General features: G+C 55.2%; 23 protein-coding genes across 23 annotated transcripts; 8 read left to right on the top strand and 15 right to left on the bottom strand.

Annotated features, from left to right (window-relative positions):
* Window positions 1–274: 274 nt before the first annotated feature.
* On the top strand, window positions 275–3,447 carry KRP23_10345 (putative ubiquitin-like-specific protease 2A; the record flags this gene model as incomplete). Its single annotated transcript, XM_067880782.1, has 11 exons — window positions 275–429; window positions 491–737; window positions 809–1,590; window positions 1,651–1,820; window positions 1,896–2,001; window positions 2,076–2,189; window positions 2,260–2,427; window positions 2,490–2,696; window positions 2,770–2,833; window positions 2,918–3,000; window positions 3,069–3,447. 11 exons carry the CDS (start codon window positions 275–277, stop codon window positions 3,445–3,447), a joined length of 2,475 nt encoding a protein of 824 aa, XP_067742175.1.
* Window positions 3,448–5,559: 2,112 nt separating this feature from the next.
* On the top strand, window positions 5,560–6,423 carry KRP23_10344 (Protein NLP7; the record flags this gene model as incomplete). The annotated part of the gene is made up of 1 exon (XM_067880781.1): window positions 5,560–6,423. The coding sequence occupies one exon, from the start codon at window positions 5,560–5,562 to the stop codon at window positions 6,421–6,423; it is 864 nt and encodes a 287-aa protein (XP_067742174.1).
* A 600-nt stretch (window positions 6,424–7,023) lies between these two features.
* Window positions 7,024–8,331, top strand: KRP23_10343 (putative magnesium transporter NIPA8; the record flags this gene model as incomplete). The annotated part of the gene is made up of 1 exon (XM_067880780.1): window positions 7,024–8,331. One exon carries the CDS (start codon window positions 7,024–7,026, stop codon window positions 8,329–8,331), a length of 1,308 nt encoding a protein of 435 aa, XP_067742173.1.
* An 819-nt stretch (window positions 8,332–9,150) lies between these two features.
* KRP23_10342 (Phosphoribosylaminoimidazole-succinocarboxamide synthase) lies at window positions 9,151–10,176 on the bottom strand (the record flags this gene model as incomplete). The annotated part of the gene is made up of 1 exon (XM_067880779.1): window positions 9,151–10,176. The coding sequence occupies one exon, from the start codon at window positions 10,174–10,176 to the stop codon at window positions 9,151–9,153; it is 1,026 nt and encodes a 341-aa protein (XP_067742172.1).
* Window positions 10,177–10,833: 657 nt separating this feature from the next.
* On the bottom strand, window positions 10,834–11,400 carry KRP23_10341 (uncharacterized protein; the record flags this gene model as incomplete). Its single annotated transcript, XM_067880778.1, has 1 exon — window positions 10,834–11,400. One exon carries the CDS (start codon window positions 11,398–11,400, stop codon window positions 10,834–10,836), a length of 567 nt encoding a protein of 188 aa, XP_067742171.1.
* A 1,425-nt stretch (window positions 11,401–12,825) lies between these two features.
* KRP23_10340 (Mitochondrial carnitine/acylcarnitine carrier protein) lies at window positions 12,826–14,197 on the top strand (the record flags this gene model as incomplete). Its single annotated transcript, XM_067880777.1, has 6 exons — window positions 12,826–12,853; window positions 12,956–12,997; window positions 13,079–13,218; window positions 13,298–13,396; window positions 13,490–13,758; window positions 13,843–14,197. The coding sequence occupies 6 exons, from the start codon at window positions 12,826–12,828 to the stop codon at window positions 14,195–14,197; spliced, it is 933 nt and encodes a 310-aa protein (XP_067742170.1).
* A 136-nt stretch (window positions 14,198–14,333) lies between these two features.
* Window positions 14,334–15,018, bottom strand: KRP23_10339 (uncharacterized protein; the record flags this gene model as incomplete). The annotated part of the gene is made up of 4 exons (XM_067880776.1): window positions 14,334–14,433; window positions 14,533–14,660; window positions 14,782–14,874; window positions 14,965–15,018. The coding sequence occupies 4 exons, from the start codon at window positions 15,016–15,018 to the stop codon at window positions 14,334–14,336; spliced, it is 375 nt and encodes a 124-aa protein (XP_067742169.1).
* A 376-nt stretch (window positions 15,019–15,394) lies between these two features.
* On the bottom strand, window positions 15,395–16,029 carry KRP23_10338 (60S ribosomal protein L19-2; the record flags this gene model as incomplete). Its single annotated transcript, XM_067880775.1, has 2 exons — window positions 15,395–15,926; window positions 16,004–16,029. 2 exons carry the CDS (start codon window positions 16,027–16,029, stop codon window positions 15,395–15,397), a joined length of 558 nt encoding a protein of 185 aa, XP_067742168.1.
* A 541-nt stretch (window positions 16,030–16,570) lies between these two features.
* On the bottom strand, window positions 16,571–16,840 carry KRP23_10337 (uncharacterized protein; the record flags this gene model as incomplete). The annotated part of the gene is made up of 1 exon (XM_067880774.1): window positions 16,571–16,840. One exon carries the CDS (start codon window positions 16,838–16,840, stop codon window positions 16,571–16,573), a length of 270 nt encoding a protein of 89 aa, XP_067742167.1.
* Window positions 16,841–34,489: 17,649 nt separating this feature from the next.
* Window positions 34,490–36,289, bottom strand: KRP23_10336 (uncharacterized protein; the record flags this gene model as incomplete). Its single annotated transcript, XM_067880771.1, has 3 exons — window positions 34,490–34,567; window positions 35,070–35,906; window positions 35,993–36,289. The coding sequence occupies 3 exons, from the start codon at window positions 36,287–36,289 to the stop codon at window positions 34,490–34,492; spliced, it is 1,212 nt and encodes a 403-aa protein (XP_067742166.1).
* A 1,106-nt stretch (window positions 36,290–37,395) lies between these two features.
* KRP23_10335 (uncharacterized protein) lies at window positions 37,396–37,995 on the bottom strand (the record flags this gene model as incomplete). The annotated part of the gene is made up of 2 exons (XM_067880770.1): window positions 37,396–37,704; window positions 37,777–37,995. 2 exons carry the CDS (start codon window positions 37,993–37,995, stop codon window positions 37,396–37,398), a joined length of 528 nt encoding a protein of 175 aa, XP_067742165.1.
* A 190-nt stretch (window positions 37,996–38,185) lies between these two features.
* On the bottom strand, window positions 38,186–39,585 carry KRP23_10334 (Suppressor of mec-8 and unc-52 protein-like protein 2; the record flags this gene model as incomplete). Its single annotated transcript, XM_067880769.1, has 2 exons — window positions 38,186–38,212; window positions 38,278–39,585. 2 exons carry the CDS (start codon window positions 39,583–39,585, stop codon window positions 38,186–38,188), a joined length of 1,335 nt encoding a protein of 444 aa, XP_067742164.1.
* A 57-nt stretch (window positions 39,586–39,642) lies between these two features.
* Window positions 39,643–40,668, top strand: KRP23_10333 (Transcription factor BTF3; the record flags this gene model as incomplete). Its single annotated transcript, XM_067880768.1, has 3 exons — window positions 39,643–39,766; window positions 39,897–39,936; window positions 40,176–40,668. 3 exons carry the CDS (start codon window positions 39,643–39,645, stop codon window positions 40,666–40,668), a joined length of 657 nt encoding a protein of 218 aa, XP_067742163.1.
* Window positions 40,669–41,219: 551 nt separating this feature from the next.
* KRP23_10332 (50S ribosomal protein L23) lies at window positions 41,220–41,572 on the bottom strand (the record flags this gene model as incomplete). The annotated part of the gene is made up of 2 exons (XM_067880767.1): window positions 41,220–41,302; window positions 41,383–41,572. 2 exons carry the CDS (start codon window positions 41,570–41,572, stop codon window positions 41,220–41,222), a joined length of 273 nt encoding a protein of 90 aa, XP_067742162.1.
* A 129-nt stretch (window positions 41,573–41,701) lies between these two features.
* KRP23_10331 (uncharacterized protein) lies at window positions 41,702–42,947 on the top strand (the record flags this gene model as incomplete). The annotated part of the gene is made up of 7 exons (XM_067880766.1): window positions 41,702–41,749; window positions 41,860–41,925; window positions 42,003–42,066; window positions 42,151–42,250; window positions 42,317–42,460; window positions 42,543–42,624; window positions 42,699–42,947. 7 exons carry the CDS (start codon window positions 41,702–41,704, stop codon window positions 42,945–42,947), a joined length of 753 nt encoding a protein of 250 aa, XP_067742161.1.
* A 182-nt stretch (window positions 42,948–43,129) lies between these two features.
* Window positions 43,130–44,188, bottom strand: KRP23_10330 (Ras-related protein Rab-38; the record flags this gene model as incomplete). Its single annotated transcript, XM_067880765.1, has 1 exon — window positions 43,130–44,188. The coding sequence occupies one exon, from the start codon at window positions 44,186–44,188 to the stop codon at window positions 43,130–43,132; it is 1,059 nt and encodes a 352-aa protein (XP_067742160.1).
* A 203-nt stretch (window positions 44,189–44,391) lies between these two features.
* On the top strand, window positions 44,392–46,489 carry KRP23_10329 (uncharacterized protein; the record flags this gene model as incomplete). The annotated part of the gene is made up of 2 exons (XM_067880764.1): window positions 44,392–46,242; window positions 46,313–46,489. 2 exons carry the CDS (start codon window positions 44,392–44,394, stop codon window positions 46,487–46,489), a joined length of 2,028 nt encoding a protein of 675 aa, XP_067742159.1.
* A 158-nt stretch (window positions 46,490–46,647) lies between these two features.
* On the bottom strand, window positions 46,648–47,112 carry KRP23_10328 (54S ribosomal protein img2, mitochondrial; the record flags this gene model as incomplete). The annotated part of the gene is made up of 1 exon (XM_067880763.1): window positions 46,648–47,112. One exon carries the CDS (start codon window positions 47,110–47,112, stop codon window positions 46,648–46,650), a length of 465 nt encoding a protein of 154 aa, XP_067742158.1.
* A 158-nt stretch (window positions 47,113–47,270) lies between these two features.
* KRP23_10327 (Orotate phosphoribosyltransferase) lies at window positions 47,271–48,911 on the bottom strand (the record flags this gene model as incomplete). Its single annotated transcript, XM_067880762.1, has 3 exons — window positions 47,271–47,583; window positions 47,656–47,840; window positions 47,925–48,911. The coding sequence occupies 3 exons, from the start codon at window positions 48,909–48,911 to the stop codon at window positions 47,271–47,273; spliced, it is 1,485 nt and encodes a 494-aa protein (XP_067742157.1).
* A 749-nt stretch (window positions 48,912–49,660) lies between these two features.
* On the bottom strand, window positions 49,661–50,080 carry KRP23_10326 (Vesicle transport protein GOT1A; the record flags this gene model as incomplete). Its single annotated transcript, XM_067880760.1, has 1 exon — window positions 49,661–50,080. The coding sequence occupies one exon, from the start codon at window positions 50,078–50,080 to the stop codon at window positions 49,661–49,663; it is 420 nt and encodes a 139-aa protein (XP_067742156.1).
* A 693-nt stretch (window positions 50,081–50,773) lies between these two features.
* KRP23_10325 (GTP cyclohydrolase-2) lies at window positions 50,774–51,619 on the bottom strand (the record flags this gene model as incomplete). The annotated part of the gene is made up of 1 exon (XM_067880759.1): window positions 50,774–51,619. The coding sequence occupies one exon, from the start codon at window positions 51,617–51,619 to the stop codon at window positions 50,774–50,776; it is 846 nt and encodes a 281-aa protein (XP_067742155.1).
* Window positions 51,620–53,100: 1,481 nt separating this feature from the next.
* Window positions 53,101–56,991, top strand: KRP23_10324 (uncharacterized protein; the record flags this gene model as incomplete). The annotated part of the gene is made up of 2 exons (XM_067880758.1): window positions 53,101–53,779; window positions 54,734–56,991. 2 exons carry the CDS (start codon window positions 53,101–53,103, stop codon window positions 56,989–56,991), a joined length of 2,937 nt encoding a protein of 978 aa, XP_067742154.1.
* Window positions 56,992–57,087: 96 nt separating this feature from the next.
* Window positions 57,088–57,987, bottom strand: KRP23_10323 (ATP phosphoribosyltransferase; the record flags this gene model as incomplete). The annotated part of the gene is made up of 1 exon (XM_067880757.1): window positions 57,088–57,987. The coding sequence occupies one exon, from the start codon at window positions 57,985–57,987 to the stop codon at window positions 57,088–57,090; it is 900 nt and encodes a 299-aa protein (XP_067742153.1).
* Window positions 57,988–65,840: the final 7,853 nt, after the last annotated feature.

Raw genomic sequence — 65,840 nt, 5'->3', positions numbered from 1 at the left:
CAGCAATGTATATTGATACTCGTAGTGCCAACAGAGAGTAAATGCATGTGGCGCGTTGGTCGTTCAACCGGTTCGCCTGAAGCCACACGAAGGACCAGCAACGTGGCCTCAATGGCATCGACGTGAATCAATAACACTTATTGCCTGCCTATTTCATCCCAATAATTGTAATTGAAATCAATTCAACACCATCATACAAATATCAAGTTATGTGCAATAATTACTATTGCCAAAAAGCTGCCCAATCATTGGTCCCCCATATTGCTCAGCCACCATGGCCGACCGGCTCCTTCCCCGGCGATTCGGCAAGCGGTTCCACGACTCCAGTCACGCACAGGTACCCTCTGGCCAGCGCCCTAGCTCCTCCTTCAGTCACCGCTTCTCCACCAACACGCTCGAGTTCAGCGAGGTCGCCGAGCGCACGCGACGGTGCGTCCAATCTCCTCCTCATTGCCCTTATATTGTTCTCAATATATTGCATCTCTGCCAGGCGGACAATTGCGTCCTCCAGTTCCGAGTTTGACCACCGCCGCCGCAGTATCCGCTGGACAGAGGAAGGACACAGCGATTTCCATTTCGGCGACGATGGACACTCTGAGCAAAAGGACCCAGGAGGACGCTCCGACAAGTACCTGTCCACCCGTCCCAAGGCCAGTGGACAGAGCATCGGTGCTCCAGGATCCTCCATTGTCCGTGCTAAACCCAGCCCTGTCAGCGGAGACGCAGTGCTCAACAATGTAACGAGATTGTTGTGGTAGTGGAAGCAGGAAATGGGAAAATCTGAGCTTTGTGCGTTGATTTTGGGCAGGTTTTCAAGCCACCAGCCAAGCAAAACGACTTCCTGACGCAGATCACCATTCAGAATACAAACAGGAATCGGGGACCGGGCACGACACTAAAAACGCTGGCGTACCAGACGCCGTCGTCGTTGGAAGCTGCGAGCGCACCGGTCCCCAAGAAGGACGTTTCTCAGCCAGCTAGAGGCTCTAGCGGATGGGTGAATACGAGGCCAGCTAGGACCCCTCCCAAGCCACGGATACGGTTGGAGTCTACGGATAAAAGATTGAAGCTCAACAACGAACGGAAAACATCGCCGCCGGTAACGAGGCACTACACTTTGCGGGATCGAACGAAGCCTCGGCCGTTTGAGTACGCTTCAGTCTCGGCAGAACCGTTTACACTTCGAAGCCCACGATTGGCGAGGCTCGGTAAACGGAAGATGAACTCGGAAGGATCGGCAGCGATGCCAATTGCACTGGACTCGGACTCGGGCTCGGAACCTGAAGTGCAATCTATCAGCGACAGCAAAAACACGACAAACGCTGGAGCTGAAGGATCGGCTGGTTCGCAGATAAGTGGGGAGAAGGAAGTGCAAGTAGAGAAGCAGCCGGTGGTCGACCTAGAGGACATCGAGTCACATTCCGTGGCGCGCATTCACAACTGTGACGTGATGATCGGCCTCTTTCAGTGTCTTGTGGACCTATTATTTCAGGGCGATCGGATGTGCATGCGCAACATTCGAGCGAAGTACGACAAGTGGCCCTTCAAGCCGTACTACCTGTTGGGATTTAAGGACTTGCGGGATGTTAGGTACGTGTATGCAGTTTTCATGAAGTGTTTTTGGTAGCTGATTGGCCGTGTGCGCTGTAGATACTACGATGTTTCCCAGGAAGCCGACGCTAGCAATGAAATTGATGTTGAGGAGTCAGATAGGATGGAACAGTTGCTGGATGAAGCGTCATTTCTAGCTTTCAAGTGTCACCTACCTGCGGGAGCGGATCGAGCTGCGATGAAGAGTTTTTACGATCCTTCAGGTTCAGGTACGTGATATTAGTATCGCTGATGGAAGCAAGCTTCGAAGACTGAAGATAGCGGTTTTCATGAATGGGTTGTAGATGCCTCAAAAGCATACTTCGTCCTTCGGCCGTTGGAGGATGCTACAGGATCGGGTCTAGACGAGATTATCGACACCCTTCGAGCCCAGACCGACATAATGCCTATGTATGATGCATCTCGACCATGCTGTAGGCATAACCCAGCACACTAACGTTTGTTGTTGCTGTTGCTGTTGGCAGAATCGAGAAGGATCAAGCAAAAGAACACCTCCAGGCGTTGGTGAAAGATCCTTTTATCTACCGTGCAGATCGGCGTTCACGGCGGCGAAAAAACACTGGAGAGAATGAGGACAGGTACGGGCGTATCGACGCTGTTCGTGGTTTCGAACAAGCATGTATTAATCATGTGACTTTATGTTTGCAGTCTGTCGGATGAGGATGCTGATGAGGATGACATTGCAGGCAATGCTATGTTGCTTACATACCCTTTGCCGCCCTGTACCTCCGACATCGTGACAATTATTGGTGACGATGTGTCGCGATTGAAGCCCAGACGCTACTTGAACGACAACATCATCGACTATTACTTCAAGTATGTCCGCTGATTGCTGTAGCTGGTGCCAGGGCACTGACCTTTTGGACGTTGCTGTGTAGACGCATGATGCTGGAGAACTTTCGAGACAACGAGATCGTTCAGGATAAGGTGTTATTCCTCAGCTCGCACTTTTACTCCAGGCTGCGAGCTGGGAAGGGTTCTACAGCGAGCGCTCGCATGGAAACTGGGTACAAGAACGTGTCGACGTGGCTTGCACGGTCCAATTTCTTCAAGCGCTCGATCATATTTATTCCTATCAACAAGGAGTAAGTCGGGTGCTGTGACGTGTGTGCAGATCTTGAGCAAGTGTTCTAATCCCTTTTACTATGTGACTTTCAGCGTGCACTGGAGCCTTGCCATCATTTTGAACCCCGGCCTCGCGGGCTCTGAGTTATGTAACGAGGTAGGTGGTCCGACATTGTTTTCGAACGATGTTGCTTCAGCTCACACCTGTGTTTGCTGCGCCGCGTCTGGTTTCACTCACCAGGACGACGCCTTCTCCTGTATCGCTGTATTGGATCCACTTGGGTCTTACCATCGCAAAGCTGCTATCATTCGTAACCTCCGAGCGTACGTAGTGTAGTGGCCGTGCTTTTGGAGTTCTTGATGCTGGGCTAACTACTTGTTGTCGATGGCAGATTTTTGCGTATGGAGTGGGAGAACTCCAGAGGACGCTCAGGTGACGATGAGATGGAATCAGCATCCGAGTACGGGATAGATCGTGTGCTGACAATGAACGTGAAGGCGCCGCTCCAAGAGAACAGCTATGACTGTGGCGTGTACGTGTTGAAGTTCGCCGAGGTTATCCTGAAAAACTGTCTGGAGCTGGGTTTGTTGGCTGAGAACGGAGGTGTGATCAGCAAGGACGTCACAGACGACGACCTTGATGCATTGATCACGTCGAGCGCGTTCTCTGCTGAAGACATCAGAGCCACCCGGAAGCAGATTCGGCAGTACATCAAAGGAGATGCGAGTGAGTATCAGGTGCGCAAAAAGGAGAAGGCAGCCAACGCGTAGCATTTAGCATTGGAGTACGTACCAGTAGCAGGGAAATTAGTAGCACGGTTTTGAACGGGCAATACGGTAGTCTGGCGACTTCAGGTTGTGCTATTTACTTCGAAGTAACTCGAATCATGGGGCAAAATCTGCTCTTCGATACATGTAGCTGTAGCACCGCAAGCATCCCATAGTGTAAATGCCTAACTTTCCGATTGAAGACGCGGCGGGGAAACATACACGATCCTGCACACAGCCAGACAGACGGACAGACAGCGACACCAACGCCGTTCGCCCGAATTGTCCGCGCAGTTGTCACTATCAACCAGCCATCGGCGACGACGAAAGATGGCGACCGATGACCTCCTCCAAACTTGCGATGAACTAGACGACCGCAGTTCGCGGGCCAAGACACTAAACGCTCGCTGAAAGTGCCTGTCCGGTCCACCTGCCTGCCGACCCGCCCGCTCTTCCTGTCATCACAACGCAACTTGCCTCCCACAGCGCAACTCCACCACCACCACCAGCAGCAGCAACAACACCCACCCACCCGCCAACACACTGCACACCATGAAGTTCGCCGCCATCGCCATCACTGCCATCGTTGTCACGGCCAACGTTGCCGGCGCAAGGGCCGGAGCTGAAGTCGCCGCCACAAACCCGTCAACAGCAGTGGCTGTGCTGTCACCGTCCGAGGCGCTCGAAGTGGCCCAGAGCGCCGCCTTGCCCGACGGCGTCGAGCTCACGGGAACCGTCGAGAACATCGAGCAACCTGCCGGCGCCAACGAGGCCCTGGAGGCCATGGAGGCCAAGCACCACGACGCGAACGGAGACAACCAGGAGGGCTTCGGGTGGGGTGTTGGTGGCGGATACGGCGGCTGGGGTCTCAGTGGATGGGGAAGCTGGGGTGGGTGGGGCGGCTTCGGACCCTACCGCTTCGGCTTCCGCTGCGGTGGCGTCCCTGGATGGGCCTACCCGCTCAACTACTGGACCCGCTTCGGCGCCGGTCTCTACGGTGGCGGCTGCGGTCTCGGCATGCCGTTCGGGGGCCTCTACTACTGCTAACGTGACTAAGCGTCAGACGCCAACGCAGTCGCGGCGTAGCATCTCGACTTCTGTGTCGACCCTCTTTACGGTGCTTGCTCGCGAGCGCTGCAGTGAGGTTGCTTCGGACTGCGCCGCACTTGATTTGGTCAGCGCGTCTTCGTAACAACAGCAATAATGAACACACACGCAATGCCTTGCCCAGTTGAGTTGACGTTTTCTTCTTCATCTCCTACGTGTGTGACGTTCGCCACCGTCTTGTCTTGCACTCGCCAGGACTACCTTCTTCGAAATGTACCAGCATTAAATAAATGTTGCTTGCCTTTTTTGCGGAGACCGTCGTACAGTATCCTGCATTGAAGTTGCCCCGATTGACGAAATGCATTCAGCTGACACGCAAGACTCGGCCGCACACCATTCGCCAAAACTCGTTTTGGCCAATCGGGAGAGCTCCTGCCGATGTGGCGTCAATCCAGCTCAGCTTTGTCTCAGACCGACCAAGCATCGGAGCCCGACGCCGGGCAATGGCGCCCCCCTCTCGGTCTGTCGACTAGATGAATGGACAGGCCATGGCAAATAGAGGTTGACAATAGAGGGGGGGGCATGTAACAGCATGACCAACACATGCGCCGCCACCACCTGAGAGCCATCGCTGGCGTGTGTTTCAGGAATCGCGCACGCAGCTGCGGCAAAGATCTCTCCGCGTGTCCGAAGAGGCGCGATGTCGCACGAAGGTCGCGCCAAGGACCGCGAAGGGATGCGGAGGGATGGGGTGCAGCGCCACGATCCCTTCACCCCTTGACAATTGAGTTTCACAGGTAGTGTAACCTTCATTTTGTATGCGTCTGATACGCGAGGAGAGCAAAGCGCGTCCGACATGCGTCCTCGCAGGTTTTTGAAGTTTAGCGTCTGTTCCCACTTACATAGTGAAACCCAGTCAAACTGGAAAAATGGAAGCTATGCACACGCGCCACTCGATTCCCGCCCACCTGGTCGCCACAATGGACATCGCCAACGCTCATTACGCTATCTGCCGCGTCTAGCGCATCTGACCCCCAGTGAAAAGCTACTCCTTGCACTGCTGTCACAATGGCCGCTATGATTCCCACGTCACTCAGTGTCGACGACATGCTCATGGGCGAGATCCTCATGTCGCTCAAGCGGGACGATCCCGTCAAGCTCGAGCGACAGCAGCAGCCACCCAGCTACCGCGACAAGATGGCTGGCCTGTCCGTAGAGGTGTCTCTGCCCTCGCCGCCCTCGGGCGCCACGAGTCCCGCTGACGTCTTCAATTTCGACGCCTTTAACTCCGTGAGCCCCATGGCCTACAAGCTGCAGCTGCACCCAAGTGCGGCCGTTGCAGTCACGCCGCGAGGCAGCAACAAACGCTACGGGCCGGTGGTGCAGCTCGAGGATCTGCGTGCGTGTTTCAACATGCCCATTGCCGCCGTCGCGCGCAAGTTCGGCATCTGTGCCACGCTGCTCAAGAAGATCTGCCGGCGTCACGGCATCCAACGCTGGCCGCACCGCCAGATCCGCAGCTTGCAGAAGAGCATCGACATGTTGCGTGAGTCGCTGGGCGTGGCCAAGGGCACCAACAAGGAGTACATCGCCAAGAAGATCGCGGCCTTCGAGTACACGCTCGAGTGCATCATGCAGGACCCCAACACCGCGGCCAAGGGTATCTCGGCCGGGCGCTTGGCTTCGCCCGCCACGGAAGAGATGGTCAAGCGCGGCAACCGCGCCAAGAGCCGCAAGAAAGTGGCAACGGCGACACGCAGCGCCTTGTCCGACGATGAAGAGGGCCCGAGTGGGACTGGTGCGCCGCCGATGGCCACCGAGCCCGTGCAGCAGGATTGGACGGCCGACAGCGGCGCGCCTGGGCCCTCCGCCCAGCGTCTCAACACGCGTCGAGCCAGCTTGCCAATGTCGCTGCAGTCCATTCTGTGTTAAACAGGGACGACGCCTGGAGTAAAGTGCAGTAGTAGTTGAAGTCGTAGTGTAGTGTTTAGTTGGAGAGAGCTGCCCGCCATGCAAGGTAGTGTCAATGCGAGCGCACCCATGCTCGTATCGGCCAAACGATAGTTAGAAGTCAGCAAAGTGAGATAAATAAGCAGCAGAAATCCAAGCAGTTCGGGAAGATCTAGAACATTAGTGGCGTCTTGACACGCAATCCAAAAGCGCAATTGCTGACTTGAGCCTCGACCCGGTGAACTTCACCGTGACGATGTTTCTTGGTTTCTTAGCGTTTCCTGCTCGGAAATTTGTCGCTGCAGGCGTCGCTTCGCACAGCTTAAGCGCCACAGTGCTTCTCGTCGCCAGTCGGTGCACTCTGCAATGACAGTCCTGCAGTCAGTTGGGTGGCTACATCCACTTCAACTTGAAGCATACAAACGGCAAGTATTTACTATGTTCGGATCAGCGCTATTGTCGGATGAAATGCATCGCTATAAATATGGATATGGGGCCAGGACAAACGCAGGAGCACAACAACAGTGGCTGGGCGTGTAAGCAGCGTATCGCCTCGTGCACGAAGTGCTGTTAAACGAAGCCATGGGTTGCGGCAAGCACGAAAACAAGGCCAGCAATCTGTGGTATGTGGGCGTGATTCTCAGCATCGTGGGCTCCGTCTGCACCAACATGGGCGTGAACCTGCAGAAGTTCTCCTTCATGCGCGAAGCCAAGGCTCGCACCGTCAGCTCTAAACGCGGTTACTTTCGCCAGCCGCTGTGGGTGATCGGGTTGCTGCTCGTGGTGGGCGGCAGCGCCCTGGACTTCGTTGCGCTTGGTTTCCTGCCGCAGTCGCTGGCCACGCCCGTTGGGGGTTCGACCATGGTGGCCAATGTTGTTTTCGCGTCGCTATTTCTCAAGGAGAAGTTTACAAGATCCGACGCCATCGGTACCGCACTCGTGCTGTTGGGCATCATCGTGGTCGCCACCTTTGCCGAGAAGGAGAGTGCATGCTATACGGTGCACGAGCTTGTTGCGCTATATCGCGAGCCCCTCTTTGTCGTGTACGCGACTCTTATGGGGGTCTCGTGTATTTTACTGTACTTGCTGACCCGAAGGATGGAGCGCCTGCTCAACGAGAAAGGAAGGAGCTCGCCGGAGTACAAGCGCTACGCCAAGCTGCATTCAGTGAGCTATCCTGCGTTATCGGGTATCTACGGCGCACAGTCCGTGCTGTTCGCCAAGTCTATGGCTGAACTCATGAAGACAACAATTGAGGGCGACAACCAGTTTGACATGTTCGAAGCCTATGCCATCACATTGAGCATGCTAGCCTGCGTCTTCATGCAAATTCACTGGCTTGCTCACGGCCTGCAAAAATTTGACGCCGTGTTCGTGGTGCCCGTGTTCCAGTGTTTCTTCATTTCGGTGTCGATCTTCGGCGGTGGTGTCTACTTTAAAGAGTTTGCGCACATGAAGCCGCTTGCGCTCGGTATGTTCTCGCTGGGTGCAATGATCACAATCAGCGGGGTGGTCAAACTGGCTCATCGTGATATGCACAAACTCAGCCCGTTAAGGCGACTGCGGGCTGCAGCTAGCATGCTGCTCTTTATTCGCCGCTGCCAGCAGGCTCGCAACATCAAGGCTCGATGGGAAGCGAGTCCGACCCTGAGCGAAACAGCCACTTTTTTCCAAGACCATGGCGTGCCGGTGATGCACGCAAAGAAGCAACCAGAGCCAAGCACCTACCCGCCATCATCAAAAATACTGGGGCAGCGCTCGAAGGCGTCCGTACTGCCTGTTGGCCCTGCGGGGACAATAGTAGCAGCAACCGTAGCCCCTCCGCTGTCGATCTTTGAAATGCCATCTTTCGCAGGCAGGAAAGAAAGTCGAGACCTCTCAGGGAACTAATGCATCAACGCGATTGATGATACTCAGTACATGTGTGCGTATGTATTTGAGCTTACAATCGACTCTTGTCTTGAAAAAATACGTTAGCAAGGATTTCTAACGTTCTCGCTGTTGCAGTCAACATTGTAGTGTCGGTTCCACATGCAGCTGAGTACTACAAGATGCATGAGCCATGCAATATTCTCTGCAACACGTTGGCGGAACCCATGGACAAACGATAACTTACTGTCATTACCTGGCGCACGCAGTGGTTAGCACCCAAATGCTGCAAACTGACGCTAACATACATGCAGAATTTGGATTCGTTCACCGATCGTGAGGTCGGGAGTCCTGCAGAGATTGATGGTAGGGACAACAGTTTGGATATTACATGCAATTGAGAATATGTATGGACACCATGGCGCATGACTTGCAATAGCATAAGACGAATATATTGCATGGAATGCCTTTACAATCCGCAAGTCGAAGAAATTTGTAGCGGTTTTCAGCAGCTTCCGCGTGCCAAAGACGATTTGCAGCGGGTTTCCGTTGCAGTGTGGCAAAAATCATTTTCATTTTTTGTTTTTTGGGGAGGCCTTGAAGCATCGACACCCATGTTGAACAGTGCTGGCATTTGGATACGCGCTTCGCTCCCACGACTCAAGCTGCGCATACCTATGAATCACTACATGTACCAGAAAGAGCTCCCGGTATACTAGCAAACAGTGCTGTTGTACATGTATAATATTCCCAGCTTAGGTCGTAGACGGATCTATTATAGTTTCCATCTCTAGCCTTGCTACGCCGACAATATCATATGGATAGGTGCAGGCACCAACTCTAGTTAGAGAGCAGCGCCTTGCGCACGCCCTCGACCAGCTCGTCCTCGGGCTTGCTGTCCACCGCCGGGAACTCGAAGGGCGAGCCCGTGATGAGCTCGTACAGCAGAATGTAGCGGCGAGACAGCTCGCTTACGAGCTCCTTGGGCGCCTCTGGGAGCACCGCGTCCTTGTACGGGTCGCAGTGCTCCTTGAACCAGAGACGCAGGAACTCCTTGTCAATGTTCTCGGGCGACGTGCCGGCGGCCATACGCTCGTCGTACGAGTCGGCCAGCCAGTAGCGGCTCGAGTCGGGTGTGTGGATCTCGTCAATGAGCGTGATGTCGCCCGTGGCCTGGTCCACACCAAACTCGTACTTGGTGTCCACCAGGATGAGGCCGCGCTTGGCCGCCTGTTCCTGGCCAAACGCAAAGAGCTCAAGCGTCTTCTTCTCGCAGAAGTCCCACTGCTCCTGGGTCATGCGTCCACTGCGGACGATTTCCAGGCCGGAGATAAGCTCGTCGTGCTCGTCCTTGGTGGTGGGCGTCACGAGGTTCGCGGGCAGCTTCTGGTGCTGCACGTAGCCGTCCGCCAGCTTGTGGCCACAAAAATCGCGGCTGCCCTTGTTGTAGTTGGTCCACATGCTCGTGCTCGTGGAGCCCGTGATGTAGCCGCGCACCACAAACTCCACGGGGAAGACGCTGCACTTGCTGCAGAGCATCGCGGACGGGTGCGGCACCCCCAGCAAGTGGTTGCGCACAATGTGCTGCGTCTGCTGGAACCACCAGACGCTCGTGAGCGTCAGCACGCGGCTCTTGAAGGGCACTGAGGCCAGCGCGCGGTCGAAGGCTGACTGCCGGTCCGTCGACACGAGCAGCACGCGGTCCTCGAACACGTACACGTCGCGCACCTTGCCCGTGATCTGGCGGAAACTCGGCAGCTCTTCGCTGAGCACGGCCAGCGACGTGGCCGTCAGGGTCTGCCCGTTCTCGATCTTGGGCAGGTACGTCTGCGTGCGCTTCTCGGCTTCAGCGACGGCGGCGTTCATGGTGGAGGACGGACGGCGGAGCGGTTCTGAAGTTTGGCTGGTCAGCGAACACGCATTATGTTTGTGTGGTGTGGCGTAACATAATATGGTGCTTCATGCCACACCACGAACCGCCACCAAAATTGCAATCAATCGGCGAACAACACCGTGAAAAAAGTTCGAGTGCTGGCTATTCTTGCCAGAATTTCTTGGCGGCTTTTCCTCCGCTGTTCTGGTGCTACTCTTGCTTCTCACGGCCGGCGTTTCCTCTACGATTGAGCTGGTTGCTTCGTGTGTAGCCAGCTCCGTGAGGTGGTGAGAACCTGTCACCGCTTCGAGGTCTAGGGCATATGGCCGCTGCGTGAGTCGCGCCACGCCACGCGAGTGTAGTGCGTGGGCGCTGGCTGCCCTGGGATGCCTGGACAATGTCGCGACATTGCCACCAGCTGCAAGGGGGTTCGCCAGCAGATTTCTCTGTGGAGAAACGAACGCGGGCGTATGGTATGTTTCTCTGTATTAGTACGATAGTTATTTGCACAAGACTATGTGTGGCTCGAATAGATAGCTCAAAATGCTCGAGGCTGGGAGAGGAGGCGGGCAGGAGCTTCCTCGCGACGGGTGTGTCGCGACTGCATTCGGCCGGACGACCAGCTGCTGGTGCTCGACGATGTGAAGTTATTAGTCCGATGACGCCTCAACGACGCACTCGAGCTGCACGGCGAGTTCGCGCTCGTGTGCTGCGCGCTGGAAGGCTCCGACGATGGCAAAGTAGCTCAGCTGTGTTCGTCTGCGAGGCTTCTGCGCCCGTTCACGATCGCGGCGACGGCGCTTTTCTAGCTCGAACTTGATGCGGTTGCTGACGGCCAGCAGCGCGTTCGTGGGTGCTGCTGGCGCCTTGACACGCTGATGCTCTTCAGCGTCCGTTTCGATCTCCTCGTCGACAAAATCGAACCGGCCGCGCTTAGTAAAACCGCGGCCGTGGGCTGGCGACACGGCGGGGGTGGGCGGCGCGAAGCTCTCGAAGTCGCGCTTGAGCGACACCTTGAGCGCAGTCAGCGCTGCTGACAGGTTGACGCCGTCGGCTGACGAGGCATTCACGGATGAAGGTGACCCCAGCGGCGTAGCCATGGGCGAGCGCATCCCGCAAACCGACACGCGTGGCGCGATTGGCGACGCGGCATTGAAGAGGCTCTTGCGCTTCTTGGAACTTTGGGTGATCGGCATGGTGTCCACCTGAACTTCCATAACGTGGGCCAGGCGGTGGAGTGTGTGAGTGGCTTGACTCAGATAGCCCTGGCGCTGCTTGGTACGATGCACGGGTACAAACAGGACAGCGTAGTGAGCGCTGCTGCAAGAGGGGCAAGACGATGGAGAGAGGCAAGTGAGGGGGGGGGGCAAGTGTACTGCCAGGCGTCTTAAGCTTCGACGTGGCGTCTAGGCTCAGGCTGCGGCTCTTCCTCCTCTTCTTCTTAGCTGAAGGTCTGCCAGGTAAGCACTTGCGTCCAAGACCGCAAATTCAGCAATGATCGAGCCATCGGCAGAAGAGAAGTGAGAGCAGCGCAGAGAACGCTCGAAACGCCAGGCGCGCGGAAAAAGGCCTCTTTCCACATTCCAAAACAGGGTGAGCGCCGTGGTCAACATACATTTTTCAAGTCAACCGCAACGGTATGCGACGGTATCGAAGTCGGTATGTTTCACTTTTTGACAAAACGCGACGCGGGTCAAAGCCTGCGCGAGCAGATTGGACGAAAAGTGCGCGGCCGACGACCATTTTGGCCAGTGTGGAGCGCCACCGACGACTCATTTCGGCGAATCGAGCGGCTCGAGGACGAGCCGCCGGCTGGTTGGTGGTGGCCGTGTAAGATTGCATGCGCTCTGTTCACCGGCCCCGCGCCAGTCAAGTTTCCAGCCGGCTGTGCTCGGGCGCGTGTAGCATTCAGCTAAACGAGCTCGTGGTGGCCGGCATTGGCTGCTACTCCTCGAAACGCTCTGGCTGGCCAGCAGCGACCTGGGACGCTGCGAGACGTGGTCGAGTGGTTACCGGTTCAATACACACAGCTCGATTTGAACAGTACCCCCCTCCTGATGCAGGTTGAACTGGCCGCTGGTGTCCGTTTGTTCCGACAACGGGTTGAACCACACGGCAACGCCTGCAACTTGCACCTCGCGGGGTTTGGCATACCACAGCAAGGTTTTGATTCCAAAGACGCCAATTGCTAATTGCTAATATACTTGCGCGTCACGCGCGACCAGCAAGGGCTTGGCGCTCGTCCAATACAGAGTATTGGACGGAAGTTGTGCTGTTTGCCGTGCTTGCCATGATGCCTGCGTCACCAGGCAAGCTTTCCTCTGCCCTTCGGTGGCAGCAACAGTGTCGTTTGTACTTGTCCGGTGGTTTCAGATCGATGAGCACTCGTGAAACGCAATATCCAATCAAACTGAAATATCCTCCGAGTCACGATCATTTAACGTAACATACAAAAAGCAAGTGTGGGCCTGCTAAAACTGATCGGATCTTGCATATTCGGCGGAGCCATGCTGGCAACTTGAAGCAAACTTCAGGTCACGTAAACGGCGAGTCCCCCCGCCCATTCGAACGTGAAACACTCCTCGATCCGCGCCAAGAGCCCCGGACCTCCGACATCGTCTTATTCCCCAGCAGCAACCAACATGAGCGACGAAGCTGCGACCAACAAGCGTACGTCCACTCTTCCTCTGCTGCTGTGTTTAGCTATTGCCACTCACTACAAAGGGTCGCGATATGACTGACGCCTCTGCTCTTGCCTTCCTCCACCTGCAGCGACGTCGGGCGTGGTGTCCTTCATTACCGGCGGCTTCGGCGGTACGTTGTCTACGTCGCTTCGGTATTGAATGGTCATGACAACTAACTGCGGCCATCCAAACACTTTGCGCATCAATGCAGGCGTGTGTCTCGTGGCCACGGGCCACCCCCTGGATCTCATCAAGGTCAACATGCAGACGCAGGCGAAGCCGCTGCCCGGCCAGCAGCCCATGTACGCCAACGCCGTCGACTGCGCCCGCAAGATGGTCGCCAAGGACGGGGTACGAGCTGTAAAGCTGCTTCCTATTGCGGACCTATTCCAATAGGATGCTAACCTGCTACTTGCTCTTCTTTTTGCAGTTCCGCGGCCTGTATCGCGGCATGTCGGCGCCACTGGTGGGCGTCACCCCCATCTTTGCCACCTGTTTCTGGGGCTACGACATGGGCAAGCTCATCGCGGTAAGCACGCACTTCCAGCGATGCCAATGGAGCTCCACAACCTGTTTGCGATGTCTTAATCATGCATATTCCATTGTTGCAATCCGCCCACAGATCAAGACGTCGGGCCAATCACCCACGACGCCGCTGTCCATGGGACAGATCATGTTTGCCGGTGGTTTCTCGGCCATCCCGGCCACTGTGGTCATGGCTCCTGGTGAGCGCATCAAGTGCTTGCTGCAGATCCAGGCTCAAGCCGTGGAGCGCGGTGAGCCGAAACTGTACGACGGCATGATTGACTGTGCCAAGAAGTTGTACCGTACGGGTGGCCTGTCGAGTATCTTCCGTGGCTGGGAAGCTACTTTGCTGCGTGATGTCCCAGGGTAAGCGCTCTGAAGTTATTTTTCACTGCAGTAGAGTGTTGTTTATGGGAGACTAACTGCGGCGATGCATTGCTTATCATGCAGCTCTGTGGGATACTTTGGCGGTTTTGAGGCAATTAAGCGCGGTCTCACGCCCAAGGGCAAGGACCCGTCGGACTTGAACGCCTTCCGCGTGTTCGTGGCTGGCGGTTTTGCGGGTATCATCAACTGGGTCATCGCCATCCCGCCCGATGTCATTAAGTCACGCATCCAAACCGCGCCGGAGGGCACGTACCGCGGTATTGTGCACTGCTTCCAGGTACTCATGAAGGAAGAGGGCCCTGGTGCTCTCTTCAACGGCGTGGGTCCTGCCATGGCCCGCGCATTTCCAGCCAACGCTGCATGCTTCCTCGGTGTCGAGTTCTCCAAGAAATTCCTGGGCTACTTCGGATTCTACTAGCCAAAGTGAGTTGAGCGTTTGATAAATACAGGACGCGATCTCTCCTGCAAATGTTTCATTAGTGCGATCCTGTTTGGGAGGACTAGGAAGGGCCTGCATATATTACTGCTTGGAGAAGGTGGGAAGCTCCTCTCGCTCACTTCAAGAGACTCTTGCGAGAGAAGGCGTCGTTGATCTCTGCTCGCGGCTCGTCCGTTCCGCGATACAAAGTGTTGTTGTACAGCTCCACCACATCTCTGCATATGAACAGCGCAACACATAACAATAAGGGCGTCAATTAACGGTTGCTCGAGCATGCACCCCAGCAAGAAGCCGTTTTCCCAGTCGTAACGTACGAGATGCGCTTGAGCTCCGCCTTCGCATCCGCTATAGCCGTTTCCTGCTCTTCCAGTGACGTGTCGGTGCCGGGCAATGAGCGCAGCAGCTCCAGCGCCTCCGTGTACTTTTGCTTCACTGATACAGCCTGCCGTCGGCAATCGAAGTGGCCCACACGCGCATGTTAGCATCAGCGTAGGAGGCGGGGAAGAACAGACCTCATAAGCTACACAAAGAGAGAGCCCCCTATGCATCAGTTATTGCCTTACCGACGCAGAGATGTCTCCGATCCGCATGGTCTCTTGGGTGGAGCTGGCCACGTCCTTGAGCACGTCAATGAGGTTCGGCAGCACGTCGAACGCCTGCAGGCACGGAGAGAACGGTTAGGCACGTTGGTTAGATCAGTGTGAACAGATAGAACAGCTCTTTCTGGGTGTATAAGGCGACGATACCTCGTGCAGCTTGGCCTTGGAGATGGAAGCGTCGGTGTCCATGCTCGAGTCCATTCTCGAAAGTTTTAAGTTAAGTCCATGCGACAAAAAAAAAGAGGTGACTGACCTCTGGATATCTCTCCTGTGGCTGTTATTACGAGGTCCCTAGCCTTATTTGTTTGTCGCCACGACGATTATTATCACAGCAGATTGGATTGTCAATGCGTAGGAGTCGCACCAAAGCATTCCTTCTGACAACCCGACAGCACTACTGGAAACCGAGACACCTTTTGCAAGCAGGACAGCAGACTGACAAACACAACAGTCAATATAGGTAGCAACAACAAGTTTGGTGGGACAAAAGATGCGGGCATCTTCAGGAAGAATTTTATTCCTTCGGGTGACGTGACAGAGTGGTCACTGTCTCGAGCGAGTCAAGAGAGGAGAACATTTACTCCTTCTTGGCGGCGGGAGCAGCGGCCTTCTTGGCCTTGCGGTCGCGGGCCGACTTGGCCTTCTCCTTGCGCGCCTCCGACTGCTCCTTGAGCGTCTTCTCGCGGTGGCGCTCGGCCTTCATCTTGTGGATGGTCTCCATGAGCACACGCTTGTTCTTGAACTGGTTACCCTTGCTGCGCATGTACAGCTCGTGGTAGATGTGCTTGTCGATCTTCTTGGCCTCGCGATACTTGCGAAGGAGACGACGGAGCACACGGATACGACGCATCCAGATCACCTTGAAGGGCAGACGCGCGTTGGCCGTACCGCGACGCTTACCGATGCCCGTGTGGCGGCCCTTGCGCTTGGCCTCGTTGCGCTTGGTGAAGCGAGCGCGCGAGTGGATCACCTGCGGCTTCTTGATGACAAAGCCATCCTTCACAAGCTTGCGGATGTTCTGACGCGAGTTGGCCAGCGCAATCTCGTTCGACTCGTTCGGGTCGAGCCAGATTTTGCGCTTGCCGCACTTGAGCACGGACGCGGCCAGACTGTGAGGAGCAAAAGGACACGCCAAGTCAGCACCTCGCAACCTGTATAACCTGTGTGGAGCCTGCTGTACACGCACCGCTTCTGAAGCTTCAAGGACACCATATTCTTTCTTCCGATTTGTCCCAAAGAATAAATGGCCGTCGGAAGCGCTGGCGGAAGCGCAGGCTCATACAAACGCCGAGACCGCCATACAATTTCCAAGTAAAGGGGGCGAAACCAAATGACTGGCGCTGCCCGACTCCCGACTAAGTACGGTTAGGACCGGTTCGCGGTTCGGCGAACCGTCCTATAAAGAGACTCTAGGATCAATCCTAGATTTGTAGGTTGAAGCCGAAGGATGCTCGACCCCACCAAAACGCTGGTTTTCCCGAGCCAATCGCTATAGTGGCAGGTTTTAAGGTGACAGCAACAGAGATGAAGGAGCGACGCAGACAACCAACATTCTGTGTGTGCTGCTGCTAAGCAAGAGGCAGAGGTGACCAAGTGACAGCTAACAGAGTTCGTGTTTCAAGAAAGCAAAAGCTAAACGCTACTCAGCAGCTCGCCGACACAGGCGAGTTCATACGTGGCGGGCGGCGGGATTATTGCAGTCAACAACCAACAACTCCGTCGACGCAACCGCGGCCGCGCCGGACTGGGCCATTTACCAGCCCCAGCCTGGGCGGCCCCAGCCCCAACCATGGCCCCAGCCCCATGGGCGGCCCCAGCCCCAGCCATGGCCCCAGCCATGGCCCCAACCATGGCCCCAGCCCCACTCATTCTTGTCTCCAGCTTCGTTGGGCGCGTCTGCAGCGTTGCCCTCGACAGCTCCAGCGGGGGCAGTGTCCGCCAGAGCTCGTAGGGCAGGCGGCTCAGCAGCGACGAGGTTCGTTGTTGCGAGGACCGCAGCGACGGCGAGAGCGGTCAACTTCATTGTCTTCGCGGTGCTTGGTGGCTTGATCCCGAGTACGTTCTTGGAGGCAAGTTGCGTTGTGAGCGTGAGCTTTTCGGTCGCCAAAGTCTGTCTGGCAATGCCACGGGTTTCGGGGATATTGCGCTGGGAAGCTGCGCATTGACTGCCATCAAGTCAAGCTCGTTGCTTCATGCAAAGCCGCAGCAGTGTTCGTGCCTGGGAAGAGGCATCCTGTTACGCCGAAGAATGGCGTCAACTCGGTGATTTGTGGCTCTAAACGTTGTAAATTCAACGACAGGCTACGGCAACAATGTATTGCGCCCAACGGTATTCACAACTCCGAGTACCCGTCGGGCGATCAGCCTAAAGCGAAAGACAGAAGCCAAGGTGACGCAAGATCGACTACACAAGGGCAAATCCGACTCGACTGGAAGATAAGGCTACACAAAACAAGGACTTGAGCAACTAGACAGCTTGACTGTCCGAGCAAATATCAACAGCTTCAGAGTGGCGAGCTCGGACACGTGCAAGGCTCTATGGAGTAGTCGATGGTCACCAACAGACGCCCAGCTTCCCCAATGACGTCCCAGCTCCCAATCAGGTAACTTACTGCTTCTATTTGTTATTTTCCTTCGTGTGATCATGTTTTTCACAGTTTCTACGTGTGGTCTGCTTTATTTCGTAGCTTATCCGAAAGGTTTTTACCGCCACACACGCAGAAAGAGCCTCGTCAAACTCTCAAGATGCTGAAAACACTAGTTCAAGTCCGGCCGCTGCAACTGCAGCATCCAAGCAGCTCAAGATTTGATACCAGATGTATCACCAGCTACCAAGCCAAAGCTCGACCTCTCTAGCCGAACATTGGAAGGCAAGCAGTACAACTTCCCCATGTACGGAGACTTCGAGCCCCTTTCACCGCAGCACTGCTGAACATGACGCCATCAATTCCTACCAATGATAGTGATTCCGAGAGAAGAAATCACAGATGCCCAGCGAGAAGGCCGATCCACTAGATGAAGTTGCTAGTGCGTACTTAAGACAAACTAAGCTTTGATTTTAAAACTGCAATGGTGCTACAGGTGATGATTTCGAATTAAATGCAGAAAGCGTGGTGATAGGCCTGGTTGATTTGCCACCACGTTTCCTGGCACACAAAATTCGCTAAATGTGCACGCTGTGTCATTAATACTGAATCCTTGTAATGGTCCTTGTAATGGAGGTGTTCTCTATCTTCTGCGAAGCAGCACGTATAGACGTAGGCTGCTATATCGTTGGGGGTGGGCTGAACAACATATGCTCCTATATGAGCCTTCAAATCTCTTCGTGGCGGCGGCGCGTCGATCGGCTTTCAGTCTCCTATTCAACGGCATTCTGGACACGCAAGTATACAACGAGCACTCGTGCCCGAAGAATACAACTTTGTATTTCATTTCTCGAAGTAGGTGAAGGTGCATAATAAATACCCGTAACCAATTGCGTTCCGAAGCCTCCACTAGGTTTGATGACAGCCACCCGAATACTCCGACGTTTACAGGCGGGCACCACTGCAGAAAATGCCCGCAGTCTCGAACGCCTTTGCCTCTCTTCAGGTCACGGGTAGAGAGCAAGCTGTCGTACTTCACTGTATCGACTACTTGAAGCGGCTCGCTGCCCAGCGAGTGAGCTTACACTAATAGCCAATACAGCACATGGGCTACGGCTGGACACACCGCATTATGAATTTGTTCACAACGACTTCTGACACAAAAATCGTCAATTGGCACATCAATATCTGATCACCACGGATTCTGTCATTTGCCCGCTTTTAAAAAAAATCCAATAATTTTGCAATAAGCTAGTGCGGGATGGCGATTAACGAGCTGCAATGAGGTTGTCTGTGTGTGGTTGTGGAAGAACTGCGGTGTTCACAGCTTGGCGATGGAGCAGACGCGGGAGACGATCACGCCGCGGGGTGGAACCGTCGGCGCCTCGATTGGAGCTGCTGCAGTGTTATTGAGACAATGGAAGATTTCGGACAATAAGCTATTGGAACAAGGGCGCAGCGCTGTCCCCGGGGGGTTCTTCATGGGGACACTCAACATGCGGTCGCGTGAATGATTGATCAACATGGTTTAAGTTTCGATGCATTCAAGTTTGGAGTAGGTCATCGGTCGCCATCTTTCGTCGCCGCCGATGGCTGGTTGATAGTGACAACTGCGCGGACAATTCGGGCGAACGGCGTTGGTGTCGCTGTCTGTCCGTCTGTCTGGCTGTGTGCAGGATCACCTGTGTGTGTATGTTTCCCCGCCGCCGCGTCTTCGTGTGGCGCTCATCCGAAAGGGAAGCGTGCGTCTGTATTTGTCAGGACGTGTCGATGGCATTGATGGCGTAGTTGATTGGTCAGCGTGGTTTGAGTTCTGGTGAATATCGCCGCGACCGACGTCTCCGTCCGGCATGCTCGCGTTGGATATGCCGGTGTTGGTCCATTGCGTGCTTCCGACGGTGGTCTTGATAGCAAACGTAGCAAGCGGCGTTCGTGGTGGTGACGACACCATCAAATGGGGAAGGCGTGGCACACGACGATGGCGAACGTCAAGCGATCACCCACACGCAGAAGATGAAAATGCAAGACAAGGCCAACTCCACTAGACAAGGCAAGGCAAATCACAGCAAGACAAGGCAATGCGATGCAGTCCAGGCCTGGCAAGACAAGACAAGACAATACACGACACGACACGACACAACACGACTGGGCAAGACATTGCGTGTGTGTTCATTATTGCTGTTGTTACGAAGACGCGCTGACCAAATCAAGTGCGGCGCAGTCCGAAGCAACCTCACTGCAGCGCTCGCGAGCAAGCACCGTAAAGAGGGTCGACACAGAAGGTCGAGATGCTACGCCGCGACTGCGTTGGCGTCTGACGCTTAGTCACGTTAGCAGTAGTAGAGGCCCCCGAACGGCATGCCGAGACCGCAGCCGCCACCGTAGAGACCGGCGCCGAAGCGGGTCCAGTAGTTGAGCGGGTAGGCCCATCCAGGGACGCCGCCGCAGCGGAAGCCGAAGCGGTAGGGTCCGAAGCCGCCCCACCCACCCCAGTTTCCCCATCCACCGAGACCCCAGCCGCCGTATCCGCCACCAACACCCCATCCGAAGCCCTCCTGGTTGTCTCCGTTCGCGTCGTGGTGCTTGGCCTCCATGGCCTCCAAGGCCTCGTTGGCGCCGGCAGGTTGCTCGATGTTCTCGACGGTTCCCGTGAGCTCGACGCCGTCGGGCAAGGCGGCGCTCTGGGCCACTTCGAGCGCCTTGGACGGTGACAGCACAGCCACTGCTGTTGACGGGTTTGTGGCGGCGACTTCAGCTCCGGCCCTCGCGCCGGCAACGTTGGCCGTGACAACGATGGCAGTGATGGCGATGGCGGCGAACTTCATGGTGTGCAGTGTGTTGGCGGGTGGGTGGGTGTTGTTGCTGGTGGTGGTGGTGGTGGTGGTGGAGTTGCGCTGTGGGAGGCAAGTTGCGTTGTGATGACAGGAAGAGCGGGCGGGTCGGCAGGCAGGTGGACCGGACAGGCACTTCCAGCGAGCGTTTAGTGTCTTGGCCCGCGAACTGCGGTCGTCTAGTTCATCGCAAGTTTGGAGAAGGTCATCGGTCGCCATCTTTCGTCGCCGCCGATGGCTGGTTGATAGTGACAACTGCGCGGACAATTCGGGCGAACGGCGTTGGTGTCGCTGTCTGTCCGTCTGTCTGGCTGTGTGCAGGATCACCTGTGTGTGTATGTTTCCCCGCCGCCGCGTCTTCGTGTGGCGCTCATCCGAAAGGGAAGCGTGCGTCTGTATTTGTCAGGACGTGTCGATGGCATTGATGGCGTAGTTGATTGGTCAGCGTGGTTTGAGTTCTGGTGAATATCGCCGCGACCGACGTCTCCGTCCGGCATGCTCGCGTTGGATATGCCGGTGTTGGTCCATTGCGTGCTTCCGACGGTGGTCTTGATAGCAAACGTAGCAAGCGGCGTTCGTGGTGGTGACGACACCATCAAATGGGGAAGGCGTGGCACACGACGATGGCGAACGTCAAGCGATCACCCACACGCAGAAGATGAAAATGCAAGACAAGGCCAACTCCACTAGACAAGGCAAGGCAAATCACAGCAAGACAAGGCAATGCGATGCAGTCCAGGCCTGGCAAGACAAGACAAGACAATACACGACACGACACGACACAACACGACTGGGCAAGACATTGCGTGTGTGTTCATTATTGCTGTTGTTACGAAGACGCGCTGACCAAATCAAGTGCGGCGCAGTCCGAAGCAACCTCACTGCAGCGCTCGCGAGCAAGCACCGTAAAGAGGGTCGACACAGAAGGTCGAGATGCTACGCCGCGACTGCGTTGGCGTCTGACGCTTAGTCACGTTAGCAGTAGTAGAGGCCCCCGAACGGCATGCCGAGACCGCAGCCGCCACCGTAGAGACCGGCGCCGAAGCGGGTCCAGTAGTTGAGCGGGTAGGCCCATCCAGGGACGCCGCCGCAGCGGAAGCCGAAGCGGTAGGGTCCGAAGCCGCCCCACCCACCCCAGTTTCCCCATCCACCGAGACCCCAGCCGCCGTATCCGCCACCAACACCCCATCCGAAGCCCTCCTGGTTGTCTCCGTTCGCGTCGTGGTGCTTGGCCTCCATGGCCTCCAAGGCCTCGTTGGCGCCGGCAGGTTGCTCGATGTTCTCGACGGTTCCCGTGAGCTCGACGCCGTCGGGCAAGGCGGCGCTCTGGGCCACTTCGAGCGCCTTGGACGGTGACAGCACAGCCACTGCTGTTGACGGGTTTGTGGCGGCGACTTCAGCTCCGGCCCTCGCGCCGGCAACGTTGGCCGTGACAACGATGGCAGTGATGGCGATGGCGGCGAACTTCATGGTGTGCAGTGTGTTGGCGGGTGGGTGGGTGTTGTTGCTGGTGGTGGTGGTGGTGGTGGTGGAGTTGCGCTGTGGGAGGCAAGTTGCGTTGTGATGACAGGAAGAGCGGGCGGGTCGGCAGGCAGGTGGACCGGACAGGCACTTCCAGCGAGCGTTTAGTGTCTTGGCCCGCGAACTGCGGTCGTCTAGTTCATCGCAAGTTTGGAGAAGGTCATCGGTCGCCATCTTTCGTCGCCGCCGATGGCTGGTTGATAGTGACAACTGCGCGGACAATTCGGGCGAACGGCGTTGGTGTCGCTGTCTGTCCGTCTGTCTGGCTGTGTGCAGGATCACCTGTGTGTGTATGTTTCCCCGCCGCCGCGTCTTCGTGTGGCGCTCATCCGAAAGGGAAGCGTGCGTCTGTATTTGTCAGGACGTGTCGATGGCATTGATGGCGTAGTTGATTGGTCAGCGTGGTTTGAGTTCTGGTGAATTCCGTCGCGAGATCTGTTGGTGGTGGTTCATGACGTTCTTCCAATGGTGTTCGTGTTGACGGTGATTCAGCGTTGCAGTCATAAGGATGAGTCGCTTTGCAGCCCACGATGCAGTTTTCAGAGTTGGAGAAGGATCGTTACGAACTTGCAGTGATTTTGGAGCTTGTTTGGATGAAAGTGTTGATATAAAATATCGTGCTAGACAGTTTTGCCTGTGATCACAAGTCATCTGCTGTTGTTCGGTATCGAGGAACTTTAGTGTGCCAACGCAAGCCTATACGAGATCACGCGAATCGCGATTGCTCAATTCATTATAGGCTGACCAACACATGAGACCCGGTGCTTCTCGCGAAATAAATGCTAGTCATGCCAGTGTAAGACAACGGATCATTCTGTACCGTTTGTGGGATTTGTTGGAGGTTCACGTGCCTAGTTGGCACCTCTTTTTTCTGTCTACAAGTTGATAGTTCATCTTCCTGGTGCCGGGTGTGACATTCGTTCCCGTATTTGTGTTCGGGCTGTAGGCACTGTACCAGCTCGTGCTTGCACTCGAGCCACAAATTATGTTGTTCTAAGGAAAGTTGCTGGCTCGGATGGTGATCGCGTTAAGTTTGGTATCCTTTGTCAGTTAGTTGTTTCACTAGTGTTGGAAGTTCCAACCCCCCTCACTGGATTTGTTGGATAAGTGATGTTGGTGGCATGTACAACATCATATCAGTAGTAGTCGACCTGTTGTCCGACTGCTAAAACTCACATATAGGAGACACTTCCTTGGTTACGCGCAGCGTCTTCTGCGTAGCACTAGGTTCAGGAGCAGAATTTGTTAGGGCGAAGTGTCGTAAGCTCTTGATAGCAAAATAGCAAAGTGATGTCTTTATTTCGTCTTTTCAGTGGTGTTGTGTTACACTGAAGGAAACGCCTCCAAGGCGGAAAACCCTCTTGGTCCTCATGAACACTGCAGGCTGTCTCACGCAGCAGGGAATGGGCCTTGAGCTTCAGAGCGACGCCTTGTCCCCAATTTTCTCTGGCCTACGATTCTCCCCATGTCCACGACCTCAATCTCACAACTTTCACGTTGCTGTCCAACCTCGTCAACTGGCACATGCAGTTTCCTTACAAAAATGCAGTCACGCACTTGCTTTCACTATACGTGTATACAGCTACAACCGAAGTGACATTTTTCTTTCAGCCGTTGCATCCTTGTCGCTCACAGCGACCACGGACAAGAACGACGTCGAACTCTGAAGAAGCAACGAGCAGAACCTCGTACCCCCCCCCTGTCACTTTGGGATGTAGACCAACCATGTAATTGATAACACACCAGCATCACGCCAGCCACACTGAATGTCCTATGACGTGGTCTCCACCTCCATGCTGACTTCGGTGTCTTCATGCGCCTCTTGGCACATACTTAACCAGCACCTCTTGGTGCCCTCAACACTAAGTCCATCGCGCAATTGCGTGAATCGAACAGGGCCAAGAACTTTCGTACAGATGTCTGCGAGATTATCCGTGCTCGGGACGTGCTGTATCTCCAATATGTTATCATTCACAAGCTCTGCAATGTAGCGAACCACCTTGGCATAGTTGCGCAGGTGCTCAGAGTTTCCATTGTTCTCAATCGCCTTCAGCGCACTCTGGTTATCACAAAAGAGTGTGGTTTCAATTCTCTCTTTGATCCCCAACTTGTAGCGGGGCTACACATTCGGTTCACCTCCCACCTTAGTGCAACATGCACTAAGGAATACATTCAGGTGACCACTCCACAGGGTGGTCCACATTCATAGCAAAAGGCATATGACTGGTAGAAAGTAACACCTTTCTACCAATGAGAGTCATTCAATAGATAGGGGTTCTGCCAGCCATCCAATGGCAGAACCTCTCATTAGAAATATCAGTTTTAGGAGAAAACCCCATTTACAATCAATACAGTTCTCATTTGGCACCAAAGCTATCGTTCGGTTCCTTTATCTAGGTTTAAGTATACTTGTGGATACAAGTATACTGAACTTAAGTAAATTACTCCTACGCTTCCTCATACACGTGCGCACACGTGTAAGCTAAAGTAGTGGGTCTAAGCAGACCCATTACACAACTCCTTCATCAAATTTTGCGTCCACAGCACCATCTCGGTGCACGCATGCACAACCAGCAGCTCCGAGCTGCAAGTGCTAGTCGTTACTCTGGCTTGCTTCTTGCTCTTCCAGTCGAACGTACATCCATTCAACTTCAGCAAGTAGCCAGTAACAAATTTACTTGACTCCGGACAGCGCGCGTGATCAGCATCCGCGAACGCTTCCAGCTGCATCGGCCTTAAACGAGCACGATACACCAATCCGAAATCCTTTGTTGCTAGCGCATACCGCACTATATGCTGTACCACACGGTAGTTCTCCATGATATGTTTGCATACCGCCCCAGCGTGCGCACCGCATTCGCCAAGTCTGGGCGGGTGCACGCAACCAAATATTGCAAAGATCCAACAATCTCGCGATAGGGTAGATGTGGATCATTGATCTTGGTCGGGTCCTTTTCCACAGGCACAGTTGGCGCGTTGTACATCTGCGCCGATGAGACTGGGCGTGTATTTCCCTGACCAAACTTCTCAGCCATCCTCTTAATGTAAGCGGTTTGAGCCATCAACGCCATTCGGCCAGGATCATGCGAGACTTCCATCCCGAGCAGATGCTTGACACGACCCAGATCCTTTACCTCAAACTTCGCTGCCAACGCATTCACCAGTATCTCATCGTTTTCATACTTCGCTCCAATGACGATGTCATCGACGTACACGGTCAACATGATCACACACTTCAATTCAATCTTGTAGAAAACACCGACATCAAACGTGCACTGAGTGAAGCCAAGCTGGGGCAAATAGTTTTTAGAGTATCACTCTGTAACAGGTCGATGGCGACAGCGGCCACCGGACAAGATGGACGGCACAGCGGCGGAGTGACTGTGGCTCGCGAGGAGATGCGTGGCGGCAGAGCAGGCGCAGCTGACGGGGATGAGTGCGGCGCTGAAGTCGGCGAAGTGAGCGAAGAGGCGGACGGAGTGGAGGTATTGGTGTGAGACGGCGGCGGACGAGACAGAAGCACCGAAGGTCCAGGAAGGTCAGGCGCATTGGATACGGCGTGTGTGCGTGCGGGTGAAGAACCTGGACTAGATAGCAGTCGGCGAATAACAGCCGAAGCAAAGGGCTCAGTATCGAACTTGCAGCCTGGAGCGCAAGCGGAGAAAAGCAGCAGACAGCGGATTTCCTGCCAACGACGGTGAAGTGGGAGCAAAGGACGGCGGACCTCAGTCCAGCGACGAACGGAGCGAGCAAGGGGTGCGAGGTGCCCCGAGTTGGTCGACGGCTGCACGTAGGGCAGGCACCACTGGGTGTACGCCCGAGTGGCTTGACGAGCGCAGCGACTGGTGCTAGGTGGAAAGCCGCCGAAGGTGTCAGTGTCCCCATCAACATGCACTGCATCAGTATCATATTCATCACAAATGTCTGCGGGTTGTACCGTGAGCTTGGCTGTCGTTGCCACGTTGATCGTCGTGTTGGTGTCGGCACCTGACGTTGACGGGCTCCACCACGGTTTGTTGTTGCCACAGGAGCCTATTGAGGGTATGGAGGGTTACCGGTTTGACATCGGTTGTTGACCGTGAACCGGTTAACCCGAACCGGTCCAATCCGAACCCACGCCGATTACGCCACCGACGATTACGCCACTGTCGATTACGCCACCTGTGGGTACAAGATTGTAGGTACAAGATGGGCTTCGACGTGGCGCTCTCTCATTGGCTGAAGTAACTCAGTATCCAGTAAAGAATCAAGTAGTGTGTATCCAGTAGGTCTAGAGTAGCGAGAAGGCTAGCGAGCTAAAGACCTCAATCAATCACTTTCGAATCTTCGTTCTACCCCTCAAGTGGTTTCCAGTCTCCGCTCCGGTCTCGCCCAGAGTGCTGCCCTCCCTCCGCTCCGTCTAGTTTCACGGTGTCCAAGATCCATACCTTCCATCAGGTTATGAGCCCAAGTACCATGTCCTCTGCCCACGACGCCTCCACCAAGGTCTCCATCGACAAGTTCAACGGAGACAACTACGCGACGTGGAACCGCTACATGCGTGGCGTGTTCCTGACCAAGTCGGTGTGGCATGTCGTGAACCGAGAGACGACGCCGAGCTTCACGGACTCGCGGCCCAAGGACGAGTACGTCAAGTCGAGCAACATCGCGTTCGGACTGATGTTGCTCCACATGGACGCGGACTACCACCATGTGGTCGACGACTGCGAGGAAGCGTGGGTTGCATGGACGCGCCTGAAGAGGTTCGCAGAAGGCTGGTCGCATCTACCTGAAGCGCCAACTCTTCAGCATGGAGATGTCGGAAGGCAGGAACGTGTTGCATCACTGCAACGAGGTCCTCAGCATCAGCGCCAAGCTCAGCAGCATCGGCGCCAAGATGGAGGACGAGGACGTGGCGATCTGCCTGTTGCGCAGTCTCCCCAAGAGCTACGAGAACGTCGTGCTGAACTTGGAGATGAGCAGCGCTGAGCTGCGATCGCAAGACGTCGTGAAGGTGCTGACGAATGAGCACATCAAGCGACAAGGCGAGAAGACGGCGACGGTGAAGACGGAGGACGCGGCCAAGGCGTTCAACACCGACCGAGAGTCTCGCCAGTGCACGTACTGCGGGAAATTGGGGCACACGGTTGACAAGTGCTGGACCAAGCAGAAGGACGAGAATCGGGGCCCAAGACGCGGCGGCAATAGCAATGGCCGTGGACGCGGGGCCAACAATGCCCAGTGGAGGAACGACGACGCCAGCTACGACTACGGCTACGGCTATGATCGAGTGGCGTTCGCGGTCTCACTGGAGTGTGGCATTTCGACGGGCAAGGATATGCTCGGCATGTGGGCGGTCGACAGCGGCGCAACGCACCACATCTGCAACGACAAGGCCAAGTTCGCCCATTTGATTGAGCGAAACGAGGGCGAACTTTCGGTGGCCGACGGCAACAAGGCGGCCATCATGGGTGTGGGGACCATCGTGGAACGAGTGGTTCTGCCCAACGGTGACGAGCGCGACATCGAGATCAAGAACGCGCTGTACGTGCCGAGCATGAGCAAGAATCTGCTCTCCGTGCCACAGATCAACAAGAGTGGTCTGTTCCAAGTCGTGTTCGACGGCACCCAGATGCGCGTTGCGCACAAGGCCTCCAAGCAAGTGGTGGTGGCGGTGAACCTCGTGGATGGCCTCTACTGGCCCCAGACGCCTCAGCGATCGGCGAATGCGGCGACCAGTGGGAAGACGGTCGACCTGCACGCGCGTATGGGTCACGCTCCGGTGGAGGTGCTTCGCAAGATGGTCGACAACGACATGATCAAGGACGCGAAGGCACCTTCCAAGTCGAGCGGACCAAGCGTGTGTCGCGGCTGTCAGCAAGGGAAAATGGTCCAGAAGCCGTTCCCAAGCAACCGTGACAAGCGTCGCTACGACACGTTCGAGCTGCTCCACTTCGACATCTGCGGCCCCATGGAAGAAGAGTCTCTGGGTGGCAGCAAGTATCTGCTGCTGATCGTGGACGAAGCCAGCGGATGCATGAAGGGGTTCTGCCTGCGTGCCAAGTCGGAGAGCGAAGACTGCATCAAGACGTACGTCACGAAGGTGCAGACGCAGTTCGGCAAGAAGGTCAAGTTTGTGCGGCACGACGGAGCTCGTGAGTTCGCGACCAACTCGCTCAAGGCCTTCTACGAAGTCGAAGGCATCGAGCAGCAAACCACGATTCCGTACGCGCACCAGACCAACGGCACGGCAGAACGTGCCATCCGGACCATCGTCACGATCGGCCGCAGCATGCTGCATCACGCCAAGTTGGACAAGTGTTTCTGGGCTGAGGCGGCCATGACGGCCATCTACGTGAAGAACCGCCTGCCGTCACCCGAGGTGGAGCACAAGACTCCATTCGAGATCGTGTACAAGTCCATGCCAAGTGTGAAGCACATGCGTGTGTTTGGATACCAGACGTACATCCTGACGCCGAAGGAAAAGCGGCGCAAGTGGGACCCCAAGGCTCGCGCCGGGTTGTTCCTCGGCTACGAAGAAGTGTCCAAGGCGTATCGACTTTATGACATCGAGGCGGGGCAGGTGGTTATCAGTCGCGATGTCAACTTCGATGAGTCGGCCTTTGGACTTTCGACGCATACTTCGGATGAAGACGTCGATGATGCTGCGCTGGACCTGGACGCGCTGGACTTGGACGACAACGATGGACCGCGCCAAACGAGCTTCAAGCAGGCGGGGAAGCGCAAGTACCGACCGAGTGGCGATGACGACACTGCCAGAAGATCGCGCCCCGTTTGCCACCGAGCTGGCTTAGAAGAAGCAAGTGCGCCGGACGTATCCTCGCCGCGCCGAGCTGAACCCGACGAAGAAGAAATGTCTGGAGACCAAGATGAAGACGACGACTCGACGCCTCCAGTGTTTTGGCGTGCCAGTGCCAACGCTGTGGAAGCAGCAGCCGATCTATCGGAGCCGACGACGTTCCAAGAGGCTGTGAACGGTCCGGATCAAGTGCACTGGCACAAGGCGATCCGCGCGGAGCTCAAGTCGATGCGACTGCGTGGTGTGTTTCAAGCTGCCAAGTTGCCCAGCGGCCAGCGCGCCATCGGCACCAAGTGGGTGTTCAAGATCAAGCGCAAAGCGGACGGCTCGATCGAGAAGTACAAGGCGCGCCTCGTGGCCAAGGGCTTCAAGCAGAAGTACGGCATCGACTACACGGAGACGTTCTCGCCCGTGGTCAAGTACGTGACGCTGCGCATGATCATCGCGATCGCCAAGTACTTCGGCTGGCCCCTCGACCAACTCGACGTCGTGACAGCGTTCCTGTACGGGGTCATGAAGGAGGTGGTGTTCTGCGTGGTTCCCGAAGGCGTCGAACTGGATGGTGACTTCGACTGCCTGGAATTGGTGAAGGCCATCTACGGCCTCAAGCAAGCTTCGCGCGTGTGGAACGAGACCTTCGACGAGTTCATGTGCTCTATCGACTTCCAAGTGTCGGCCTTCGATCCGTGCCTCTACATCAAGGTGGTGGACGGTCACTGCGTGTTCGTGCTGGTGTACGTGGACGACGTGCTGATTACCGGGAGTTCGCCCGAGCTGATCGCACGCACGAAGACGGACCTGAAGACGCGCTTCGAGATGACCGACAGCGGCAAGTGCGCGTTTGTTCTTGGGATCGAGCTGGTGGACGGCCCGGACAGCAGCGTGACCATGTGCCAGCGTCGCTACGTGGACGACATCCTGAAACGCTTCGCCATGGACGAGTACAAGGCTGTGGTGAGTCCGGTGGACATGAGCACTCGACTGGTTCCAAGCGACGCGGCGACCAAGGTGAACGCTCCGTTTCGCGAAGCTGTTGGTGCGCTGATGCACCTGATGACCGCCACGCGCCCGGACATCGCGTACGCCGTTGGCTATGTGTCGCGCTTCATGGAGAACCCCCAAGAGGAACACTGGGTTGCGGTCAAGCGCATCTTTCGCTACCTGCAAGGCACCAAGACGCATGGCATCTGCTTCAAGCCGGGCGACAAGATCGACTTTCGTGGCTACTCGGACGCGGACTGGGCCGGCGACCTCGCGGACCGCAAGTCCACTTCAGGCTACACGTTCATGCTGATGAGTGCACCTGTGAGCTGGGGAAGCAAGAAGCAGTCAAGTGTGTCGCTGTCCACGAGCGAAGCGGAGTTCATCGCGCTCAGTCTGGCTATCCAAGAGGGCAAGTGGATCCATCACCTGCTGTGCGAGATTCTGGCGGCTGCCAACGAGACGGGACCCGAGCTCATGATCCGTGAAGACAACCAGTCGTGCATCAAGACGGCCAAGAACCCGGTGAACCACGGCCGCGACAAGCACATCGACATCAAGTACCACCACATCCGCGACGAAGTGAAACGCGGTGAAGTGAAGCTCGAGTATTGCGAGACTTCTGTGATGCTGGCGGACATCATGACGAAGGCGCTTGCGGGACCACGCCACACGGAGCTGACGGCGGCTCTCGGCATTCATGGGACTTCGCATTGAGGGGGCGTATTGAGGGTATGGAGGGTTACCGGTTTGATATCGGTTGTTGACCGTGAACCGGTTAACCCGAACCGGTCCAATCCGAACCCACGCCGATTACGCCACCGACGATTACGCCACTGTCGATTACGCCACCTGTGGGTACAAGATTGTAGGTACAAGATGGGCTTCGACGTGGCGCTCTCTCATTGGCTGAAGTAACTCAGTATCCAGTAAAGAATCAAGTAGTGTGTATCCAGTAGGTCTAGAGTAGCGAGAAGGCTAGCGAGCTAAAGACCTCAATCAATCACTTTCGAATCTTCGTTCTACCCCTCAAGTGGTTTCCAGTCTCCGCTCCGGTCTCGCCCAGAGTGCTGCCCTCCCTCCGCTCCGTCTAGTTTCACGGTGTCCAAGATCCATACCTTCCATCAGAGCCGTTTGCGTAGTCGTCAGTGCAGGTTGTGTGGCCCTATCTGCAACAGCTTGACCACCAACCCCCGCAGTAGCAACTCCTGTGTTCCCATGCAAACTAATGTCCTCCATGTCTACGTCTCCTTCGCCATCAACCGACTCGCTGCTCGCGCTGTCTAACATTTCATTTTCTGGTTGAATGATCTCGGGGTCGCTTCTCCTCCATATCGTCACGACTTCGACCGTTAGAACAACTCCGACCAGCATCTGACGTATCGCAAAAAATTATATCGCACCAGGTTGTGAAGGTTTCGTAAAAATACATCCTCTCAAATGATTAGCTCATTGATAGGTGGCAGACGTAATTACGCCTCGTAAATGAGTGGCGTACGTGCCATTTTGCTGCGCCATTTTGTCATGCGAGCTCAGTGCTCGATTGACCACCCGGCGCGATGAATTGAGGGGGTACCGAGCATCGGTCACCTTAGAGGGTTGTCGCGGCCACGAAGAACTTTGGATTGGATCACCATTAATTCCCCGTCGAGCACTCCAGACGAGTACCCCTGCAATGTTGTTGTCTACCCCCCCCCACCGATGTAGCTCAATAGAAGAGCTCCCGAAAGGGAAGAAGGTGGTTCGATTCCACCCATCGGTAAAGTTTCTATGCTCGAATGACTCTGCAGACCTGACATCAACGCAAGCACCGACTACAATGGCGCGGGAAAGGGGATCGTATTGCGTTACGGGAGCAGCTTGAGTGTGCCTTGTTGATGAATAGGTGCAGGATCTACAATTCTGTCGCTGGCAAGACACTGATGATAGGCGTTGATAAGGTCGTTGAGGCTTCCCTCGCGATGGAGCTGCCGAAGCGCCTTGAGTACAGCGTTGGATCCCTTTGACAGTACGCCTCGCGCGCCTAGGTACGCAGTGACTTTGCTCGACGCTAACTCTCCGAAATGGCGGACGTTATCCTTGTAGCTGGGAGATGACTCGTCGAGCGTGTATCTGTCTTCGATGAGAAGCTTCATGAAGGTAACAAGCTGCTTGGCGCCTGATTTCTTGTACTTGTTCGTGCTTAGCCATCCGCGCGGAACGGCAGTGTACCATGCGAACCAGGTGCCTGTTAGTGGTTCGCCTTCGAGCGGCGTCGGCGCTTCACAGGTACGCTTTCATCTTCATCTCTTGGTCGCTTGGTTTGACCATCATGTGCTGATGTTTTTGCTTCAGTGTTCGTGCTTGCAGCTTCTAGCGAGTTGACTCGAGTCTCGAGGCTACGGTTGGCCTCGATTAACCGTTCAATCAAAGCAGTATGATGATCGAACGCAACTTTGGCCTTCACTTTTCCTTCCATCAGGTCTTCTGCGGTGGTGTTGGCTTGAGCTTTTGACCTCGTGAGTTGCTGTGACCAGGCAAGCAGGCTCATCGTCGTCACACCAGAGGCTACAACACAGCGCTGGATCGTCTTCATTGCAGGCGCCTGCGCGTTAGTCTTCATCAACGACGGGTAGTGGAGGAAGATAGTTGCTGTCAGCACATATCTTACAGCGGCGCAGACATTGAAGGCATTGTTACCCAGCGCATGACTTGCATTGAAGAGCTTGCGGCTAACCTCTCGAATATCCTCTTGTGTAGCCGAGTCAAAGACGTCCAGCGACGGAAGAGCAGAGGTTTGCTTTGGTGCCATTCCGCTCAGCACCTTGGCTATTTGATGATCTTCTTTGGAGTATCGAAGACGTGTGCGGAGGCTTTGTTGGCCGTGGTCAAGTTCCAGGCTCCGCGGTCGAATATCCACTGCGCCGTCAACTCTGAGCTCGTGTTCGCATGCTGCGCACCGCCACGTCGGAACGAATGAGAGGTCAGCGGCTCTTTGACTCCAGCTGGGCCAACAACACGATCGAGTAAGCGGTTGACAAGAGCGTGAGCCCCGACTGTCGGTGTCGTGTGGATGGTGGTGCTTCTCTTCAACGTCTGAGAAGAATGTAGAGCGCCGCTGTCTTCAAGCAGGTCCAGCAATGGGATCGAGTCGGTCAGCTCAACAGGGACGTCCTTCGACTGCACTGGCAAGGTATTGAGCAGCACGGCGACTCCTGCGTGATCAAGGCCAGAGCGAGCGCCAGCAGCGGGCAAGTCATGAAGTCTTCATCGGGAAAGAGCGACAGCGTCTGCTCGTTTGATGTCTTCACGCGGATGAAGCGGATAAAGAACACGCCACCAGCACCGATGGTGAGCTGCTGTTTCCGGACGAAGGTCAGGTCCGAAGTGCGCCCGAAGCGATACCACAAGAGACACAGCAGTGCTGCATCTTGGTAGTCCGATGCACAACAGGCCGCTGAATACAGATAGCTTGTCATATTCTTGAGAGCATCCTTCGTGCATGCAACCGCTTTCTTGACGAACCCACCGCTCTCGTGTTTGATGCAGTGCTGTTCAAGGGTACTCCCCAAGCTGAGCAGCTGCCGGGCAACAGCTCCACCACGAACAGGGTACTCGTCGAGGAGCCAGCACTTCGCTTGGCGGAAATATTGAGCGACGGAGTGGCGCGACAAGTGCAGCCCCCTTGCTCCTGCATGGAATGCCAGGTATACACCAAACTTGTCCATCAGAGTCACTAGGATGCCCCCCGCGCGGCTTGGGTCGGCAACGATCAAAGCCTTGACATGCTCCATGATCGTGCTCTCGGCGGAGAGGAAGCGATTGAACGCCTTTATGGCCGTCACGCGCGCGCGCTTGGTATTAGCGGGCTTCAATTCGTTCAGGCTCATTGCTCTTGGTCGAAGAGGCGGTAAATAAGCGAGTGATACGTGGCTCACCTCTCGCTTGTAACACGATACACATATCTGGGCGTCAGCTCCGACCAGATATGTCGGAATTGCTCAGCTTCCGACTGCAACGTATAATCGTGTTTTTATTGGATAAAATAAAATCGCTGACGTGATTTGATTTGCCAAAAACTATAGAGATGGTTTCGATTCGCCAAAACGAATTAAAGGACAGTCTCATTGGCTAATATGCACCATACTAAGATGAAGTTTGGTCGGAGAGACATTGTCATTCATCCATAGAAATCTAATTCCGGCCAAGCGTACGGGTAGGATTGTATCCATGCTACCCGTACGCTTTCGACCTGGAGACAAACGGTTAGTACACTTCAATAAGCTTGCCGCAATCCGTGAAGCGAAGGCCAGCGAATAACACCCTAGGAATCGACTTTGCCTTCCTTAAGCGCTCATGCAAAACTATTATGCTTCATAGCTCTGCTTAAAATTCACTCCAGTATAGAAACGCATGGACTGATGGGATGAGAGATTCGCCATTCAACAATGCACTCTAACCCAACATTTGAAGAGATTGAAACGTTTGGTTTTCCGGCTTTGCTCTAGTTCTTGTCAAGCGAATGCAGCGTGGTCCATACTTTGCGTTTTTGGGGTGTTGTGTCCAGAACTAGGGACTTGCAACCGTTTGGGCTGGGACATCCGAGTAATTGAAAGTCGATTGCAGCTTTCTCTCACCATTCGCCACGTTTGGGGTCGTTGCTTGTCCGTGCGCAGGAAGATCATATGGTCCTCGGATCGGGGGGTCTTTAATTTCCCAGCTGTCGGCGCTGCTCAGAGCAAAGGTGGTTGTGAAGGTGATAGCAATAGCGATGAACTTGGTGAGCTCGAGCATCTTGAACACTTGAGGCTTGCTTTCAGGACGGCAAATTTCGTTGTGAAGTGGCGGAATTTCTTATCCTGGAGAAGAAAGGCCTAATTGTTTACTCAGACGTAATTTCTCTCAAAATGCCACGATGTTTACCGCAGAAAAAAGTTCTGTTACATGTACTGCTCTCCGCAATAAACAAGTTTCTGCTAGGAGATGAGCCCACTGGTTTGAATGTTGCTACTCAACGTGTTCTCGCTTATCCGATGCAGACTCGTGCGCAGGTACTGCTTAACGCAGCGAACTGAGCACAGAAGATCAGCATTTCACTGGTTAGTTGGCTGGTAAAAAAACTAGCTTTCAGTTGCGAATAGAAGATATAATAGTTGCTGATACTGATGTTGCCCGGGTGTTGACTTTGTCACCTCTGCTGCATCTCGACACGCTCAACTCGAAAAGAGTTTATGACCCGGACTTGTTTGCGGTGTTAAACGCTAACATTTGGCTGAGAGACACAACCCAGACCAAAACGTTTGGATGCTTTCGATATACACAAGTATGTCGGCAAAACATGTACACACGTCCACGTGACATGAGGTTGGATAATTACTTCAATAAATCAAAAGGCCGGACCGTATGGATAAGACGTGGTAAATGACAGTGACGTTCGAACTGCGTTGAAAAGTAGATTGCCACGGCATGCCAGGCGGTCAAGGGTTTCTTGCATTTCGACCTTCGACAGGGGCAGCGACGTGTGATGCAGCTTGAAAAGTTGCTTCTTGCCATCACCACTTCTGTCTTCGTCTGCACCTTCTTCGGGTTTTGCGGGCATGAGACTTCGTGCTTGTAGGTCTGCACCGTCAAGATGGACGTGAGGTCCTGGCGCAACTTTTTCTTTGGCGAATACGAATGCAAATCATCCTTGTCAACGCAGTCAATAGCAATGATGCCGTATTCCTGGCCACCGCCAAACTCCTGGTTGTGCTCATCAAAATGGCAGAAAATAACGTCGTTCGATTCGACCTGGTAGCCTCCTGGAGTGGATCGCAAGAAACGGTGTTGCGAGACGGCTTGGTTGCCAGGTTCTTCCTCTTCACAAAGGGTAAGGTCCCCCGTAGCCTCCGAGATCATTATCTCCATGTGAAAGAGGTAAAATTTTAACTTGTCGAAGACTTGTTTGGCTGTGAAGTCCCCCTCCAGTGGCATGACCACAAACTTCAAGGCGCAGTAGTCACCCGATGGTGACACGAAGCAGCTCTGCTCTGAGCTTGGGACGCTCAGGTCCATGAATGCGGTGCGTTCGCGCATGAATAGGCGGGCGTCTCGTAGCATCGTGGTTTTCACTTGCAGCAGCGTTTGTAGTCTATGTTTCCTGTCCTTGCGCAAGTAAATGAAGTTTTCAAACGGAATCAACTTCTCTTGGCGACTAGTGCAATCTGATAGCGCCGAGTGGATCCGTGCCAGGGCAAACTGCTGCTTGTGTGCTGTGCCGCGAAGACACGAGTTAACTAGCTGCTGTTTCTGCGTCGAGTTGGGCTGATTGTTGATCTTGGCGGCCTTGTGCTTAAGGTAGTCCACATACGCTTCGAGGGTCGGGAGCTCGTTCAACAACGTCTCAATCTCTTTCTGAAGTTTGCAACGACCAGGCAAGCTCAGAATGTTAGTCACCACTGCAACATGGGACACGAAAACGATGCTAGGCAGTGATTTACCTTTCGTGCGGTGTAAGTTCGTGGTCTGCGGGTGCTGGAGCCTTTTGCATCTTCTTCGTCGCCGCTGCTGAGCGATCGTTTCCTCTTGACTGCAGCAGTGGAATTGCTCGGCGCTGGGGACAAGCAGAGCTCATCCGAGCTGCCGTCAGTGGTGAGGTGTTCGTCAACGCAGCTCAAAAGCGCCGACAATTCGTCGATGCCAAATGCTTGGAATTGTCCCCGAGTAGTTGTGTCGTCCGGGGACACGGGAACAAATGAGTTGAATCCCTGGAGCTTGTTGTGCTCGGTAGCCGACATCTTTGAGAGTGACACGAGTGAGCTTGCCCGCAAAGGACGAAAGTAGAAAACTGCCGTCGCTGGCGACAATCGAGGCTGCCCCTCTCCTTCGAAGGAAAAACACCGAGATACCAGCGGTCTGCACTTCAGTTGTGGCCTGTGCTTGACAAAAGTCAACAAACTGTAGCGTCCAAATCAATGAGTAAGCCTGACATATTTAACACCTGAGCTTCAATTTAAAATGTGCAATGTGCAACCCCTTTCATACGGCCAAAGGCCTAGTGAAAGAGAGGTCGCAGCATGCTCTTGAATACGGCCCGCTCGCAGCGCAGCATTCACTAAGCTTTTTCATTTACGGCGGAAGGATGTTACTTTTGGTGGTGTTGGGGGTCTGACCACCGGGATGAGTGACTTCAGAACCTGCGTTAATCGCACGTGACGCACAGCGAATCGAGTGGACGTTGCGCCTATGGCAGGCTCCGACAAGCAGGGTTGCAGTGCGTCACCCTGCAACTCGAGCTACAACTGGAATGAGTAACCAAGAATTGAGGCCAAGCCTCTCGTTGAAAATACTCAACGGGGACGCACGCAGTCGTTCGTCTCAAGCAAATATTGAACAAATATTGAGTGACGAGCACCACATCCACTTGCAGATACATTCGAAGCCTTCCGTCGGGGCCGTCGGGGCTGTTTACCTTGCCGCGTTCCGCCATCAATATACGGCTATGTTGAACGTCCAGTGCTGTTGATCGAAGGCACGATGTTGTTGTCTGATGCTCAGCACAAACGCATCAGAGCCCATCTTGAAGAACAAAAACAACTTGAGCGCTGGTGTAGTTTTGGTTGTCGAGTTGGTGATAATTGCTGAAGAATGCAGCCAATTTGCTGTTGTCCAATGCACGTACACAACACTACTGTCTACCGTGCCACTCGCTGCTCCTGATGTTTGCTGAGAAGCAGGGCCCCGACAAAATCAACTCAAAAACTAACTAAAGCCAAACCGCAGCAAAACATCTCAAAATGTTGCCAGCCCGCAGAAGCAAAGGAGCAAAACAAAAGACTGCAAATCGTTACACAACCACTGGACTAAATGCTGCAACCCAGCGCTGCAGCTCTCTGTCCCCTGCCTAAATGGTCTTGATCTGTGCCATGGGAGCCTTGTACCCCGCGCCCATGGCCGTGTACACGGCGCCGCTTGAGCTGGCCCCGTACACGTTCTCAGCGGGAGGCGGGTTACGCATAAGCTCCGCCCGGTACGCGTGCGAGCGCTGGATAGCTACGTACGTGATGAAGAGCTGCACGCCAAAGGAGAGTGTGCCGAAGATGATGACGCCCCACCCCCAGGCGTCAAAGTGCTTCCACTCACTCACGAGGATGAAGAGCACGACGGCCGAAATGGCCTGCAGCAACAGCATGAAGCAGTTGCCAAAGTAATACTGCAGTAACACACACAAAGACGTCAATTATCTGGTAATGGGGCTGAACAAGGGGCGAGTTGCAGCACGTACGAACTGGATGAAGCTCACTTTGCTCTGGATGACTGGCTGCACGGAGCCGTAGTAACCCATGGCGGCCACGATGACCCCGAAGAGCCCTGACCACCACACCGTGTAGGTGAAGAAGAAGGAGATGAGCGTCACGCCCAGCTGCAGCAGCGCGATGGCGTTGCACGGGTCGCGGTTCTCGTACAGGAAGCCGAACTGGTCGTTGCGCTCGAGGTCCGCCATGATTTCTGTTGCGTTTGCGACCGGATTTGCACGGGTGGGAGGCGCGGAGAGCTGAGCACTTGCTGCTGTGAGTTGCGAGCACTAGAAGAGGTCGGTCGAGCGCCACGTAGAAGCAGGAATGACTCGGATCTTGCTGATGCGGCGTTTCGACGGAAGATACCGAGGAATACTGTGATAATTGATTGGTGTATTAAGTTTTAGAGTTACCCTCCATGATCTGGAAATTGACAAAACACGGTGAGTTAGCGGATGTCCACGGATCTCCACTTCAACATGACTTACCTTGTTGATCTTGCCGAGGTCGTTCGCGAGCTTGCTGCTTTGTTTTTGCCTCTTTCGGCGCGCTTTCTCATCCGGATCCACGTCGGTCTTGCGGTCCGTGAGCCCGGCAGCCTTGCGGCGTCGAGTGGTCTCTTCGTCGTCCTCGTCGTCGCTGTCGCCCAAGGCACCAACAGCCTGGTACTCAGCGTAGTCGTCCGCTTGGCCGGTCATCTTGGCTTTCTTCGCCTTGAGCTCCTTCTCGCGCTCGAGCTTCTTCTGCGACTCTACCGCCTTGTGCAGCGTCTCTTTCCAAGCACGCTCAGCACCCTCCTCTTTCTTCCGAGCCGCTTCCTCCTTTTCAGTGATGGAGGCGCTCAAATTCGAGAAGTATCCTGCCTTCTTGATCGACTCCTTCTTGGTTGCATCGGTTGAAGCATCGACCGCGCGCTGATCGATCGGGACGTAGTCGCCCACGTCCGGGAAGATATCTTCATCGTCTTCGACAGCAGCTTCAACCTCAGCAGGAGCCATCGGTTCATCTTCGCCAACTTCTCGCCCACCGTCAACCTTCCTCTCTTCATCGCCATTCACCACCTTCTTCTTCTTCCGCATCTTCTTGCCGCTCTTCCTGCTGTTCATTACCTGCCTTACTCGGTCAATCAGTGCCTCGTCCACACTGCCGCTCACAACTTCATCCGCCTCAGGACAGTCATCTTTACTCCTCTGCACACTTACTGGAATGCTATCAGCCTCCGCCGTCGACAGATTGAATGTGTAGCACATCCTCCCGGGCAGAAACAGCTCCGACTTGACCGATGTCGTGGCCTCGGGTGTGCTCTGACACGCGTGGAAGTACACGAGCCTGCTAATGCGCGACTTGAACGTCAGTTTACCATCATGTTTCTTTGCTGTCTCCACCTTCACCGGCTCATTGCCACGCTGCATTTGCTTTTGCTTCTCCGCCAGCAGCTTCTGTTTCTCGCGCTTCAACTGAGCCAGCAGCGCGTAGTCCAGACCTTTGACCAGGTGCGTGTGCTCCATGTCTCCGCCCAGGAATTTGCTCTGCTCCGTGTCGTAGTGCTTGTACTCGTCCGCGTCGACCATGTCGCTTGTGTCGCCTCTGCGCCGCTCGGCCGCGCGGTCTCGGTACGAGCTCTTGGGAGGGCGGGGCTCCTCTTCCGTCGCGGCGTCTGCATTCTTCGGTTTCTTGCCCTTTTTCTTGGCTTTCTTCACGGACAGCTTCTTGATCTCAGCAAGGTCAGCATCGGACAGGTTGCGCTTGCCACCGTAGCCACGCTGCTCGCTGTCGGCCCCGCGGCTCGCGACCATCTGCCGGAAGTCATCTTGGTTCATGCTGACGATGGTATTGATTACTGCAGGTAACGTATGCGATCTCACAGTATAAAGATCTTACTTGTTATTGGGCAGAAAGATGGGGAGATTACTACCAATGGCTTGGCTTATATCCATCCATTGGTTGAGAACGCCTGCGCCGGACCCGTAAAAAGGGGTGCGTGGTCGGCCGGGCGTGACATACAAATGACAAGTGTAGCGACGCGCGCATCCTGATTTACTCCGCGAATTAGCTGGTCTCGAGACCGCCTTCGATGCCCAGTCGCCACTCTATCATCATTTTTGAGTGCCTGGTCTACTAACTTACTCCAGTTTTCTACTACAAAGGTGCGTTCTCGCGTCGGGTGGCCTGCACTGCACGGCCATATGCACGCATGCATACAGCTCTCTCTCGCGACGTACAGGACAGGATGGGGGTTATGGATCCAGCAGGTCTCGCTGGCATCTGCAGCCGTCGCCGCTTCGGAGCTGTTCCCATCCATCCATGTCACGCAGGGGGAGAATGTCAAAGTTTATTGGCGACACTCGTGACTGACCCTCTAATTTTAATATTGACATTCTGACAGAAATATGGCTGATGCTATTGCTCTCGCGCGCGAACGCCTCGCGGCCAAGTTCGGTGACGTCCGTACGGGCGGCAAGGGTACGGTGCGCCGAAAGCGCAAAGCCGCCCACAAGACGGCCACGGCGGACGACAAGAAGCTCGGCGCGACCCTGAAGAAGCTGGGCGTGACCCCCATCCCCGGCGTGGAGGAGGTGAACCTCTTCAAGGCTGATGGCCAGGTGATCCACTTCCAGGGCCCCAAGGTGCAGGCCTCGATCGCCTCCAACACGTACGCTGTGAGCGGTTTCAACCAGACCAAGTCGCTGCAGGAGCTGCTGCCGGGCATCATCAACCAGCTGGGCCCGGACAACCTCGCGAACCTCAAGCAGATCGCCGAGTCATACACGGCCGCCCAGAAGGCCGCTCAGGCTGCTAAGGCCGCCGCCGGTGACGACGACGACGACGAGGTCCCGGACCTGGTGGACAACTTCGAGGATGTTAGCCAGCAGGACTAAGAAACGCGCGAGGAGTCGGCGGCTTGCAGCCAAGGGGGCTCACAAGCGACAGCCAGTTGCGCGATGGGGACGTATTCGTGGGTGTCCATCCACGACGGTCGTCTGTCGTCGATGCCGCTGCTTGAGGCTGGGAGCAGCCACTTTCCGCCGACGCCGCCTTTGATGTCCTATAGGTTTCGCATCAAGGAGCGTTAATTTCTTAAGAGAATCCCAGTACAACTAGTACGCCAGGCATAACATCGGAGCAGTGGACAAGCTGCGCATGCGTGTGTTCGTTGAGTCTGAGAGGGGTCGTGTCTTCTGATATCGTCCTGCAGAGCCCCCCCAAACGTTCATCATTAAAGGACGTGTGCAGCAGTCCTGAACGTGCGTTTAACCCTTCTGGCCCGAGCCTTTATGGTCTGGACAACAAACACATTAAAAAAACGACCACGAAGGTGGCAGCCGTCAAAGTCATTCTGCAGTCGTCACGAGGCGACTTATCTACTCTCTGTCTGCTACAGCAGTCAAGCCTCTTCCTTTTCGAGCCGCCGCTTCACTAGGCGCCTAAGTTACTCCTTGAGTGTCACGATGGCCTTCTTCCAGTCCTTCTCCTTGTATACGTAGCGGCCACGGAACGCGCGCTTGAATTTGCCTGTCATGAGCAGCAACAAAAAAATATTCCCACTCAGTAAACCTCCCTCTACCAGCCTCTAACGCAGCCTCATGATGTACCCTCGTAGTTCATGGTGTTGACCTTGGCCACTGGCAGATCGTAGACCTTAGTCAGATACTCCTTGATCTCGTGCTTGGTGTACTGCGGCTCCACGCGGAAGACGAACTGGTTATCACGCAGCCGTGTACGCGCGTTCTTGCCCAGGAAGGTCACCGCCATGTTGGGGAACTTGACGCGGTTCCACACCATCTTGCTCAGTCTACAGTGTGCGGCGCAGCAGAGCCAAACACGGTGCACCTCCACTTGACTGGACTTCAGTATGTTGAGTAAATTCCACTTTAGTGACGGTGTCATAGTGACCATAAGGTTCATTGAAAGATGGCGCGCGCAGGCAAGTGCTTCGAGTGCGTGTTGCAGGGGGAAGTGGTGCGTCCAGCTGCGTTCTAACAGCGGGATGTCGCTAAGGAGATCGTGCAGTATATATTGATTTATGGTTGTGTCTGTGCGGGCTGTGGATCGGGTGTTGTTGCCGCTAGAACTCGAAACTCTTTCCCTCCTTTGTCGAGCGTCTCAACGGCCTGTGCGACGAGAGCGTCGTCAAGGTAATTGACAACACTCTGTAGTGTTCATTGGGTATAGATGCGGTAGGTTCTTATTGGTGGGGGATGCCTTCTGGCAGGAGGAAATCGCGTACAAGGAGTATGTCTACAACTTTGACGACAAATGTCCGCAGTACATCCAAGGTGGAAGCCCCAGAAGCCATTGCTCAGTGTGGAGGAGAGTTAATATATTGACGTTAACGTGGTGTTTATTGATACTTGATACAGGTGTGCCGCACTACGAGGTCCGGGCTCGTCACGTGTTCTCGGGGTCGACGACGTTCCAGGGTGAAGCTGTGGAGATGCCCTCGGACGGAGGACAGAAGTGGTGAGCCGATACATCTTGAGCTTAATGTGCGATGATTTGGACTTACGTAGATGCATCATTTGACAGGGAGCTCAGGTACATCGGACGCTGGGAACGCAAAAAGATGTCCGAGCACGTAGGCAGCGCACCGCTGGGCGTGCCGTTCCGCAGCCAGATTGCTGTTTCAGTTGGCCAAAATGTGCGCGCTTTCCTCGGCACGCTGGGGTTCCGGTGAGTCGTGTTGAGATGCTACATGCTACGGGATTCTCTGTCAAGCTGGCTAAAGCTGACTTGCACGATTTGTTACTGACAGGCACAGCTACAGGTACATGCGTCTTGGCACAAGATGGCAATTTCCAAACGGCATCACTATCGAAGCTACGCGCATGAAAGCGGTAAGTTGTAGGATACTAACCAAGAAGCGAGTCAATACGTTGCTGATTGATTATTTGGATGGCCATGTGTGTAGCTCAAGAACGAGGATGAAAAGGACGAGTACCGTTTGGTTGACTTGGAGAACTTGCGCGTGGAGGCGCTGCTCGTTGAGATTTTCGCGCTTACAACGGACGAAAAAATCGACGAAGCGTCCCAAAAGATCCGTCGTTTTGCAGTGGACCTGGACCCGTACTTCATTGAGCGTCCATCGGAAGGCAAGGAGATCCTGCACAGTACTGCCACGTTGGCTGCCGAAGTGCGCCGCAAACGCCCACGCCAGTAAGATCGCTGAAAGGCATTGATGGTGTCGTGAAAAAATGTTGAAACAAATCTGACAGTGCAAGCATCGAATGACTCCAACCTGAATCGCTTTATGCTAAGGAATAAAAATGAGGTGAGACTTGCTACTTGCGCAGGACTTCGGTGGCGCCATCCTTTAGCCTCTGGTTGCACGAGATGCCTTGTCTAATTGCAGTCACAGCCGAAGCCTTCTTGCTTGACGACTCGATACTGCGGAGGCTGGGACAGTCGGATGATATCGGGCGAAGCACTTTCCTCGTTTTCGGCATCATCGGGACTCTCACTCTTCCTTTCTTCCTTCCCAGTGCGGTGATCTTCCACCATACGATCAAGCAGGCACTGGAAGGCATCGTCAACATGTTCACCGCTCTTGGCCGAGGCACGGAACCACTCAACGATGTTGTTCTTGTCCACGCACTTCTGCATGTTCACGCCGAGGTCTAACGCGCCCATCGGGTCCGTCAACAGATCGCTCTTGTTAGCCACCAGCACTACGGGAATCTCCGCGCCTTCATTCAAATCCTTGCAGCACGTGTCGATCTCATTCTTCCAGGTCACCACTGCATCGATCGTGTTCGCTCGCGTGATATCGCACACAATGACAGCGCCTTTCGCTTCTCGAAAGTATCCTCTCGTGAACTTGGCAAACCGATCTTGGCCCGCAATATCCCAGAGCTGCAAGCTGATGGTGAGTTGGTCATCATACTCGATGACTTTCTCCACAAAGTCCGCTCCGATGGTGCTCACGTACTCCTCATTGAAGTCGTCCCGAGTGAAGCGTCGAATGGTGCTGGTCTTTCCGCAGCGAGCGTTGCCCACAATCAGCACCTTCATGATGACCGTCTCAACATCATCCGAGGAAGATGAGACCTCGCTGTTGCTCTCTCCCGAGTCGCTGCTGTCCGATCCGTCCGAGTACTGGGCCAGCATCTCGTCGATTTCCTCCTTTGTAGGCGCTGGCGCATTTTCAAGCTCAGCGAGCTGTTGATGCACCTCCTCAAGACTTAGCGACGCCGCCACCGAGTGGGAACGCTCGCTTCGTGTCATATTTGGACGTGAAGAACTCGTCGGTGCACTGTGCACGCTGCTACTGTCGTTGTCTGCTTCCAAGTCCGTCAAGGTGCGAGCGTCCGACTCGTTGCCGATGCTGCTACGGTGCTGCTGTAGGATACGTGCTGAGTGCTTGGAGCTGAACATGGCGGCCACGTCAGCGAACTCGCTCATTCCTCAACTTCCTCTGTGTTCGTGAGACCAAGAAAGGCTGACAACTGGGACGAGCCAAATGGTATTTCGATATTCCGGTAGTGTGCCTCTTCAGCAACGGATACTTCAGTTATACACCATATCGCACTTAACACGATATTACAGTTAGCGCAGTTTTCTACCAATCCCATCGCTTCATCTTACATTGGCACTATCATTTAAGTATGGCGGCGACGGGGAAGGAGGCGCTCCTGGCGCTGCAGCTCAGCTGTCGGGGCGACGCGGCGCGCGAGAGCACTCTGCGTGACTGGGTCAAGTTTGCAGAGTCCAGGAGCGAGGTTTCTCTGCTGCATTCGCTGCCCAAGACGCCGACGGGCGCTGCCATTGATTGGCTTCGACTGTACGAGGGGGTGGTGGCTCGCGGGGGCTTCACGATCGTGTCCCAGCGCCAGCAGTGGGCGGAACTTCTCGGGCCCAACGGACTCAATATCAAGGGGTTAATGCCCTATCAGCTGGCAGCGCATTACGACCGGTACCTGCGTGCGTTCGAGGAGAAGCAGCTCTTCGGACGGGACCTGCCAGCGTCCGAGACGTCCATGAATGTGCTGCCCAGCAAGCGTCAAGCGCAGGAGGAGACGCAGGACGAGGACGCTCCTGTAGCTACGATGCAGGATCTGCAGGACGCACAGGGCGGCATGGGCGGGACCCCGTTACCGCGAGCCAACAAGAGGTTCAAGGCCCAACGCGAGCTCCAGACGCACCTCGGAACGCTGCACAATATTGTGTTGGCGCTGGACTCGGATATTCCGGAGCAGGTTCTCTCGGCGCTGAATTTGCTGACGGTGCTGTCGTACGGAGATGGTTCCGGTGACCAGCAGCAGCATCATCAGAATGCTGCGGCGTCGACGGCCACCGCGAATGCCAATGCTACGGCGAATGAGAATGAGTTGCTGGTGGACAATGTGCCGGGACTGTTGGATGCACTGTATCGGCAGCTGGTGGCGTGCAAATTGCTGCCGGATGAGAAGGAATTGGGGCAGCAGCAGGCCGAGCGAAGGAGATTGCTCAACTTGACGGTTGATGATGGGGAACGTGAACTGCTGGACTCGCGGGCACTCATGGTGCTGAATATCCTTCGCAACCTGGCAGTTGTTAAAGCAAACGAGAAGCCTCTGGCTGCTCATGACGAGCTATGTGTGTTCTTTATTATGGCGCTGCGCTATGTGAACAGCAGCGACTCGCGGAATTGCCGCAGTGGACGATCTCGTGCTGCAGTGGATATCGGAGACCATGTGCTGGACACGCTATGCGCCGTCTCGAAGCGCATTGATTTCCTAGCGCTGCACCCTCCTGCTGCGCTGGAGGTTTGGCACCCCCAGTACCAGTTGAGTTCTCAGATGTGGAAGAAGGAGCGTGTACTCCCGCTCGAGTGTCTTCTGCGTGAGCTGCGCCGCATTCTGGTGGACCGCGAACTCAATCAGCAGCGCCGGTCAGTGGCTCTTCGAGCGTGCGAGTTGCTCACCAATGTATGCCGCGACGTTGGCATCAAGAGGTATCTTTCGTCAAGTCAAGCCCTTCAAGATCCAGCGTTGCTCGGCCGTGTGGTATCGTTGTTGGGGTGCTCACGACAGGAATTCCTGCCCCGTGGATCAAAACACAAAAGACAGCAGCAGCAAGGCCAGAACCCGCACGGATTCCCTGCCGAAGCAGACTACGACATGGATGTGGAGGACTCTGACGATGAAGACGACGAAACGGACGGCGACGACAACAGCAGGTGGCCTGCTCCTTGGGAGAATGATGGCCTGCCCTCGGGCGTCGGCATGGGCGTTGTATATGTGAGTCCGGAGGGTGTGCGCCACACGACGTCGTCCCCTCATGTCGGTGGCGCTCATGCTGCTCATTCAGTGCAGTTTGGCGACGACGCGAATCAACTGGACCATGAAATGCGTGATGCTGCGCTTGAGGTGCTGTTCCGTCTTTCAGACTACGACGATGCCACCAAGCTTCGACTCGCTCAACATCCGACGTGCATGCGACGACTATCAGGGTCGCTCCTCTCTTGTATCGGAAGGGTACGTGCTCTAGCTCTCAAAGTCGGCCTCCATGCTGTTGTAGCTAACCTTCACGTGTTGTGTGCATCAGCCGGAGGCAGCGCGTATCACAGTCGCAACATTGTGCAACATCTCCATGAACCGCGCCACGTTTCCGTACTTCCTACCGATCGAGAAGGACCTGATCCTCGTGGCGTGTTCCGACGTCAGCGTGTCCGACATCCTCAACAACGTGGTCGCCGACGTCTACGGCATGCACTCCCTGTAACACTTCAGCAATACCCACTCACAAAGAGAAAAAGAGCGATTGCCGTCGGCACGAACCCTTGTTGTTTCCGTGTTACCACCGACAATCGGCATCGCTACCTACAGCAACAGCAGCACCGACTCTATGAAATACGACCCGTGTGTCTCTCTCCTGGCGTCCTAGAAGCCCAGACCCACAAGCCACTTGCGGAGGTCGCTGGCGTGGTCGCCCACGACCTCCAGACGTCCGGGACGCACGATCACCTCCTTGCCCTGACACACCTTGGACATCTCGTCGCGCAGCTCCTGCTCGTCGCCCTTGTAGCGGCGCAGGATGGTCAGCACGCGCGTGCGGCCATTCCTATAGTCCCTGTACACGGGCAGCTGCAGGCCCACGGCCGTGCGCTTCACGTGGAAGGGCAGGCCTGCCAGCGGCGCCTCTGGAGCCGGAGACCAGCCGTTGAAGCTCACCTTCTCAGGGACAAACGTGGGCTCATACTTGAGCGGTGGCACGGCCACCTCCTCCTGCGGCTGGCGCTGCAGCGCACGCAGGTTCGCGGGGTGGCGCGTCTTGCGGCGGATCTGACGGTTGCTGGCCACGCGCTCGACGGCGTTGACGCTCGCGATCACTCGGCGCTGGAACATGGCGAGGCTGGATGGCAATGGGAACCGCTCGATTGGTGCGGTGATGGGGTCATTATGATTGGATGAAAAGCGATGCTAAGGGGGAGTTGGATTGGCCGATAACAAACATGGTGTGCCACACGCTAAAGTTTACGAGCTTATCTAGAAGTGTAACCATCCTACTGCTTGGACACGCCGTAGTCGGCGCGGTAGGCGCGGATGACCGGCAGGTACGCGGCGTTGGCGTCCGTGGCCGGGTCGACGGTCTCGAGGAAGTCCACGAGGTTGTCCAGCGTGGCGATGCTCACCACTGGGATGCCGAAGCTCTCCCTCACCTGGTCGATGGCCGAGCGGGTGTCCTCCACCGAAACCTTCTCCTGGCGGTCCAGCGAGATGCACACGCCCGAAACCTGCGCGTTCGTTTTCTCCAGGATGCCGAAGGCCTCGCGGATGGCAGTGCCTGCGGTGATCACGTCGTCGATGATCAACACCCTATCAAATACGCACAAAACAGCAGGTAAGCAACAGGTTGTGGAGGTGATCATTTTGGCAGTCTGGACGTACTTCTTGCCGGTCATGTCGGCACCGACGAGCACACCGCCCTCGCCGTGGTCTTTAGCCTCCTTGCGGTTGTAGGCGAAAGGAATGTCAATGCCATACATGTCAGCGTACGCGATGGCCACCGCGGCCGCCAGCGTGATGCCCTTGTAGGCTGGGCCGAACAGCACGTCGAACTCCACACCGCTGTCCTGTACGTTGAAGCAGCAGCCACACACGAAAAGCAGTTAGCAGCAGCTCACAATGCCTAATAAACTAGCGCATTTTTAACGTACGTGGATAGCCTGAGCGTAGAACTTGCCGAGCTGGCCGAGCGCGCGGCCCGTGCGAAAGAGGCCCGCATTGAAGAAGTACGGGCTCTTGCGGCCGGACTTCAACGTGAAGTCGCCGAACTTGAGCACACCGAACGACAGTGCAAACTTGATGAACTCATTTGCGCTCGAGCAGGTTACAGCAGTGGCAGCAGCAGCCACCTTTGTCTTGCGGACAGCGTTGATGGCATCACGCAGAGACTCGGCGGCCTCCTTGGGGTTCTCCGCCTTGGAGATACCACGCGACACAGGTACCAGCAGCCCCAGGCCGTCAGCCGACAGACCAGCCGTCACGGCCTCCTCCAGGTTGCCGCCCTGAGCGCCGATACCTGGCGCCAGGATCCAGAGCTTGGGTGTCACCGTGCGCACACGACGCAGGGCGTCGATGTCTGTGGCACCCACCACGAGGCCGACGTTGTCCTCGGAGTTCCACTGCTCGCATTTGGCGGCCACTTCCTCGAACAGCGCGCGCGAGCCGACGGGCAGCGTCTGGAAGTCATTGGCGCTGGGGTTCGACGTCTTGCACAGCACGAAACATCCGCGCTCCGGGTGACCGCGCACGAACGGGTCGATGGAGTCCACGCCCATGTAGGGCGCCAACGTGATGGCGTGCGCCTCAAGCTTGTCGAAGGCCGACACGGCGTAGGCCGCAGCCGTGGTACTGATGTCGCCGCGCTTGGCGTCCAGAAGCACTGGGATACCCTCAGGGATGGCCTTGATCACGGCGTGCAGGGCCGTAATGCCCTCGGCCCCGAAGGCCTCGAAAAAGGCCGAGTTGGGCTTGTACGCGGCTGCCACGTGCTGCGTCTGCTTGATGAGGCGCAGGCAGAAGGTCTGTGCGGCGGCAGCCGTGGCTTCGGGCAGCTCCGCAACGTGCGGGTCCAACCCCACGCACAAGAGCGAGTCCACGGCGGCCACGCGGGCGCGCAGAGTGCTGAAGAAGCTGACCATGATGCTAATTCGGAGTCTTGTCGATTGGGAAGTGAGCCAGGAGACGGCTGGCCGACGCAAGCGAGCTGTGATTGGGTGAAAATGCATAATAAGACCTGGGGATTGGCGCAAAATGCCGATTGCATCGGCACCGCGCCGATCGCTTCAAGGACGTTGACCACGATGGTCGGAAGGCGAGTGAAGCGTTGGTAGCAACGTGGACGCTGCATATATGCAACGGGATGAATGGAGATCGACGTAGAAATACGTTGAGTTCGTCATGGCAACGTGACATGGTTCTCGAGGGATGCGGGTACGTACACCTCTGTTTCCGAGAAGCGGATGTCTGTAGTGAACTACATGTCATTAGCATCGTTTCCAAAGTGCTTGGAACTCATTTATGGTGTAAGTATAATGGAGAGACTTAAGTACGCTGATTTTTTAGTGTGGACTCCTGCAAGTTTTGATCTTTGCATTTCGTGGCGATAGTAAACAAGTCAATTTTACACGTCGGTCGAAACGACTTCGAGGAGATCAATTTGCATAGTATTTTCAGTATTTGAACTCTCTGCTCAGAAATGTGGTCTCAATGAAGCAAAGATGCTTGACGAAAACTTGTGGAGATTGAAGATGAATACATTCTGCCATCGTGTGTAGATAGGGGCACTTCATTTAGCGGACATTACTGCTCACTGCATTCAACACCTCTCTGCTTCTTCTATCACTTCCTCTGCTATACCTCCTTATCTCCGTTCATCTTACACCTGCAGTTACACCTGGTAACCGCGCTTCTGCGCTCCTGCTAGTCGGTCGACAATGTCGCTGATCACAGGCAGGTTGAGCACGTTACCAATCACGGGCGTCTGGCGCAGGAACGCTACGGCCACGGGGAAGAAGGAGCCGAACAGGTTCAGGAAGCCGAAGCTCTGGATGATCATGCCGATCATCGGGTAGCGCAGCATGACCAACAGGATGCCGCCCAGGAAGCACACGATGCCGCGCCATCGCTCCTTGCGCGTGAAGAAGCGCACCGTGCGCGAGAGACCGATGGTGAGCGCCACGCCGCTCAGGAACAGTACGTCTCCCAGCGCCAGCATGGCCGCGTCGAAGAACATGAGCACGCCCAGCAGCAGGAACGCGAAACCCAGCCCCAGCAGCAGCGTGCCGATCTTGCGGTTGTCGTCCAGCATTGCGGCTTGGTTTCTGCGGGTGTAGGGACGATTTGAACGGGAATTTCGGGCTATGTGTGCGTTTGGTTGTCTCCTACTTTAGCGTCGTGCCACCGCTTGAGTATGGTTGATCTGGGGCTGCTACGTAGCCTCCACGTACGTCAGCACGGCTCGAGCTTCGCTGCTACGGCTTGGATAATTTTGGATAAGGGAGGAACCGATGTGGACACATGTGATTGGGTGATAATAGTGAGGGACTGACAGTGTGGGATTGGATGAAAAGTACGAGTCAGTTCCAGCCAATGAATGCATCGACCATTTCGTCTGGTAATCATCGTGTGAACAAGCATTGTCGATGCAGGACACCATCGTTTTTTGCATAATGATGATTTTGTTCAATGCGCTGTTGGGCGTGCTAAATAGTCTACAGCTTCTTCGTCTCTCTTTACTTTCTCGGGTCGCAGTCGGGTGGCCCCACTGCAAAAATGGTCGGCAGCTAGAAGCTCTGTTTGCGCAACGTTGAAGCTGGCTAAACGACCGCTCTTTGACGACGGAAGACTGGGGCAAACTGGTCCACAAGGACCAGCAAGGCGGGCGGTGCACGCGAAGGTCATCGATGTCCTCGTGGCCGGGCCATCCGTCCCCAGCACTCGTCGTACCGAGTACCCGCTGATATGGTGCTGTCTGTCGTCTTCCAGCTTACTTAGGTGGCGTCTAATAGCTTCCGGAGGACGAGAGCGACGATGCCGTCGGTGATGCGGCTGCAACAGCTTCCTGCGGGTTGGTCTGCTGCTCCTCTTCGTCCTGACTTTCGTCCGTGGACGTGTCTTCGCCGCTGCCGTCTGCAGGGGCCTCACCAGGAGCACCCGGCAGCAAGTGCGACATCCGCTTGGCCTTGGCTGTTAGGTATCCTTGGCTGTACTCGCCGCCCTTGATCACCACGGGCAGTCTACCCTCGACGGTGATGCCTAATTGGCTCAGCAGCCGAATCTTACGCGGGTTGTTGGTCAGCAAACGGATGGACTGGACGCCAAGATCCTTGAGAATTGCCGGCACGGGCTCGTACGAGCGGTAGTCGTCCTTGAAACCGAGCACGCGGTTGGCGTCCACGGTGTCGAGGCCGCGCTCCTGCATCGAGTAAGCCATGATCTTGTTGGCGAGGCCGATGCCGCGCCCCTCCTGCGGCATGTAGATGACCACGCCGCCGTGCTGCTTGGTGTACGCTTTGGCGTAGTCCAGCTGCTCGCGACAGTCGCACTTGAGCGAGCCGAAGACCTCCGACGTGAAGCACTGGTCGTGCACGCGCACGGGCACGTTGCGTTTGTCGCGCAGGTCGCCCGTGATCATGGCGATGGGTTCGCACTCGCGCAGGGAGCCGGTGGAGCGGTAGGCGCGCACGCGGAACAGGCCGCCGTCTGTGGGGAGCGCCGTCTCGGCCACGAACGTCGTGGTCACGTGCTCGCCCAGACACGTGAGGCCGGGGGCGTCGGCGCCCAGAGCCGGCACGTGCTTGAACGGGGCGACGTCCACCGTGGGCTGCTTGGTGTGCAGCTGCGTCATGTGTCTAATGTGCGTCTATGAGGCGGCGGCGTGCAAGAGACAGCTTGATGGCCTCTGCTGCGTCGTCGATCGCTCGATCTGACTCGGGCCTGGCGGACTGATTGGGGAGTGAGCAAGACGCCACGCAATCTCGACTGGCACGTTAGGTCCTGGTTGTGACCTTCAAAACCCGATATTGAGGAGATCGACTTCTGCAGGTTGATTCGGTTTCGCAGGTGACAAGTGCCCGGAAAAACGGGTGACAGCGTTGCTCATGGGAGAGCAGCGTGGCAAGATAGCGGTCTCCTCTGGTTGGCATTGGCACTTTGGTACAGTAGTTTTGGAGTGGCTGATATTGGTCTGGCTGGCAAATTGCCATTACTAGCCAGGAAGCCGAGGTGGCTAAGCAAGTCTGCAGTCCGGTGCACGACTGTGAAACGCTGAACTCGTTCGTTATGACGCGACCTTTCGGCAAGCGCGCTCCGCCACTCATCCACGGCTAGCCAGCAGCTCTAACACCGACCCAGGTCAATATTGCCGCAAATGCTGCGCCATGCTATTGAGATCCAAGGACGTGCTAGCACTTCCGCGGCTTGGCAGCATTAGGTCTGCCAGGTCCGGTGCGAGTGTCTCTGAATCCTGCGGTTCGTAAGGGGCCACTATTCGGAGCGGATGATGACGCATCGCACTTTGCTGAGATCGACATTCGAACATGCGCGACAGGGATTGGTCGAAACAGAAGCATAAATCGCCGATTGGATGAATATGAGGCTCGTTTCCATAATCAATGTGGTTGACGCGAAAACGATGAGTGACCATGGTCTGGCAAGTTGCCTTCCGCTGGTACACCTCTCCATTCCACGCAGTAAGTTGTCGACAGTACTGCGGCATTCGCCGCTCGTCACGCCGGATGGTACAAACGACGTTTGCGCTCAAGTTGCTGCAGCTTAGTCCCGCTCTTGGAACCAAGACAGGTTGCGATCTTCGGTCGGTTGACCCCTAGTAGTCCAGCGAAGTCGCCCCGATATCGATCGCGTTGAGGTGTTTTACTCGCGCTCAACACAGTTCATACTGCAGTACTGCGACGTTTGACATACTGTCGTGGCACTCGATGACGGGACAGAAAGTTGTGCATGAACGCCATATTATGAGAACCGCTGCTGCGAGGCACTACGTGCTGAGCAACGCATCGAAATTCACCAGCACGCTCTGAGTGAACACTCCGTGGGCCGATAGCGGTATGAACGTGGGGCTTTCACTTGTGTTCGTCCTTAGTTCCATCGAGACAAATCACTATTTATACGGTTAAAACACGAGAAGGTGTTGCGGTTGACTGTCGAAGTTCGTTTTGCCTTCCAGGCGCCCCTGGCTCCAAGGTTATCAATAAATGCATGCGATTTGCAAGATCGAGGGGGGAATGAACATGAAACGATTGTCGGGAGCAGCGCCTGCCCAATTCATTGCAGAGAGTCTTCGGAGGCGTGACCGAGACAACAGTCGGTATGCCGCTAGACAACCTCATTTCGATCGGTGGCACCTCTGGAGGCGGAGGATTGAAGCGAGGCACGGCGAGTGATTTGACGAGTGGCCTCATTTCGATTTCTGGAGCTCGTGACAATGTGGACGTCGACATGTCCGACTTCGACGTCGGTGACCTGCTGGGAGACGCCTCGAGCAAGAACAAGTCGAAATCCAAAGACAAAAGCGACGACAAGAAGAAAAAAAAGTCTAAAGACAAGGAGAAGTCGAAGAGCTCCAGCAGCAAAAAGAAGAGCAAGTCAAAGTCGAAGAAAAGCGCCTTCGAAGACGATTTTGACAACGATGACGGTGGTGATGCTGCGGGCGACTGGACATCTTCAGCCAAGAATTGGGATAGCGCGGCCGAACTGGAGATGGCTGCTGCAGTTGCAGCCAGAAGGAAGAACGGCAGTGGTAAACTTGGAGGAGGATTAGATGACGAATTTTCCAAAATGCTGGGCCTGGATAGTGGAGATCTCGGCTCGGGTGCAAATTTTGGGTCGGTCGAGTTTTCGCCACCGTCACCAGAGCTCGTGAGCTTGAATAGGGACAACGATAGGAACAATACATTTGACACCGATGATACTTTTGGGATCTCCAGCTACACACCGACGGTGCGCGGGTCCAAGAAACTCGATCGAGATGAAGCTACTACCGATTTTGGTGCGGGCGAGTCTGGTAAAGGGGGCAACGAAGGGCTCTCAGCGGCTTTTTTCCAAGATGACGTCAAAAGTGACCTGGATTCAACACCATTATCCTCGTTATTGGGGCCATCAACAGAACGCCGAGGCGGGCTTCGTGGAGGGAGAAGACAAACCAGAGGCGCTGACTCTGACCCCTTCGGAATTGGATCCACAACAACGAAATCCAGCTCAACATTCGATGCACTTTTCGGTGGACCCAGCGATAGGCGAAGTACTCAAAATGACCCCTTAGCGGATCTGTTTGCAACTCCTTCCGCCTCGAAAAAGACCACGCGCCAAAGCCCTCGAGAGGAAGAGAATGAACCAATACCGAAGCCTGCAGTTGTGGAGGCACGGGCATCAACACCACCAAAAGCGAAAACATCACCGAAAGCGAAAACCCCACCACAGAAAAGAGCTGACTCGCCAAATGCCTCTGCACCACTTTCTGGTATCAGCAATGTGGACATCGCTAGCGCTAAGGACAGCCTGCTGATGGACCTGCTGGGCGATCTGTCACCTCCAAAGCCAAGAGAACCGCTATTGTCACGACGCCGAAGCCGCAGTAGCAATGACAACTCCCCTGAAAAACAACAAACCCAAGCGGAAGACCCCTTCAAAAGTTCTTTGCCACCGTCACCGGTCCAATCGCAGCCTCTACCAACAGTCCTGGAGCTTCCAGTAGAGACACCAGCAGTATCGGCCAACGGCAACGTAAGACCAGTCACTCCTCCATCACCAGGACGCAGGCGGTCGTTAACAGTGGACAAAGGCGCACTCGGGATTCGCGAGAGCGACTTTGAACAGTCCAAAGACAGTCTGCTGGAAGAGATTCTGCCTTCATCTCCATTATCAATCTCTGCTCGGAGTAGTCCTCATCGACGTCATTCATACTCCCAGTCGTTTGAAGTGGAAGACAGTGTCGCTGCTGTAGCTGCTCCAGAGCAGACACCAATCGAGGAAAAAGAGCCGCAAATACTAGAGAAGCAGCCTTCACCAGATCCACCTGCTCCTACTGCTCCTGTTGCGAAGTCCTCCCCACCACCTCAAGTTGACCTCGAACCGATAAAAGAGTCACCAAAACTGGATCCACCACAGGCTCGTTTGAGCAAAGAGAACCACGAAGCAAAGGTAGTTCTTGTGCCACCGTGCAATTGTGTAGAGCTCCAAGCCGAACTTACTGCTGCGTTCGACATCGAACGGGCCGTACTGCAGCAAAAAAATAATGAACTCGCGCAACAGCTCGAAGCTCAGATAGCTTCCAGCAATCAGCTCACGCAGCAGCTAGAAGCCCTTGAAGCATCCAGCAGTCAGCTCACACAGCAACTTACAAAACAGCTAGAGGAAAATTATGCCTCTGCCAAACAGATCTCGCAACACCTAGAAGAACGTGCGGCAGCCAACACACGGCTTTCTCAGCAACTTGCCACAGCGGAACACGATAAACTCCAGGCTGATCAACTTGCAGCGACAAGTAAAAATGATGCAGCAGGCTACCAGCATCGAGCCGAATGGTTGGAAGCTGAGTTGCGAGGTCTCCGAGAAGAATTATCTCGCTCAAAGAGAGCAGTACAAGATGCGGAGTTGGCGCTGGCACGGAAAACAGCAGAACAGGATGAAGTTGATCAGCTAGAACGCCATCGAGAAAAGCGTGCTCTTGAGGCTCTTAGTGCTCAAATGCAGCGTGCTCTGGCACGACTCACTGTTACGCACCAAGTGCAAGAAGAAGGATCAGGATACGATAACTCAGCAGCACGTGTGGCTGCTGAAGACGAGGCCCGACTCCGCGTGATTGCCTCTTTGGAAGGTAGTTCAAAGCGTGCAGCTCAACACGCAGAACAGGAACGCACGAAGTTGACAGAACTACTGCGGGAGCTGGAGGCTGGGGCTCGGAGTGCTCGACAAGGAGCTCTTGAGGACAAAGAGCGACTACGACAGGAACAACAACGACTAGATGCGCTGAGTGCTCACCTTCAGGCTCAATCCGCGGTGTTGCGAGACCAGGAGGCTGGACATGCAGCATACATGGGACAGCAACTCGCAGAGGCCCGTGAAGATGCTCGAGTGTACGAAGCGCGGCTTGCAACACGTCGTACTCAGCTGGAGCGCGACGAACGTGCACTTTACGAAGCCAGAGCGGAGTTTGCAGCTTTCCGAGAGCAGACTGCGCTTGAAATTGAGCGCGAGCACGAGGAGCTTCGCGCGTCCCGACTGGCACTTGAAGATGCTTGGCGCGAGCTACGTGCAGATCGTGAAGATCTCGAGGCCGAGTTAGCAAGCCACGAAGGCGAGTTTCAGGCTCTCGAGAGTGTGCGCAATGAAGTGCAGGAAGCTGAAGCCAGACTTGCCGAGCGTACACAAGAAGTTGTGGCACTTGCAGAAAAGCTGGACGCTGGAACACGAGATTTACTGGCGCGCGAGCAGATTGTTGCAGAACAAGCCGCGGTTGTCCAAGACACAGATTCCTCGATGGTGAACCGAGAGCGAACACTGGAACGAGTGAAGGGCGAGCTCGAAGCCCGCGAGCAGAGGCTGCACGTCCAGATTCGGCAGCTTGACAATGCGCGCGGGAGACTCACCCAGCAGCGACGAGAGCAGCAACAGCTAACGGCAGTCACCAGGAGACATTACTCGACAACGGAAAAGCCGGCGGTTGTTGAAGTCGACAACAACAAACACTGGAGGCACAGCGAGCTCGCGTCGGTAGGCCATCACAGCAGCAACAACAATAATTTCCATCATCCAACTCCAGTCGTGGATAAAATCAAGTCTCAGCCCTGGGAAGTAGTTCTTCCCATTGAGGAGGACCCGTCCGGCCTGCCACCAGCTTTGCGAAAACAGGTTGAAGCGAACTGGCAGCGTCGCAACCAGCAGGTGGGCCAACGTCGCCAAGGCCCAGGATTGCCGTTTGATCTCCGGGATTTCGATTCAACCATGGCAGCAGCACCCAAATGGTCTACGAAGACAATGGATCTGGAAACTCCAAGCCACATCAGCAAAAAGAGCAACGTTAGTACCTCTTCGAAGCCCCAGAGCTCGTACTTATTCCAGCCACCCCCACAGCAGCGACCAAAGCCCAGTCCGGGTGCAACCAGCTTCCGAGCGTCTTCAGTGGCAGGATCACAGCTGCCGCCACCCCCGTCAACACGATCACCTGGGACTTTCCAGCCGAAATTACGCGTGAATTTGTAGCTCTGCCGGCCTACAAAAACAGCACTTTGTGAAAAAATGATTCGAATTGTATTGACGCATGTTGCTTCTACTAGCCGGGTCGACGGGCCTTCCCATCTACGCGCGGCAGTTCTCAATGTTGAAGATCATGATGTCCGTGGCGCCCACGTCGTGGAGCTGGTCCATGACGTCCGACACGTCCTTGACGCCCACCATGGCCGAGACGGCGTATCCTCCGCCCACGAGCGAATTGACCGTGGGGGAGCGCCGTCCGGGCGTGACCTTGGTGGCCGCCTCCAGCTTCTCATTGTCAACATTGTACGTCACCATCCGGTACTTGGTGGCAGTGATGAAGCCCAAGATGCGCTGGTGCACCTTGTGCACCAGATCCTTGTGTGCCGATTGCGGGTTGGCAATGAGCACGGCCTGCGTCTGCAGGATCGTTGAGATAAGCTCCAGGCCCGCGGCCTTCATGGTGGTACCGGTCTCCACCAGGTCCACGATGCCGTCGGCCAGGCCCAGCGAGCAGGCCGCCTCCACCGACCCAGACACGTACTTGATCTTCGTAGGGCCCGTGGCCTCCGTTTCGAACTGCCTAAAGTAGTCGCGCGTGACTTCCGGGAAGGACGTGACGATGCGCTTGCCCGCCAGTCGCTCGGGTGACACGACGGCGTCCTTAACGGGCGTCTGTACGCCCAGCGCGCACAGGCCGAAGCCCAGCGGCAGCAGCTCGTCCACCTTGGTCTTGCTCTCGGCAATGATGTCCTGACCCGTGATGCCCAGGTCAAGGTTGCCCTCGCCTACATATGTGGCGATGTCGGCGGCCGGCAGGAACACGAGCGTGACCGGGAGACTCGAGCACAGCGCGATGTCCACGCGGTTCGGGCGGTGGTAGTTGAGGCCCGCGCCCTTGAGCAGCGTCAGGATCTTGTCATGCAGACGGCCCTTCTTGGGCACGGCGAACAGCAGGCGCTCGTCCGTCTTCTTGGGCACGGGGGAGGGAGGCGTGGCTGACATGGTGAGGACACTTGCGCGGCGAATGGAAAGTGGACAACCTCGTTAACTTTTTCGGCGCTTCGTTTGCGCATCAACGGTTATAACCACGAGCTTTTTCCCAGGATGTAGACCAATCAGCAGAGATAAAAATTGTCAGCCTCACCTTCAAAATACTAGAGAAGTATTTTAAAATTAAAACAAGTATTTGGGGGTAAAGCCCCCCCCCCTATAATGAACGCCCCCGTACGGGTATTGGCCAGGATTGTAATTAAAAATAAATCTCAACGAACAAAACCGCAATTTGAGCTTTTTTGTGGACGGCCGCTATTTTAGCTTTTGGCCGCACTCCCTACGCCGGCCATGCACGCACGCGGAGGCCACGCCGCGGAACGCGCGCCTGAAGACGACACGGTCAGACGCAGCCAGAGGCGCCTACGCAGCGGTCCTGGTATACCTTGGAAGAGCAGCGGCAGAGAGCGGACGGCAGCAACACGCCGCAGAGCAGCACAAGAGAAGGAAACGGAGAACGCGATGAAGATGCCGGCGAGGATAACATCGACGGTGGCGGGGATAACTGCGACGGTGCCAACGAGAGCCAGAGCGTAGAGGAGGTGCCGTCGGATGGCGAGGGCAAGGGGAGCGACTGATCAGGGGGTATCTCGGGTGGCGAGTCTCGTAGTGATCACACTGTTGATAATGAAGATGGCGTGGCTGTGGATCGTCCAGAGCAATGACACGACAGCAGGACGGCGTGGCAAACGTACTTGGCGGAATACTGCGCTCGGACTATGCAGATTTTTCCTGTTGAGGAGACCATGTCACGGTCAGAGAGAAACCGGTGTCTACAGCGAACGAAGAAGGGTTCGTCTGAGATGGTTCCAGACGGATGTAATCCCTATCAACGGACGTACATATGTACAGACAAAATAGTAAAAATACACAGCAACCCACACTCTACACACAAATCAGCTGTGTGCCACACAGACAAGATCCGTGGACGTGGCCGATCCACGTGGAAGGACGCGGCCCATCCATCCCGCGGGTCGGCCAGTCCACAGGTCCCTCACTTCTCAACTGGCGCCTTCAACGACAACCAGCATCAAGCGCGGCGTGCCACGGTGGGCACAGTGCCGGCTCGGCGGCGCCCTCGACTACGACTGTACTACCAATAACAGCGTGGCGTGCCACGGCGGGCACAGAGCAGGCTCCGCGGCACATAGGGAAGTGTGTGGGCGAAGGGGTTGTTGCGTGGCTTGTGCAAGGCGTGTTGAAGGGCTCGCCCTGTACCGCCTTAGCTGATGGCTGCGTGGCAATCGCTAAAATCCACTGCATTCTAGGGATCAATTGTAGTGTGTTGTATTAAGTAAGCTTAACAATATATGCAATTGCTACCATCGCATAAATGTTTGTTGTTAGTCCTCGACAGCTTCAGCTTCAATGTAGGCCCGCTCCACTTTGCGTCGTTTACGCTGTCTGTACTGCTTGATCTCACCTGATGGCAGGTTTGCGGTGCACTCCCACGTTGGCTTCCATGACGTCAGGAACAGTACGCGCCCATTTACCCGCTGATCATCGAGAATGGTTCGCATATGATATGTCGGCCTACCCCGTTGATCAACAGCTGTTGGTAGGACCCATTCCTCCTCGCCAGCATCATCACCTTTCGCAACTGCCTCAATGAGAGGGCCTTGGTGATGCGTGCATTAGGTACCGCATCGAGTAGTCGCTTGATAGAGTCGATGGCTGTAGAGGTGGAATTGCGTGGAATAAACACCCACGTCCTCAGGTAACGAGCTGCCGTCTCATCTAGGCGACCCCACCCACGCTTCTTTAGATGTTGTTTGCACCATTAAAAAAAGCGATAAACGTGCCGGGCGGGGCCTCGTTAGTAGCTGCTGTGTCCTCGCGGGCTGCCATCTTCGTACGTTGATTAAAACTGAGCTCTAGAAATGGAGGGCAGAGCGAATTCTGTTGGTTTCATGTAGCTATTTGTGATATTGCAGCCTCAATCACGATAAAAAATGAACAAACTGCGATGTAGTACATGTTACTGTATTTAGAGACGGTTTTACTAATTATTTCAAATCAGTGCTCAGTGCATGTCCATTAACGAGTGGCCTGCCTGTTGGAGCTCGTACATTGGTCGTTCTCGATTGTCGGCGCTTCTTCGCCACGGAGGAATTGACAGGGGTGCGCTTGCCATCTAGCCCGGTGTAGTTCCTGACCTGAAGTCCAACCAGCACATGAATGCATAGCGCGAGTTTGAAGTTGTACTTACATTCGCATGTCCGCAAACTCACGTCAACGCTCCAGCCACCCTCTGGCTGTCCATGAAGCTTCATTCACACGTAGTTGCCTCCCATCTGTGCTGACACTGGAGCGGTTTCACGGCTGCGGCCAAACTCAGGCACATACACACGAACGCAACCACGCGACGCGACACGGACAATGTTGGGGGTCGCCGAAACGAGCAAGAACTCGATGCTTGACCGGCTGGGTGTCATGTCGACATGCAGGTTTCGCCGGGGCGTTTTCGGGGTGTAAGCAACAGTCCACAAGCAGGTGGACGAGCGTTCCAATCTTGTGTTTCGTACGGAGTGTGTAGTCACGCTTGATCAAACGGTTAAATTGCTCCACTGGGTTATTTGTCGTCGCGTACCCACTAGGTGCGTGGAAACGTTGCCAGCGGTCAAAAGCGCTCGTAACCCACACACTGTTAAAGTAGCTTCGAAATCCCTTCAAATCTTCGTCACTTCCCCACTCGGCCAAAACAATTGCCACTTGTTCGTCATAAATGGCTTTGCTTCGTGCGAAATGAAGGTCGTAAATATCAGCGATCACCTTTTCGCACAACCTCTGTGGGACACCCTTGAGCCTTTCGTGCACTTTAGCCATGACATGACAGAAGCACATGAGATTCGCAAATTCCGAATCCACACCAAAGGCCTAATCAACAGCATTTTGCTGAGCTGCTTCTGCATCCGCCATGACGTACTTGAGCAACAATTGCTGACCCGTAACTGCAGTGAAAACCGTGCGGAGAGCAGCTAGCGCTTTCACGTACAATACTTTCAGTCTCTGCGAAGTGATGAACAGCGCAACCAGGTGGAATGAGCGGCCCTTGTCTGACACACCACATACAATGACTGGATACACCACCTGGTTCAGCTTGAAGGTGGCATCCATGTGAAACACAAACGATGCCGGATCCCGCGCCGCATTCTGAAGCAGCCGTTTGGTCGTCAGTCCCACCAAAAACGGATGTTCGTCAGAACCATTTCCAAGATCGGATTTTCCGTGAACGTTTAATTGGTATCCGAACGAAAACGGCTGCGTGTCAGCAATGGAAGGACCATACGCTAGCTCATGCACCTGGTCCACGATGTCGTAAAAGTCATCGTCTCGGTGCAGCGTTTTCTTGGTGAAGGCGTTCGAGAACCATTGTACTTGCCTCAAACTTGGCAATTCAGATTCAGACAGCCCGAAACGCCTGGACATTCCCATGCGAATGTGAGCCGGCTTCAAACCTTGTGACGCCATCTCCCAACCGTAATCCTTCAGTCTTGGAGTGAGTTTGGGCTTGCGTGAATCTCTCACGAGCGTGTCATGAGCGCCAGCCTCCATGATTGTAACACGATTCAGCTCTTGGCATGTCAGCACTTTTCCCAGCCACTGGCATGCGTCATACGGAGAAGCAGCTTTGCACGTCGCAGAGAAGCACTTCAACAACTGGTAACACATCTTATGCGGTCTTGCCATCGCGCACACGACGCAGGGCACCAGATGGCTTTTCACGATAAGGAAGATCTTCATGTCCTCCATTACCAGCTGGGAATCGTCGCGAGGCATGTCGCTGCAGATAGTTGTCCAGTTATACGTTGGGGGCATCTTGAGTCGAGGTAGGGAGGAGGGGGGGGGGGGGGGGCTTCGCGTAGATTGAGAAGTGATGTGAGTTTAGATGACATTCTCTCTGCCAATTGGTTCAAATTACGCTTCATTTTCTGATACGATTCGCTGGAATTGACGGGTGTACATTCACCCGTATTTGGTGTGATCTTACGTAGCGAGGTGTGCCACAGATTAATTTGGTGTGGCTAAACTCATACTTAGTGTGTGCATTGCAGGATTTATGTGATATCACATGATCTGTGTTGTAATGGGTCTGCTTAGACCCACTACTTAAGCTTACACGTGTGCGCACGTGTAGGAGGAAGCGTAGGAGTAGTTTACTTAAGTTCAGTATACTTGTATCCACAAGTATACTTAAACCTAGATAAATGAACCAAACGGAAGCTTTGGTGGTAAATGAGAACTGTATTGATTGTAAATGGGGTTTCCTCCTAAAACTGATATTTCTAATGAGAGGTTCTGCCATTGGATGGCTGGCAGAACCCCTATCTATTGAATGACTCTCATTGGTAGAAAGGTGTTACTTTCTACCAGTCATATGCCTTTTGCTATGAATGTGGATCACCCTGTGGTGGTCACCTGAATGTATGCCTTAGTGCATGTTGCACTAAGGTAGGAGGTGAACCGAATGTGTAGCCCCGCTACACCATCCCCCCGTTAGGATTTGACGTGCCGGTCTCGACACGTCAATCCGTATTTTCTTCGGGAGAACACGTGCTCATTCCCAATGAGCACGCCAACGACGTCTTCGTCCAAGACGCCGGCCGCTTCGGCAACAGCAAGTGCTGTCGTCGCCTCCAAGGCGACGACGGCCGCTGCCTCAGCCACGACCGCTACTGGCATCGCCTCGACGGCGATGCCGACAAGCGCGGCAACAGAGAGTCGCCTCTCTGTTGCTGGATACCACTCGAGATGGCATGAGAAGCATGCCATCCGAAACAAGACAGGCAAGATCATTGCTGTCGAAACCGGAGTGGGCATCTACTCTCCGGGTGGAGAGGGAGTTCCCCTCGACTACGGTAGCGAAGTCGAGAAGGGGGAACTCGAAGGAGACAAGGACACCTTGTCTCCGGGCCACACTGACCCCAATGTGGGTCTACGTCGTCCACGCGAGGACGACTCGAACGCTTCGGGCTCGAAGCGTTCGCGCAGCGGCAGTGGAACACCGCTCGCTGCCGCTGGAGCCTTGACGACTCCGCGGGATGGAGATGACTCTGCTCCATCCGCTGTTGTTGCGGCCTCGCACACTGAGCCAGTGCGCGAGCCGTGGATGCCGTCTCAGTCTGAGATCGGCAGCCGATTCGGTGCGACCGCGCCACCGAATCTGTACGCGCTGTACTCGTGCAACGCCATCGTTGACGATGACGTCGCGAAGCGAGTACACTTTGATCCGTTAACGAATCAAAGGCGCGACTACTACATCGGGCTCTTCCATGAGCTCCGATGGTTTGCGAGCAAGAAGACTTCTCGCAGAAGCAAAGTGCCCGAGTGGCAGGCACTTTGTCAAAGTTGGAGTGCCTTTGTTGAAAACTTCAACAAGAACCCCGCTGGCTATCGCGACCGGATTAGCCAGGCGCGGGAGCGCTACGAGAAGTTCTCGAAGCGTGGTAAACTTGAACGACTGCACCATGGTGCAGTTGGTATTGGACTTCCTTGTGCAGTGCCTTATGACACTGCTTGTGAGTACTGCTACCCCGGAGCAGTACGCATCACCGAGCGGGACGTCAACGGGTACACGTCCATGTGTGTACCTGACGACCTCAAGACCCTGCGCGCCAGTTTTCAGGCGCAGGCGTCTTCTAGTGCTGCGGATAATCGCAGCACTTATCCGAGTGCTGTAGGCGACTACAGCGCTCGCCCAAGTTTTACGCCCTTCGGCGGAAGTGGCGGTGGCGGCCTTCGTACGCCGTCACCATTTCCGGAATGTCCTCCATCAGGACATTCCGTGATTCCCACGTATCGTGTTGGGGAGGAAATCCTCTCCAACGAATACGAAAATGAACCGGACCTCGGGTCTGGTTCCGATGACCAACAATTCGCTGGACGATCCAGCGAGTTGCCCCGCGTGCGTCTCGCAACGGGGGTGGGGGGGGGGGGGGGGGGGGGGGGGGGGCGGGTAGACGCCCCGGGTTTGGTCAACCAAACCTTGAGTCTCGCTTGGAGGCTGTTGAGCGTCTCCAAGCGTCGCAGTTCGCTGCTCTGCGTCAGGAGCTGAGCTTGTTGAAGGCTCAGCTCGCGGAGGTTGCGCAGACGACCTCGAATGTAAAGGTCGAGGTCGGGACGAGGCTCTCTGGCGCCTTGAAGCGCGTCGCCGCGCTCGAGAGCGCTTTGGCGAGTCACCAGACGTAGGTGACTCGTGCTGCACGTACGGCTTCAGTCGCCCAACGTAAAACGTTGGGTGCAAGCGCATGCTGGACGGTATGTCCAGTGTGTACGCGTTGCCATGCTTCGCCAACACGGTGAATGGCGCAATGAAGCGCGGAGCAAGCTTGCTTGCTCCGAAGTCGGAAACTGCATGTTTAGCTAGGTTCTGCGTAGCTAACAGAACTAATGAACCAACTTTGAATTCATTTGTGTTTCCCCTGCCGGAGTTATCGGCATTCAGCTTCTGTCGATCGACAGAAGCTGCTATTGCATCTTGGACAAACCGAATTACGGCTTGTCGACGCTGGACAAAGTCCATTGCATCCGAGCTGAACCCCTGGTTCAGTTCGTGCTCCTTGTTCGCAGCAGGCCCGGCCTGCGCGTGATGTTCGTTGTCGTTTAAAGTGTCTACGCCCGTCGTAGACACTGTCTTGTCGTCGCCATGACTGCGCGCAGTACGTGAGCGAGTCGTCACAGCTGATACATTGCTTGTATCAGCGTGCTTATCCGGTTGTTTTGAATTAACCGGATATCCTCCCCCACTTAAGGAAGGAGCTACCGCACCGAGTACGCTCGGTACGCGTGGGTGCCTCATGGCATTCATGTGTGTCCTGTCGAGACATGCACCGAGTTGTTGATGGCGAACTCCGCCATCGGCAAGCAGTCGCTCCATTGATGGAACGAGTGCGCGTAGCTCTTCATGGTGTCAACCAGCACGCGGTTGACACGCTCTGTTTGTCCGTCGGTCTGCGGGTGATCCGCAGTCGACATGGACAACTGCGTCCCAAGAAGTGTAAACACTTCTTGCCAGAATCGCGCTGTAAAGCGCGGATCCCGATCCGACACGATGTCGAGTGGCATGCCATGGTGTCTAAACACCATGTCGACAAACAGACATGCCGTCTGTTTGGCTGTCACCTCGGCTGGTACTGCAGCAAGATGCACCATCTTGCTGAAGCGGTCAACAAAGACCACAATACCAGTCCTCCGCTTGTTGTCTTGCGGAAGACCAAAAACAAAGTCCATTGAAATGGACTGCCAGCACTCCGACGGAGTCGGTAGTGATTGAAGCAGAGCCTGCGAGTTGGGCGCAGGCTTCACGCGCTGGCATACCTCGCAAGCACGAACGTACTTGCGTACCCACTTGTACTGGTGACTCCAATAGAAGTCACGCGTGAGAAGCAAATATGTCTTCTCACGGCCAGGATGTCCCGATGTCGGGGCATCGTGGTACTCATACGTGATCTTGAGCTTCAGCTCATGATCATCTGGCACGACAATGCGATCTGCGTTGTCGTCGACTGCGCTGTAAAGCAGCAGACCATTGTGTACACGATAACGGTGTACACGGGCACGAAGGTGTTTGGCCAGCTTCTGACGAGACTTGTCAGAAGGTGTGGAGAAGTACTCCAACAATTGCTTCGCATCCGCATCATGTGCGTATGCGGCCTTCACTTCGTCCAGCAAGGACGACGAGGGTGTAGTCGTCCTGACGACGCCAACTGCGTTGGCGTCGGCCTCTTGCACCGCATAATCTGGTCGACGCGAAAGCGCGTCGGCCACGACATTCAACCTTCCAGGTTTGTACTCAACCTGGAAGT

The sequence above is a fragment of the Phytophthora ramorum genome (genome assembly GCF_020800215.1).
Source record: "Phytophthora ramorum isolate Pr-102 chromosome Unknown Phyram_PR-102_s0009, whole genome shotgun sequence".
In the NCBI taxonomy this organism is placed as follows: Eukaryota; Oomycota; class Peronosporomycetes; order Peronosporales; family Peronosporaceae; genus Phytophthora; species Phytophthora ramorum.
Note: the sequence above shows the minus strand (reverse complement) of the source record. Positions and strands in the feature narration are given on the sequence as shown.